Source organism: Haliotis cracherodii, unplaced genomic scaffold, assembly GCF_022045235.1.
Source record: "Haliotis cracherodii isolate W230 unplaced genomic scaffold, xgHalCrac1.p SCAF_9, whole genome shotgun sequence".
Lineage (NCBI taxonomy): Eukaryota > Metazoa > Mollusca > Gastropoda > Lepetellida > Haliotidae > Haliotis > Haliotis cracherodii.
In genome coordinates this window covers 39,958,265-40,030,353 of record NW_027266343.1, presented here as the reverse complement: position 1 = coordinate 40,030,353, position 72,089 = coordinate 39,958,265, and the positions used below count along the sequence as shown (strand labels likewise).

The following is a 72,089-nucleotide window of genomic DNA, read 5'->3' as shown; positions in this document are numbered from 1 at the left end:
AACACATTGTCAGTGGATGCCCAGCTTTAGCACAAACACATTATCTTAAGCGACATGATGGAGTGGCTAGATCCTTTTATTACCGTCTTCGCCATGCTTGTGGTTTTGACACAGGAGCACATCCATGGCATGACCAAGAATAAGTAGAGGGCGACATGGAAAATACAAAATACTTTGGAATAGGCCCGTATACAGCCTCAGACCCGACTAACAAACCCGATCTTGTCCTTTTTGATAAATATAGTGAAATCATTTACATCATAGAACTTGCTGTCCCTTTTGACACTGATGTGTCTGACAAGATTCATGAAAAACATGGCAACATGCGGACCTCGCTTTTGATATGTCATGCTTTCATACCAAATACCATGTTGTCCGACTTCCCATTGTTCTCGGTGCCTTAGGTTTGGTACCTCCCGATCTGTTGAATGACATTGGGAGAGTACCCGAGTTTGCGGCCAGGATCACAGCCCTTCTGACAATCTGGGTAATGCAGAAGCTGCTGTGTTGGGGAATCTTCACATTGTCCGAAAAGTTCTCAGTATGTTCGACTAGGCAGCGCATTCGTTGTCTGGGCTGTGTGTAGAGGGGACAAGGGCTCTGAGCTGATGATGAGCCTCACTAGCCTGACTGTACCAGGATCACCCAAACCCTCTTTGCCGAATTCTTCTTTTAATATGTTCATAACTGATGGAAATATTGAGGTTATATATTCATTTAGTAATATCACTAATTCAATATTTGATATTACAGAAATCATTTAGTAATGTTCTTAATTCATTTATATTATACATAGTTATAAGTTCTATGACTTTCTCCCTCCCCACTTCCAACTAAGTATACTTGTCCTGTGATGTGAGAAGTTGAATGCGCTTAAGGGTATTAGTAAAGTCGCTTAAAGCTGTTTGCGCCAAGACCCTGTTTCGATTCCCCAAATGGTAGAATCTGTGAAGCTACTTTTGTGTGCCCCCAAGACGCGTTAGACAATACTCATTCACTCCACGTTGATATTATGCGCCTGCCATGCTTCTATGCATACAGCATACCTGACGGATCTCGAGGCAACTTTAAGCAGGTGGTCGTGCAGCGGGAACTGGGATCCCAGCCGAGCGACATAGTTGGTGTCTTAGCGTAGTGGCCAAAAGGTACAATATCTAAACATTCGTCCACCCGGGTGACCAAGTCTACTTAAGCATCACGATTCGTCGTGCGGAGTTACGACCCATCGCCTTGCTCACTGGTTTCTCAGAAGCAGTAAACATCCTCCTGACGCATCAAAATGAAACAATGCGAAAACTGAAAAAGTGCACAGCGGGATTAAATCAAACTCACTTATTCAATCACTAACTCAGCCAAACAGAAATGTCCTGTGCTTGAGAAACCAAGTTAACCAAAGTGATGTTATCGATTTTCCATAGATTTTGTATCCACACTAAAAAATCCTTTTAAAAAGGGCTAAAGGTTAGCAGGGATCACTAATACTCCTGACTTTGTCTCCAAAATATTTCTTTGTTCGAGACATAAAAAAGCAATATTTCTCAAAAATTCCGCTTATCGAAATCGAACTTTGCACTGCACATCTCCTATTCGTATAGAAACTGGGACGGTAAATCACATAAATAATTTCTCCAAGCAATCTTTTAGAAGCGTCGCCTTGTCAGCCTTGACTAGAGGCGGATCCTCTGAAAAGGGGTATTAGAGGCCTAGAAACCTCCATACGCAGGAAATAGTTTTGTTTTCTTCAGAACATAATGCTGTGTTATCGGCGAAATTCCAGAATTACCAGAAAAGGGATGAGACAACCATTCAATTAAAATCGCCCTTTTTTTCAACGTTAAAAAATCATCGGGATAAGGATGCCAATTTTTGTTTAAAAGCTGCAGTGATTTTCTAAAAGTTCCTGCTTTGGGACCAGTGGCGACATCAGGTTCCTTTGTTGCTTCAAAAGAACACTACGACGATCTTCCATGACCAGCTAAACCACCAACATCATCACGCAGACCCTCATCCATACCCCCCCCCCCCCCCCCCTCCCCCCGCCAACATCCGCATCCGCCTCCATTCCCATCTACAACAGTGCCTCGAGACGTAACCGTGAACCACTTCACTCCCACTATCTCCTATTCTGAAGACAACAATGTAACCTATGAGGGTTCTGTCCATATTATAAAGACTGCTCTTTCGGCCTCCTCATCACTGCAGTAATGTGGTAAAAGGGTTCCTTATCATATATTTGATATATATAGAAATTTAGGCAAACTGAAAAAGCTCATGTCTTGACATACCGAGTTCGGGTACGTATGCAGAGTTAGTTCCCTTATTCCTGACAGTATCCCTGTCACCACCCGAAAGGAATGTGCTACCCAAATGTATGCATGCAAGGTTGCTTGGTGGGTTTGTTGTTTAACGCCGCACTAAGCAATATTCCATCTATATGACGGCGGTCTGTAAATAATCGAGTCTGGAGCAGACAATCCATTGATTAATATCATGAGCATCGATCCACGCAATTGTCGCCTTTTATGACAAGCATAGTCACCTTTTACGGCAAGCATGGGTTGCTGAAGACCTATACTACGCAGGAATCTTCACGGGTCTGCATGCAAGGAAATGAACGTGTTATCCGGGGTCCATGACCAACGTTTGAAATGAACGCATCATTTGGCAGCCAAATTTGCATTTATTACTCAGGTCATGACATAAAAGAGCATTCGAATGACTATGAACATATATGACAGAGGTGGGTAAATATGGTCATCGTTTTCATGTATTGTCTAACTTGTGAAATAATCGTTGCTCTTAGATTACACAGATGTCATTACCCTCAAAATCGTGTATGACAGGATTTAGATTTATCCAGCGTTCAATACGCTCCAAAATGTTCGGGCATAGGTTAACAGACGGTTGCCATATTGACACATGTTAGCATTTATTTTAATGGTTAGGCAATAGTACTCCATTGTATTGTCTGCATTGACTCGCTGGTGTGCAGCGACCTCACCAGTGACGTAATAAGGTTTTAGTTATGTATGGCGAGGGACCATATGGTGCATGTCAAAATAGGGAATTGTATTGGACATAATTTTGTCACTGATGCGTTAAATTTAGAAATGTCCTCTACATGTCTATCATAAAACTGAGACATTGAACGACCATAACAACAATACAAACACCCATACATGGTATTAAGTAATAGAAGAATTACATCAAACAAAATTAATCTTAACCAAGCAGAAAACAGAGACAATGTTGGTGACTTTGTCATTGAACCGATTTATCATCAGCCAAACATGAACAATGCACACACGCTATTGCAGTCGATAATATACAATGCCACCGTACCAACGCGGAGTGCAGTGAATATTACACATAATGCATGTTCACTATACGGTATTGTTACAATCCTTTGATTGCATAGAGCAGATATGAATAATGCTATGTAACCTAGTGGATGTTTACTCATGGGATACGTCATTGTTTCAAATATAATCTGATGCATTGCTGTTGTTAAGAAGGTCTCGCTTGCAGAGCGCAGTGATAACTATAACAGCCATGGGTCGTGTCACGCTAGACAAATACAGTTTTAACTTTGTACTTTAATGTTTTGTAGGACGCGACCCTTAACAATTCACCATTGAAGCAGAAACCAAATACATTGCAGTTTATATATATCAAATTATACTGGATTTGCAGATAATAGGAATAATTATACAGTTAATCTGTCATTGTACAAACTAGCTAGACGTATCGCCACTTACGAAAGAAGACTATTCCCATCACAACACACTCAGTGGTAATAGCATATATTCGCGAAAATGTGGATGTATCCTGACCCATGATGGCACATGTCTCAAACGCTATCAAAGACATGTGAATTGAAAAAGGCTCGTTTCATATTCATGTGATCTGTTCAACGGTATTACTGGTGAAGATTCCGGGGTAGAACATGTCTTCAGCAACCCTTGCTTGTCGTAAGAGGCGACTAACAGCATCGGGTGGTCAGGCTCGCTGACTTGGTTGATGCAAGTCCCAATTGCGTGGATCGATGCTCATGATATCAATCACTAGATTGTCTACAGACTCAATTATTTACAGACCGCCGTCATATAACTGGAATATTGCTGAGTTCGGCGTAAGCAACAAACAAACACACTAAAAACATATGCACAGTACGGGAATATCAACAATATTACAATAATGTTACTGAGCAGTTTGTGAGAGTTCACACCTATTTACGCTTAATCACCAATGTTGAGGTATTCGCGTATAGTCCGTGTATTATTGAAAAAAGCGTAAATTTCCTTTCTAGAAATATCATGGACTCATTTCTTTTCACCTGGAATGTTTTTTTTAAAAAAAATTCTCTCTTCAATTTTGTTTCTTTTCATGAATACGAATACTAACATGACTAGGAATTGGGGTTCACGTTGCACCGATTCACTGACATTTGTCTCCATCTTTGTGATCGTTACTTACTATATAAGCGTTCATGTAATATTTAATTCAAATTTAAGCCAACTCTTTTACACTTTTCATTGAGATGAGGGAACTGGGTTTAACGCCACTTTGAACAGCATGTTTTAGCGTCACAGCATGTCAGTTTAATGTTACTCGAGTGTTGTGATTGGTGACACTTTGTTGAAACGTAGAAGCAAGAGTAAAAATTATTTTCAACGATGATCAGATCGACGTGGAATTAGTTCCATACGGGACAAATATTGCCTTTGTAAATGTAGCGTGGAAAACAGTAAAAAGTGTTCCGTAAATATAAATCCCATGAAGGAAAATAGTACACAGGAACAATTTCACCACAGGCACTGATACTTCTTGACAAAATGTGCTGATATACATGTATATCAGATCATAATCAGAGCGATTAGCGGATCCTGACACGACTAAGGGAAGCAACTCTTTGACTTTATGTCCCGACATTCTTTATGATACCTTTAACGTTGCCAGTAAAATGTATGAAGGTAGCTGACATTAACCTAAATATAATTCGTTTATTGACAGCCGCGTGTATTCATGATAGTTCTTCGGATCACGTTGTTGGTTGGTTGGTTGGTTGGTTTATTCCAGCTATATGACGGCAGCCTGAAAAATAATCGAGTCTGGACCAGACAATCCAGTTATTGATATCATGAGCATCGATTCACGCAATTGGGATCGATGTCATGCAAACAAACAAACAAACAAAACAACACTCTCGCTACCAAATACACCTATACGGAGAAAACATGTCAAACTTGGATCGCTTATTCTCAAATTTCTTAACAGCTCTGGCTTCAGCTCGGAACAGCCTTCTTTCATTGTCGGAATTGTCAGCCAGCTAGTTGTTTTCATGTTGACCCACTGTTTCCCACCCAGCCTCTGACGTATCGGCTAGTTTGGTGTGCGTATTTCTTCGTTCAATGCGTGAAATCTCAGTGGCGATCAGCTCGTGAAGATACTCCCCTTTGCCATTGTTCGCGCGAATTCTTTCTCAGATTTTTTTTTCAGTTCCAAAGAAGCTCTATTCAAACATGCATGCAAATCTGCGAGTGAAGCATCCACTGCATTGTCAGTGTCTTCTTTGGAAGTGTTTTGTTGATCTCAAGCGGAATGGCCATAGTTCAATTAACAGATGCACTTGTGCTCTATATAAAGCTGATTGCTTTATAGGTAGACTGCAGGCGAGAATGAACTCCCCGAGTTATGACGTCACGTATATACTCCATACAAGCGCCCTCTATACATGAGTTACATGTATCAACCAAGTCAGCGAGTCTGACCACACGATCCCGTTTGTCGCCTTTTACGACAAGCATAGTCGCCTTTTACGGCAGCGTGTTGATGCTCTTTGGTAGTGCCTAGATGGTCTTCAGCTAAGTTTTGGCCTTTGCTGTGTCAAAATGCAAGTTATATTTCGCAAGTCAACGATTTGGTCTGGTTACCTATATGCAAAGAATGTCCAAGGATGTTGTGGATGTGTCATATTTGGTGTTAAAGATTTGCAGTTCCTAATGTTAGCATTGTACATAGATTATTCAGGATGATTTGATTCAGAGCATGTTGTTTTTGTTTCAGGTTAATGTATATTACAATGTGTGTATGATGGTGTCATAACCACTCTACCAGAGAGCTTGAAAATGAGATAAGTCCACTGAATGAGCTCTTGAATGACGCAAGATCTGCTTCAACATCTAAATCTGATGGTTATGGTTTCAGGCGATTCAAGCTTCTGATCCTAATCTCACGGTTTCTCAGGTTCTATTCCAGTAGTACCCTTGCATTGTGCTCTTTATCTGTTATCAACGATACAGAACTGTGGTAGTATATCTTAAGTTATGAATGCATTTTACAGCGTAAGATATGCCCATGTTATTGTTGGAATCACTAGCCCAACTGAGAATACTCATGAACCATTGTGAAATCAAAGATACACATTAGTTTTTATGAAAAGGTAATTTATTATCATCTTCCTGTCAAAACACTACGATTAATTTACAGTTCACCAATTTACTGGCCTCTTCTTCAGAACCAGGAATTTATTATTTTCCTATCACAATCAATCAATTTGAGTTGTGCCAATGTGGACTGGCTTCAATCAAATACCACGAACATTTAGGTTAGTCATATTATGAACTTAATGAAATGTTTTATCATAATGTTCAGCTCATTGTTTGCAATAAACATGACAAAATCAATATAATCAAACAGATTTAGTTTAGTTTTCTTGGGTATAAAATCACCCGGTACTTTGGGTACAATTTTGTTTTGGGTACAAAATCACATATGCCCTACATTCATCCCGTCGACGTGTATACTTACTTACTTTCATCCGTTCTGAAGTTTGGGGAGGGATGGTAAACGTTTACAAAACAATCTTTAATATTCTAATTTGTTCTTCTGGCAATGACAGACCAATAACAATATTATGTTGATATTATGTCATATCAATATGTTATATCGCTCTCTGCTGCCGTCTTTTTTTTTAAAATAATTGTCAAATCATCGAGCGTGGAATCCTCGATCAATCCAGGAGTATCAAATGAAGCCTTTGAATGGCAGTCTAAAGAGTAATCAACTGACATCGGTTCGATTCCGGTCAAAGGTAAATGCATCGAGAATCAACACTCACTGCATGTTTGTTTTTTTGTGTGTGACAAAATGTCATATTCATATTATAAATGTTTTAATGTTTTAAAAGATAACTTAAGTTCATTTTTTTTCTATTGTACTGGATTCCAACGCTCCATAAAGAATTGTACGAGTGTTATTTCATATTTATTCATGAACTCATCATACCCTTTTCTTCAAACTAATTGCAGTTAGTAATAAGGATAGATTTGAATAAGGGAAGTAACTCTAAATTAACTTTGTTTTCCTTCAGTAACTGGTATAAGTTTACATGATATACATTAATATAACTGAAATTTTTTCGAAGATTCTCACGGGAGAAATAGCCAGCTCCATGGGTAGACGCGTATCACAGTCTCTTGAAGGTAAGGTCTGTCATCTTTGTGGTTCCTGGGTACCAGGGAATCTTATAGAGAAGTTGCAGACAAGTTTGGTATTGACGAGGGACATCAACATCGGATTGTAAGTCTGTAGGCAATCTCAGTGCTCGTCATATAGCATGGCCATCTGAAGCCCAGGCTGAAAGCATTATGATAGCTGTTGAGAACAAGACAGGATTATCTCAAGGTTAAGGCTGCGTTGATGGGACTCTCATTGACAGCAAGGGCCTGGGCGACGGAGGCAGCCATATCAATAGGAAAGGTATTGCTGTAAAATAATCTTGAGAGTAATCACTGCATCAAACGAAGATGAAACTGTCAAATTTATTCCCATCAAAGATGATGCCCTGATTTCTTAAAGAGGTTCGAATCTGATTTTCAGTATGGCGGTCACGGCCATTAATGGTAATAACTTTATCAAGCTCCTCCATTGGTTGTTTGAGTTTCTGTGTATAACTTTTGCATCATATCAAGATGGCATGAATTGTTGCTCATAGTATCATTCTCCGTGTTAGAATAGGTCTTCAGCAACCCATGCTTGATGTAATATGAGAGTGAGTGAATTAAAATTTAACGTCGCATCGGCATTATTTCAGCCATATAGCGATGAGACCAAATTTAATATGTTAACAATTAAGTCGTTTATGCAAAGCAAAATTTAAAATCAATTCATGAAACATACTTGAGTATGCATACTATATTTAAAAACAATTTATGAAACATATTTGAGCATAACAATAAAACACGGGCTAAAATCGTTTTATATAGGCCACCAGTAACTAAAGCTAGGCCACCTCGAGCTCATTGGGGGTCATGGGGACTTACGGTACCTCGGCTTCCTGCATGACACCCCAGCAGGATTTACGTCATCACTTTAGCTACTGGTGGTTGTGCATAATACTAGACAATATTAAAAAATACTCATCAATGAGTTGGCTTAAAAACACTGGTTGATGATAGTTACATCGATTATGATAGTATTACGTGTCACACAGGGGGGACTAGATTTTTACGCTACTTTAACCTCCTGGACAGAGCCTTCAATAATGTAAGTTGCTAATAGCATCACACCAAACTTATAAACAAGTATTTATTTATTTATTTTCATATTTTCTAACAGCTGATGATAAGATGCCCGCTGACACGGGAAAAGAGATCTTTCAGATTTACGCTTTGATAATGTGAATCCCTTGCGATTGCAACGTCCACAGTCAAGCAACATATGCTTGACGGTGAACCTTTCATCACAAGGGATACACTTAGGAGGTTCGTTCTCATCTGTCTTAAGCAGATATTCGTGTGTAAACCGACTGTGGCCAATACGACATCGTCGTTAAACGACCTCGTCATGTCTTGACTAACAACCCAAGTAGGTATGACCGATTGTTGGTTTTAATTCGTAAAGTTCATTGCTTCCTATTTGGGTGTCCCACCCGTTTTGCATGAGATCCCGCGTATAACTTTTAATTGTTTATTGATGTAATATGCAACTATCCTTATTGTAATAGAGACAACTAATGGGAATGGGTGGTCACAATGACTCGGTTGATGCACGCCACTGAATCCCAATTTAGTGGATCAATGTTCATGATGTCAGTCACTGATCCGGACTCGATTATTTACAGACCACCGTCATATAGCTGGGATATTGCTAAGTGAAGTATTAAACAATCAATCAAGACAACATAATAGCAGTCACTGTTTTTCGTGTCTGGGGTGAATTATTTGCATGATGCGATCGCATAAGCATTTCCTTGATTTAAAAAAAGATCCCGGGTAGAATAAGTCTTCAACAACCCATGCTTGCCGTAAAAGGCGACTATGCTTGTCATAAAAGGCGACTAACGGGATCGGGTTGTCAGGCTCGCTGACTTGGTAGTTTATAAGCGACCCGTGAAGATCCGGGGTAGAATAAGTCTTCAGCAACCGATGCTTGCCGTAAAAGGCGACTGTGCTTGTCGTAAAAGGCGACTGACGGGATCGGGTGGCCAGGCTCGCTGACTTGGTTGATGCATGTCATCGATCCCGATTGAGTGGATCGATGCTCATGATATCAATCACCTGATTGTCTGGTCCAGACTCGAATATTTACAGACCGCTGTCATAAAGCTGGAATATGGCTGGGTGCGGCGTAAAACAACCAACCAACCAATATCATATCTGGTGCCCTTAACACTTGCTTGAAATATTGCTGACAGAATTCACGATCTTTTTTAGTCTTTGTCTTGTCATATTAAACAGAAAATGAAGATGTTCATAATTAACCATTGCGCTGTTATTTGCCAATAAAAAACCTTCGAATTTATACTGAGTTAAAATTAAGATATCACAGAAATGATTATTAAAATCAATTTGCTCAAATTTAACGATTTTAAAAGGTTCCTAATATGAAACGTAAACCACCTTCAATAACGTTATTCAGGCATGTTCACAAATATTTACAAATTTTGTGTTCGCTTTGGTCCTAACCTTCATATGATTGAAAACATCAGACAGTTTTTACATAGATATGTTTGGTTTTCTATCAGTAATACATGTGCAAAACATATTTCTTCAATTGGCCATTGTTTAATGAAACACTGACTGTTTGGAATCGTCCACCCTCATTACAGCGCCTTATGCTAAAACAATTCAGTTGGGTAAAGGTAAATGTTGCATTCGCGATTATGCCAACCTGTCATTAGAGACCAGATTTTAAAGCTGCAGGCCCTGACTTAGAAAACTGCTGCTCACTGTGACAAATAAATCAACACATATATTTATCTACTACAGGCATTAAGGACGCATACAAATTTGTTTCCTAAACATTATTACTAAAACGCTGTATATAGCAAAGTAATGCATTACTGACTTGGTATTCTGATGAAGCAGTTCTATTCCTATTTGACTATCAAGAAGCAAACTGTATAACGTTTCATCGACGTTTTAGAAACGTAGTTACAAAACGTGTTGTGATGCCTAATCGGGATCAACCCAAACTATTTATTTGTGTGTTTAGTCAAGGTGTGAGTTTGAATAACTTTGCGAGTTGTATTAGAAGTCGAGTAGAAAATATTGACCTTTTAACCACATCTAGATAGATGTCCGAAACTAACTAAATTGATGTGTTGATTTTATTTATCTTATTGTAACCTATTGAGAATTTATAATCATAAACAAATCAGAATTATGCATCAGTTGTGTATTTGATGTAAATTGTAATTGACTCCACTACATTCCAATAAAATATTAGACCTCAAGATCTACCAGTGCTGCTGTGATTGTGAACAGTAGTTATTTTAATTGACAATGTTGACAGATTAGATAGCATGAGGTGTAATATTTCAACTGAATTATTACATAAACGGTGTGAAAATATTTAAATGAGTGAGTTATAATTTTACATCACATCGGCAATAATGTAGCCATATCCCGATGAGAACAAGTTGATTATAATAACATTCCTGTCAACAGAAGACAGTAAAACAGTAAGGTAAATATCAAAGTTTAGATATAACGCAAACCTGATCTATATTAAAACAAAGAATTGTTTAGTCAATTAATTAATATAAATTAAAAACTGGCAATCAAAGCTAGACCACCCAACTGGGGATCATGGGGTGCTTTTGCTTCCTGCATGATTCCCAGCAGGATTTATGCCGTCACCAGTGGTTGTATTTAAAGCTAACCAATATTAAAAATCAAATCACAATCAAGGAATTAAAACACTAGTTGATATTTAATACTTCAATATAGATGGACTCACGTGCCACTGTCAGGGGGGCAATATTTTTACACTACTTTAACCCCCCCTCAGTGGCACCGCCTTCATACATCTCAGTTGACAATATACCGTAAAAGGCGACTATGCTTATCGTAAAAGGAGACTAACGGGATCGGGTGGTCAGGCTCGCTGACTTGATTGATACATGTCATCGATATCCCAATTGCGTGGATCGATGCTCATGATGTCAATGTCTGGATTGTCTGGTCAAGACTCGATTATTTTACAGACCGCCGTCATATAGCTGGAATATTGGTGAGTGCGACGTTAAACAACCAACCAACCAACCAACAAGCAAGCAAATGCCATGTAATGTATCATCTATTATTAATCATAAAATTTCTGTATTTCTGAAGAATGTTGTTTTCTGAATAAGCAATACTTTTAGAGAAGGTGAATATGCATTGTTTATAAAAAATCATGGAAGTAGAAATATTATTACATCATTATTGAATTATTTATTTCAGGTTTTGAGTCCAGAGAGTCAAACACAATGAAGTATCAGGTGATGGATGTCTGGAGGAGCTTTCCGCTGACAGTAACAAACCGGTTACAACGTGCTTCCTGTCACGTTTCACTTAAATAGGACAAGGAACTCAACAAAATGGCCAATATTTTTGACTCATGATGTTTTAATAAAACTATTCTAAAAAACCCAAATTGTACCATTTGTTTACAAGCAAGAAAATCATTTTATCCTGGAATTTAATTAGGTGCCTTTTACTGACAAAGACACCTGGGTTATGTTAAGATTTTTAATGTCTAAATAACTGAAGTGGACGATAAACAAGCTTATATTGTGAGAAATAAAGACATGAAAATCTTGGTTTGTTTTTCTTTGTTAAATATGAGAAATCCAGATTGTTAAATATGAGGAATCCAGATGATTTTAGATAGCTATATATCAGGCACTCACAAATATCCGACTAAAATATAAATCAGAATTATTTAATTGAACCAACACACATTTTATTTGCCTGTTCTAGATATAAGAATTGATTTTAATTATTTGGTTTCCATGTTGTCCAAATTAGAATAATATAGATTCCTTAAACGTCCGGTTTTGGAAACATAGAAAAAATAACAATGTATAGGGATGATATGTTTTTTCCCGACGCACTTTTACATTATATTACTGACTGAATAGACTGTGGGAATATTAGTAATTCTCCAAGATGAAATTTATTCCATTTTGGGGTAAAATTTGAGTTTGGTACCAAAAAAGACTATTTACGATTGCTGGCAGATAATATCATCAGATGTTGGTAATATGCATGCTGAACTTTGTGTGAGATATCTCAATGATTTGATAATTGACATCATATTACAATGACATAATTTCAATTCTTCCTTCGAAATTCAGATTTTCCCATTAAAAACTTGATAATCTACATATATGATATGGTATATATAATCAGTTTTGGATAATTCATAAACAATGTCATATTTACATATATCCATCACCAGATAGAGTGTAAATAGACTATAAATATATATTTGTATATATATTTTTGAAACTTTATGAAAAGATTACTTTGATATTTGTGTTTGGTCATAAGTATTATCAAATCATACATTTATCTGCATGAACTTCATTATTTAGACCAGACACACTTACTGGTACATTTGAAAATCTGTCCCACTAACTATTATCCTGGAGGTTGCCAAATGTATACCATTGATTTTGTTTAGTAGATTTGGTGTATAAATAGTTTGGTAGCCAGTGGTCAGTATCAAAGAAGGAACATATACACAAGTTTGAAAGAAGACAACTTAAATCTAATCTTGTCACTCTGAACTGAATGTATTTACAGACACAGATTGCAACCTTAGTTATTTCATTATTCTGACATGGTTTCTATTGTCATTCTGAAATCAAACAAATAATTAATTATTGTCCTGCTAAAGGAACAGCAAACTTATATTTGGCTTTCAATTTGATGTAAAAAATGACACATCACATACCTTAACCTCTTTACAGTGAACGACTTCTTGAATGCTGCTTAGTTTATTTTTTATTTTGTCTCATTCCATCAACAAAATTTGTACCGGTACATTTATTTTATCATATAGGATTAGCTCAGTGAGTTCAAGAAGTTGATGTTTGTATCAATTCTTCGAATTCTATTTCGTGCAAAAATTAAATTTATCAATTTTAAGTTTCATTTCAAATTAAACACTTCACACAATATTACTTTTGTCGTGCACAGTGTAATGTTAATCGCCAATAATCGGTTATGGTTATCCTCGTGTGTATGTCACCTAGCTACAGCATCATATATGTAACACCCAGCTACAGCCTCGTGTGTATGACACCAAGCTACAGCATCATAGATGTAACACCCAGCTACAGCCTCGTGTGCATGACACCTACATGTAGCTGCAACCTCGTGTGTATGCCACCTAGCTACAGCCTCGTGTATGCCACCTAGCTACAACATCATATATGTAACACCTAGCTACAGCCTCGTGTGTATACCACCTAGCTACAACATCATATATGTAACACCTAGCTACAGCCTCCTGTGTATGCCACCTAGCTACAGCATCATATATGTAACACCTAGCTACAGCCTCGTGTGTATGCCACCTAGCTACAGCATGATATATATAACACCCAGCTACAGCCTCGTGTGTATGACGACTAGCTACAGCATCATATATGTAACACCCAGCTACAGCCTCGTGTGTATAAAAAACCTAGCTACAGCATCATAGATGTAATACCCAGCTACAGCCTCGTGTGTATGCCACCTAGCTGCAACCTCGTGTGTATGACACCTAGCTACAGCCTCGTGTATGACACCTAGCTACATCATATATGTAACACATAGCTACAGCCTCGTGTATGACACCTAGCTACATCATATATGCAACACCTAGCTACAGCCTCGTGTGTATGCCACCTAGCTACAGCATCATATATGTAACACCTAGCTACAGCCTCGTGTGTATGTCACCTATCTGAAGCATCATATATATAACACCCAGCTACAGCCTCGTGTGTATGACACCTAGCTACAGCATCATAGATGTAATACCCGGCTACAGCCTCGTGTGTATGCCACCTAGCTACAGCCTCGTCTGTATGCCACCTAGCTGCAGCATCATATATGTAACACCTAGCTACAACCTCGTGTGTATGACACACAGCTACAGCCTCCTGTGTATGACACCTAGTGTCAGCATCATTTATGTAACACCTAGCTACAGCCTCGTGTGTATGACACCTAGCTACAGCCTCTTCTGTATGCCACCTAGCTGCAGCATCATATATGTAACACCTAGCTACGACCTCATGTGTATGCCACCTAGCTACAGCCTCGTGTGTATGACACCCAGCTACAGCCTCGTGTGTATGCCTCCTAGCTGCAGCTTCGTGTGTATGCCACCTAGCTACAGCCTCGCGTGTATTCCACCCACTTACAGTCTTGTGTGTATGTCACCTAGCTACAGCATAAAAAATATCACACCTAGCTACAGCCTCGTGTGTATGCCACCTAGCGACAGTCTCGTGTGCATGACTCAAGCTGCAGCATTAAAAATGTAAGACGTAGCTGCAGCCTCGTATGTATGACACACAGCTACAGCCTCCTGTGTATGACACCTAGTTTCAGCATCATATATGTAACACCTAGCTACGGCCTCGTGTGTATGACACCAAGCTACAGCATAAAAAATGTAACACCCAGCTACAGCCTCCTGTGTCTGCAACCTAACTGCAGACTCATATATGAAACACCTAGCTACAGCCTCGTGTGTGTGAATCCCAGCTACAGCCTCCTGTGTGTGCCTCGTATATATGACACACAGCTACAGCCTCCTGTGTATGACACCTAGTTTCAGCATCATATATGTAACACCTAGCTACAGCCTCGTGTGTATGCCACCTAGCTACAGTCTCGTGTGTATGACACCCAGCTACAGCCTCGTGTGTATGCCACACAGCTACAGCCTCCTGTGTATGACACCTAGTTTCAGCATCATATATGTAACACCTAGCTACAGCCTCGTGTGTATGCCACCAAGCTACAGCATAAAAAATGTAACACCTAGCTACAGCCTCATGTGTATGCCACGTAACTGCAGCTTCATACATGTAACACCTAGCTACAGTCTCGTGTGTATGACACTTAGCTACAGCATAGCAAATGTAATACCTAGCTACAGCCTCCTGTGTTTGCCACCTATCTGCACCATCAAAACATTTTTACACCTAGCTACAGCCTCGTGTGTATGCCACCTAGCTTCAACCTGTGTATGACACCTAGATGCAGCCTCGTGTTTATGACATATAGCTGCAGCATAAAAAATGTAAGACCTAGCTGCAGCCTCGTGTGTATGACACCTAGTTGCAGCATCATATATGTAACACCTAGCTACAGCCTCGTGTGCATGACACCTAGCTACAGCCTCGTCTGTATGCCACCTAGCTGCAGCATCATATATGTAACACCTAGCTACAGCCTCGTGTGTTTGACTCAAAGATACAGCATAAAAAATGTAACACCTAGCTGCAGCCTCCTGTGTATGCCCCCTAACTGCATCATCATACATGTAACACCTAGCTACAGTCTTGTGTGTATGACACCCAGCTTCAGCCTCCTGTGTATGCCACCTAGCTGCAACCTCGTGTGTATGACACCCAGCTACAGCCTCGTGTGTATGACACCCAGCTACAGCATCATATATATAACACCTAGCTACAGCCTTCTGTGTATGCCCCCTAACTGCATCATCATACATGTAACACCTAGCCTCAGCCTCCTGTGTATGCCCCCTAACTGCATCATAATACATGTAACACCTAGCTACAGTCTCGTGTGTATGACACCCAGCTACAGCCTCCTGTGTATGCCATTAAGCTACAGCCTTGTGTGTATGCAACCTAGCTACAGTCTCGTGTGTATGACACCCATCTACAGCCTCCTGTGTATACCATCAAGCTACAGCCTCGTGTGTATGCCACCTAGCTACAGTCTCGTGTGTATGACACCCATCTACAGCCTCCTGTGTATACCACCTAGCTGCACCATAAACAATGTTACACCTAGCTACAGTCTCGTGTGTATGACACCCATCTACAGCCTCCTGTGTATACCATCAAGCTACAGCCTCGTGTGTATGCCACCTAGCTACAGTCTCGTGTGTATGACACCCATCTACAGCCTCCTGTGTATACCACCTAGCTGCACCATAAACAATGTTACACCTAGCTACAGTCTCGTGTGTATGACACCCAACTACAGCCTCCTGTGTATGCCATTAAGCTACAGCCTCGTGTGTATGGTATTAGCTACAGCCTCGTGTGTATGCCACCTAGGTGCAGCATCATTTATGTAACACCTAGTTTCAGCCTCGTGTGTACGAGATCCTAGCTAGAGCTACGCCTCGTGTGTGTGATATCCTAGTTGGGAGTTTCATGCATGTTTGATATCATAATAATATGTTCCCCCAAATGAAGGAATTTTACAATTTCTCTGTCCGCTTTTACAAAAAGAGATAAATCGTCAATATCATAATTGACCCTCTTTGCATTGAAATGTCCCGAGAGAGCTTGTAGTGGATTCGGAACCAATCTGAACTGATTAACTGATCTGTCACTTCTGTCTGCTATGAGCACAATTTACTCTTGTACATTATTTTATATCAGTAACGAAGTTTCTTTGAAATTTCAAAGATCAAAGCTGTCTTCATACCAGACTATTCTGCTACAGATGTATATATACTTAACGTTATTTGCTGGTGAGTCCATAGAAAAGTGAAAGTTTTAATTAATTTATTAGTCTATAAACTGTTCTTAATAATGGCAATGTTAAATGTATTCTGGATTAAGTGGAATTATGTTGAGAGGTATTTATGGCTACGTTATCTTTTCTTTAAAATACTTGACAGACAAACAACACGTGCTTCTAGACGGTTCGGGGATAATGATACATTTTATGATAAATTCGGGAAAAAAAATATTTAAAAAATAATTGAAACAATGCACAAAGGTATCATTCCCAGAAATATGTACGATATATCTGTACCATGAAAATACGTCATAACAATTGTGTTTCTCGTCATACATTGTTCGGGGTGGCGTCCCTCAGGCTTGCTAGAAACCTGTGTTCGGGGGGTTCGGATTGTGGTTAGCAATGATTACATGAATGTTTTCAGGTTTGTCAGTACTCTACTCGTCTTTGCTGAATTCGGCGGTCTGTTGATAATGGAGGATGTTACTTGTTTGTTGTTTAACACCGCACTCAGAAATATTCCAGCTATATGACGGCGGTCTGTAAATAATCGATATCGAGTCTGGACCAGACAATCCAGTGATAGATATCATGAGCATCGATCCTCGCAATTGGGATACGCTTACATGCATCAAGCAAGTCAGCGAGCATGACCACCCGATCCCGTTAGTCGATTCTTACGGCAAGCATAGGCGCCTTAATCGAGTCTGAACCAGACAATCCAGTAATTTGCATCATGAGCATCGATCTCCGCAATTGGGATATGATGACATGCAACAACCAAGTCAGCTAGCCTGACCACCCGATCCCGTCAGTCGCATCTTACAACTAGTATGGGTTGCTGAAGAACTATTCTAACCCGGATCCTCACGGGACTTCACCTTGTGGTAAACGTATGAGACCTGCATTCCCTCGGGCTTTCCTTAAGCTGACACGCCTTGAATATAACTGAAATGCTGTTCAAAGCCAAACTCATTCGCTCACTCATATGTTGGTCAAGCACAGGTTTGTATTTGTGTGGATTACCAAAACGGTATGAGAAAAACTGCCCTATTGAAGCATATGGTCAATCCTGGAAAAAAACCCCCTGAATGATGAGGATATTCATAACTGTTTCTATGATTCTGATGCATTGGATACAAGCACCATGACAGCTATTGCTAGGAATAATTACATGTAAATATGATCATGAAGAAGTAGAAGTTTATTTCTGTTTTGAAGGCCATCGGCCAATGTACACAATTGAGACAACAGTATCATACATGTATGGCAGTTAGGTAGTAGATGACACAATATACTTACTATCAAGTGCATATGTACATTTCAGAGCTTCTGTAACGAACTTAGCACATTTGTTAAGGATTGACACATCATAAGAGGTCAGTAATTTATGAAATTTACAAATGTTTGATGAAATATACCACTTCGGTATGTACTTATTCCTCAACAATACATATGCCTCGCATTCAAATATGAAATGGAGTTTATCTTCAATGCTGTTAGTATTACACATCCTAAAAATTCGGTTAACAGTTATAGCTTCTTTACATCTGATATTACAAAGCAACGGCAGTTCATGCAAACTCAACAAACACATATCTTCTTAATTCCCTGACATTGATGTTTGTAACATAATATTCAACAGTCAGCAATGACTTAATATTCTTATAATGTTGCAGGTCGTTTTGAATCATTGATAATACTAACAAAAAAATGTTTTCCACAATCTTCTAATCTCTGTCTGAACATCGACAGAAGATATGGAATATCTCCAATATATCTTGACTAACCCATGCATATACAAAACCATAGTGTATAACAACAACCTTACACAGGGTGCCCCTGTCCTCTTCCTGCTGAATCTAATCTTAATAAGTATCTAACATTGTTTGGGGTAACGAACATCTGACATTCTTATCAATTTACACCAGTGCTTTACACATGTTTGGTAGTAATCTATATAAAGTCCATATTTGGGTATTTATGCTGTAATTGCTTAATAAATAGAGCTTTAATGGCTTTTGAAACAAGAGTATTTGTACACACTGTCCATGATAACCTGGTGGAAAACATAATACCTAAATAATTATAATAAGTTGCTGTCTTTAGTGGCTCGCCATCAAAATACCACTTCTCATATTGTCGTAAATAACCACCATTTCTTATCCATATATATCTGTATGCCCCATGATTTACAATATTTTCATAAAATGTCAATCTTTCTTTGCAAACCAATAACACTGTCATCGAAAATAAATAAATCATCAGCATACAATAATAACAGTAGTTCCAAATATTCTACACCTATGAATATAGCTCTTCCATATGCATCTTCCATCATGGATTGAAATTCTGAAATAAACATTGCAAATAAAAACGAGCTCATAACACAACCTTGTCTGACATCTACTTAAACTATCAAAATAATCAGTAATAGTAGTGTTGAAAACTCTTACAGCTGCTTTTATATTCGAATACATATTTCTCAGTACAGAGAATAATTTACCATGAACGCCTTTATTCATTTTTGAATACCACAGTCATTTCCTATTAACAGAATCAAATGCTTTCTTAAAGTCTACATAAATACAGTAAAAACGTCCGCCACTTTTAGATAAATACTTTTGTACTAGACATTTCAGAGTGACAATATTATCCGTTGTGCAATAACCTTTCCTAAATCTTGCCAAGGCCTCAGGTATACTGTTAAAGTGATCAGAAAAACGTGTAAGACGCGCATTTAGAATAGAGGAGAAGAACTTCCTAAAAATATCCATCAAAGATATGCCTCTGTAATTATTAACACAGTCAAAGCTTCCTTTTTTATGGAGTGGTACAATAACACTATTAGCCCATTCGGCTGGAAAATTACCCGTTGACAAAATATTATTATACATAACTAACAAATATGGAATTAAAACAGTACGGCAACATTTGATCATCTCAGCCTTAATACCATCTGGTCCCGCAGCTTTACCCTGCTTCAGATCCCTTATGGACGATCCGATCTCTTCCTGTGTAATATCACCATTAAGACTATTATTTACATCATCATCAGTACAGAAATCACACAATTGTTCATTATGATTATTTATAACATCATCTACTTGCTCAATAATATCCGAGTCCACAAGCATACCAGTATGGTTCAAAATATTCTTAAAATAATCAAACCAATCTTCTTGGCAAATCTTGTTGGAAACAGGACTACAACTTGTATTTTTTGTCAATGCACTTATCTTTTTCCAGAATGTTTTACTATCTCCACTAGTGTGTACTAGTTCACGAACACAAGTCTCTTCGTATTCTAATCTTTTCTTCCTGCATAAAGGCCTGTAACCATTTCTTAATGTAGAATATTTAAAAAGAATCTCTTTATCACCAGTAACTCTAACCTTGTCTAAAACATTAAACTTTTTAGCCTTCATATTCTCACAGTCTTTATCTTACCATTTTTCTCCAGATTTACGTTTCGATTATCTAGCTCTAGAAAGTAATCCGCATGAAATAGAACCATTATGTCCAGCATTGGTCAAAGCTTCAACAGCTAAATCAACATTCAAAGACAATAAATGCATTAACTCATCCATTTGAAGTGCAGACAATGACTCAGAAACATCACATATTTCATTTCTCCATGTATATCTAGGAATATTATTTACATGCATTTCAAAAACATTATCGACCTGTCTGTCACATCCATGTAGGGTAAGTATGATAGAAAAGTGATCTGATTTACAGCGAGTATGGATGCTAAAGTCGGAAATGTTGTCAAATAAACAAGCAAGTTGAGCGTAGTATATAATCAACCAAACTAGCGCCACCCTCCTTAACACAAATTAATGATCCTTCCTTATACCCAGCAAATCGTCCATTTACAATATGGACAGAAAACGTACAACCAAAGTCTGCTAGATCCCTCCCGTATTCATTACACACATCATCTCTGGTACTGCGGGGCACGTCAAATACGTCCGATACATACTCCATGTCTTCTAGACATGTAATAAATCTGTTGTTGTCATCGATAATAAAATCTTTCAAATTACCGCACCGTGCATTATAGTCACCGGGAAGGATAATTTCGCAATCTGGATGTTCATATATAACACAGCAGACACGCTTTATCTAAGTACTGTTATAAGGTTAAAAATGCATCTCAAAAACATTAGAAAATGGTAACCGTTATAGCTGCAATGAGGAGTTGCATTAGATACAGTTTGTGACAGAGAACGTTTAGTTCGAAAGGAATCAATAGATAAAAGACATTTCACATTTATCACAAGTGTATTCTGGACATTTCATAATTATCATTGGATTGGTTCCTGGCTATCGTCCATTAGTTAATGAAACAAATAGAGACTTTCAAGGTATTTTCATTTGGAGTCACAAAATCAATAGAGAGATGAGCAATATGGCACGTAGGCTTCTGTATTTTTCCGATTACGACACACATGAGTTCATGGTCAGATCTAACTTTTAACGAATCAAAATGAGGTATTGTGACATGTGACAAGGACAGGCCAGACTCGAACACTATAAAATGATACCTTCAACATTAGGAGAGTAGAGCGCGGTTTGCAATCGATCGAGTAAAAACCCAATCGTTCTAAGTTTCCCCAGTTAGTGACCATTCTGGTCGGTCTGATCCTGTCCTGTATTGATTGATGGGCTGAGAGTAAGTAAAACTATGTGAGTATATAACTGGTATTGCGTTTTCTTTATTAAGCGTGTGTGAATGCCGATAGAGACAACTTTGAGTAAGTGTCGTTAGACCAATCACTCCTTGACGGAGCCGAGCCGCGGCGGACAAGGTGAGTGGCAATGTCATGGCGTAATTGACCACAAGGACCAGGAACGGCAATACATTAAGTAACTGTATTAGGGTCGCACTGGACGCCCGAAAGGAGTTACGACAGTACTCTTTACCCTCATGGATTCTATTGTCTGTCATTACAGAAGTATTTACAGGATGGATATATACAAAACCAATAAGTAAATTACGTGTTCGATTAAATATACTCTTATCAAATAACAGAAATATCATGCCTGTGTAGTCACATAACCCGGGAGTGAGTGAGTATGGTTTTACGCCGCTTTTAGCAATATTCCAGCAATATCACGGCGGGGGGCACAAAAAATGGGCTTCACACATTGTACCCATGTCGGGAATCGAACCCGGGTCTTCGGCGTGACGAGCGAACGCTTTTACCACTAGGCTACCCGACCGCCCCCTAATAACCCGAGCAGATCCGGGGGAGAATAGGTCTTCAGCAACCCATGCTTGTCGTAAAAGGCGACTAACAGGATCGGGTGGTCAGGCTCGCTGACTTGGTTGATGCATGTCATCGATCCAAATTGCGTGGATCGATGCTCATGATATCAATCACTGGATTGTCTGGTCCAGACTCGATTATTTACAGACCATCGTCATATAGCTGGAATATTGCTGAGTGCGGGGTTAAACATCAAACTAACCAACATTCAGTAACAACACGGCACAGACCATGTAATAGTGTTGGTAGGTTGTTTAACGCCACTTCGGTGAAACCCACGAGCACGGGTATGGTGCTGACAAAACTAGAAACATGATTGGGGCGAACCGGGATTCGAACCCACAATCATAGGTTTCTGGCGTGATCAAGGAACGCAACACTGCACAGCGAATCGCGGCGCCTTAGACGACTGGGTCACGTGTGCTCCCCATTTGGATGAAGTGCAATCAGTTTTCATGTTGCTACTTCATTTTCCATACAGAGGGTCGACCTAAACTGTTGCATCACCGGTTATTTTTCATTGTTACGTCGTGGGGGAGGACGCTGTGGTAGAGGTGGTGGACTGTCGAGCGAAGGCGGTCCATTGACCCGTTGTGGCACAGTGCTTGGCTTCAGCCCAGTTTGGTTTGTTGGTTGCTGTGATTCGGGTCTATTTCTGGGAGACAATTCGAGACTTGTATCTACAGGTTGCCTAGGGTCATCATATATTTGATCATCACTTGAAGATGCATCACCACATAGTTGATAAACACTTGAGGGTGCATCTGGTGCATACTGGTAATCCTCGCTAAGCATGGATTTCAAGTCTTCGGGGAAAGATTCCAGGTTAGATTTGGAAATATCAGCTGGCTTGCCAATTCGGGGTAGTTTACCACATACTGTATTTTGATCTGTGCAGTTAATATTTGTTCTTGATCCAGAGCTTTCGAATTCAGACGAACTCCCAGATTCCGCAGGGTACTTCTGTAATTGTAAGACTTTTCCATTTGTCTCATTTCTTGGCAAAGGTTTTGGTTTAAGGCTTGGTTTACTGGCACTCGGGGGAACTTTGAATGTTTCTTTGTCAACCGACACACCGGTGCCGCCACCGACAAGTGTAGATGACGTAAAGGACGAGCGCGACCCATCACATTGTAAGGAAGACCCTTCCACACTATCATCGCCATCTGGCAGTGTGAAGTGTGCAGGATCAGCACAAGCATACCCTTCATTTTCACTTGATTGCTTCTCAGTATCTACAGTATAATACGTATCCATATATATGTCGGGACAGACTTGATATCTGAAAGAAGCATCATGTTTAATGGTAAAGGTTTTGTTGACGTGATAGTAAACGGGCAAAACAAATTGTAATATTTTCAGCCTCTCAAGTAGGGCAATAAAAAAACTATTGCCGGGCATGGGATGTACAGTGGTTTAAAATCAAGGTAATATATCTGATTAAGTTCGTCCCATGTGTGACCGTTGATACCTCTCACAAAATTCAAGATAGGATCTGATTTTGACACTTGGTATTTAATCCATGGCTCATGGGTTTACTAAATTGGTAAGCCTCCATGACCTCCGTTGCAGAGCGGAATTATTCACTCACTTGTATTGGTTATGAATTTGAACCATCAAATTTCATAAAGAAAGTATGTATCAATAATAGCAAATTAAATGTCTTAATCTTCATGCAAATGCTATGTGTATTTATAGACAGCACATGCTACTGTCAGACCAAAAGGACTTACTCGTATGTTGAATTAATTTTGAGAATGTCATGATTTTCCAGTAGTTTCTGTTGAATAACTGTCATCCGTGGCCTTTCATGTCGTTCTGGGCTCCAGCAGAGGAGCATGAGAGAATAGATTGTATCCGGGCAATTTTCCGGTTTGGGAAGAATCCGATGTCCAGATGTAGTGGTCAGGTACTCATATAACTGTGAAAATAGGAGCACCTTAACGCATATCTGAAGGCTGGCAAAGTACAGAATGGATGCTTGAGTTTTTTAAACTCTGAAATATATAATGTATGTTTGAGAAAAACAGGCCGTTCACGTTTACCACTTTGTTGAAACCAAATATGACAAAAGGGTACGGAACGACAGGAGCGGATCTCCGATACGAACCCAGGAACTAAGGTAGTTGCAGCAGAATAAAATACAGCTCAGCAATAACGTTACCTTATCCTTTGGAATACTCTCGAGTATGTTTTCATGCCTTTGATTGTGGCAAGTGCTAAAGTTGGAGAACCCATTCCACAAGATCAGGCCAAAACTGAAGACGTCACTCGCCCATGAGTAGGTACCGTCTCGTATTACCTCAGGGGATGATCTGACAAAATAATAATAATGAATCATCAGGGACGAAGCTGCATCAAACAATTATTTGTTGTGAATGAATGGGGTTGCAAACAACTTTATGCTGCCTTGAACAATATTTCAGTGAAATCAATTGAAACTGAGAGGAAAGGGATGCCATTTACCTCTTTGATGAAACAAACGACCATGGGTTTGAAGTTGACAAACCAAGGATAACAACCTGTACGAATCTTGTATTAGAAGCCGCCCCCACAGGAACCTGGCATAAGTGAGGGACACTACTCTGCATAGCAAATACCTGCGTTTGGTTGATTCCTTTGTGGATAGGCATCTGTTAGCAAACGGTTATGTATTGTACCACTTAGCTAATTTTTATCTTTGCTATCAAGTACTTTTCAGTGAGGTACACTGTGAAATAGCAAAAAGTACAAAGTAGTACGTTCCAGAAATTACCTTCTGTACACATTTTCATCCTGTGGCACAACAAAACTGTCATCGGCAATCATTCCATCCTCAGTGTCACGTGACATACGGATATATCCAAGGTCTGAGAAGTATACCTGTGACAGGAAGAGAGGTAGGTTTGATGAGTACACACTTTGTGTCAAATAACATGTTTATCTCGTGGATTGACTTGGCAGCTGTTATTGACAATTGGGTAAAGGAACGAAAGGTCATCCCGAGGGAATCATTTCAGCATGCTTGAGGTAACGTTGTGTTGTTATTTCTCTTAGGTTTCTGAAGAGACAGATTTATCTGTCAATTAACATGCTTGATTGTGGAATCCACTGACAATTGTTACTGAAAAAACAGATTTACTTACGTGTCAGCTTGAGAAAAGTCCTATCCCTGCCACTTATGGTTCTGACAAAACTAAAGAAAATAGGTTTATGATCTTACCCTGTAATTGCCTTCATCTTCAGTATCAGCAATCCAAATATTATCTGCACACAGACAACCATGGACCCAGTTTTGCTGATGTAGAAGAGACAACGTCTTTGCCACTGCACTCAAACAGCGAATGTACTCCACAGACCATAGGCCGAGGCTCCTAACATCCATCACATCGCACAGTGGGACACTATCATCAGTTGGGATGGTGTACACCTGCGCATTAAACATTACCTTGGCTACCAACAGGATTGTTATGATTCATTTGTTACGTTCAATTAATGCAAACGAGAGGTGGCTGAACAGCCTAAGCCTAACTACGAAGGATGTATGAAAGTGTTAAGTACACTACTTTTCATACTTACAGGCTGCATTCGAACCAAATACACAACCAAGCAGCATTACTCAGGCTTGAACGTGATTAGGTAATCCCCCTTGGTGAAAATGGACAAACTGGCTACTGCAATGTCATCAATTATCTCCAACCGAAAATACATATGAATATGGATGATTGATGGCTTACACGCCACATAGCCAGTAGACTAGGCATCCGAGGAATGAGGTGAGGTGAAATGGGGTTTAACGTCGCGTCCAAGATTATTGTACTTATATAGCGAAGTGCATGAACGCGCACGTGCGTGCGTGCGTGCGTGCGTGCGTGCGTGTGTGTGTGTGTGTGTGTGGCTGCGTGTACTACTAATCCGGACTGATGCCGATTTCCTATGCTGCACTGAGATACCATGCCACAGTTTAACATGAATACTACACTCAGAAGCAGTACACTGACTCTGGGCTGACCAGTCCTTGGTTTAGCCCCTTAATGCCGTGCGACAGACCGGGTAACAACAAGTACCATCTTTTAACGTCTTTTGGTATGACGCGGCTGGAGATTGAACCCCGAACCTTCCGCTCTCTGGGCGGACGCTCTACCTCTAGACCACAGAGGCGGTTTCAGAGGAATAAACAGGACATAACAAAGATGTCAGCATGCTGGATCCTAGGGCTGTCGATCCTTGATCTGAAAAGCTCAAGCTTTATCATCTGTCTTGAGACTTTACATCGTTTTGAAGCAGACGCAGCTGATTTTGTTGAGCGATTTGTAATCATGGATGAGTACAGAGACTAAACAACAGTCACAGTTGTGGAGACACCGCATGTTCCCTCCACCTGGTGAACTACAACCCGAAAACTTCCTAAAGGTGAGTTGTTTCACCAGGACAGTGCACTTGTGCAAGAGTCTGTTGTCGCCATGGCTGCACTGCATGACTGTGACTTTGAACTCTTTGAACACGCTCCATATTCGCCACATGTGGCACCGTCAGATTTCCACCTCTCCAAAACGTGATGAAAGTACTGTCTGGCAAGCATTATGCAAATTCTGCTGTGAAAGACATGTTACACCACTAGGGGTATAGCATTTAACACCAGTTTGATCCAGACACTCCAGCATCACTGGCAGAAGTGTTTGCTTCGGGAGATGGATTATGTTGAAAAACAACAAGGAAGTAACTCCATCAACACAGTCCATCATAATTAGACTCAGAACATTTCAGCCACCGCTCGCACCTTGGAATATCACACACACATTGTTTGCTTAAACAACACTAAAACACAAGTAAATTTCAGTTTGAAACATTGTTCCCAAACATTATAACAGACCTGTTTAACACGTTGATGAAACCCACCAGCACATGTATGGTGCAGACAAACTGACCCGTGAAGATACGGGGTAGAAAAGGTCTTGAGCAGCTCACCTTGCTGTAAAATGCAACACTGCTTGTCGTTAGGCGACTAATGGGTGGTCAGACTCGCTGACTTGGCTGATGCATGTCATTGATCCCAACTGCGTGGATCGATGCTTATGATGTCTGTATTGTCTGGTCCAGACTAGATTATTTACAGACCGCCGTCATATAGCTGGATTATTGCTGAGTGCGGCGTTAAACAACAAACAAACAAAAAGACAGACAAGCAAAACAGACAAACCTAGAAACATAATAGGAGCGAAGAACTGGTTGAGGTCAAATTGAGTATGAGAATAGATATCGTAGGCTGTCTTCATAATATAGGTGGAAGCTAAATGACTGCAAATTTGTATTGTAATGTGCAGTCGTGATAGTAAATAACAGACTCTTGTTTATATATTAATGTGTGCGAATGTACACTTATAATCTTGGATTGTTGTCGTTGTGCAAGTAATCATCGAATGTTTTAGATATATTCCTGGCACATCAAACATGGGAACTGATTTCCCCACCTGAACTAGAAATAAAAGAGACCAGCGAACATTGACAAGAAACTTTACATAAGACTGTATGACAAGAGGGATGTCTTCAGCTTTCCAATAGTCAACTTTCCCTTCATGTCGAGCAATATTCCTGCAGCTTCGGCCTATGGTGTCACATTTCACAACTTTTGAGGTACAATCGAATATGCGCTTTGTACGGAGATTTCAAAGAGCATCATAAAACTCTTGCTTGCCCAAAAGCTGTTACAACATTCATGGCCTCAATAAAGCTTTCAAAACATTTAATGGTAGACATATTGAGGACATTTCTAAATTTGACGCATCAAAGACAAAAGATGTCCGATGCAATTCCCTACCTTTACGTGTACTGTATGTTCCCGTGTTTTTTCGGGTGAACTTGTCTTTGCATATGTTATATGGCAGGATACGCTCAGCGTTTCGTGAACACCTGGTATCATCATCGAACTGAGGAGTGAACGATTTAGCCACAAGGCTAACCCACAGCCCCCATGCTATGCCTAGTAGTCACCATGTCAGTATGAAATGCCGTGTTACTAACAAGCTTACCAGGTATTCTGTTTCATTCCTTTTCTCAACAGCCACATGGCCGTAAATTCCTGGGATGTTCTCTGTGTTCAATTGTGACTCTTCTCTTTGCGTCAGGCGACGACACAGTATGTCCATTCTCTGATTTGGTTTAAGCTAAGAAACGTACAATGGATAACATAATGATCTTGAAATGACTGTATTAAGTAAACGGCTCACCGTAGATAAAATAAGAGGAAGATGAGCATGTACTAAAGGGGTCTATTATTAAAGTACATATTTTTCAATTACAAAATGGGGCGGTCGGGTAGCCTAGAGGCTAAAGCGTTCGCTCGTCACGCCGAAGACCCGGGTTTGATTCCCGACATGGGTACAATGTGTGAAGCCCATTTCTGGTGTCCCCCGCCGTGATAGCAAACAGATGTAAAGCAATAAGGAATAGAAAGGTGAGAAGAAAAATACAGAATATCTGTATATATTTGCATTCCTATCTATGTAAGATTAAACTGTTGAATACATGAATAATTGTTTTGAAATGAGATCTGATTGACATATGAAATTCGGATTATGTGAATCAGAACATTTCAGCCATCTTGTGCTAGTCACTAAAATGACATGCATTTGACGTACAATGAATGAAGTTTCATCTTGCTGTTTCATATATACAATAGGGTTACTGCATTGAAACTAAGATCGTTATATATATATGAAGGGAAACAGAACAGGTCATTGTTAAATATACTAAGATCTAGGTCCTGTGTGTATATGTTATGTTTGCGTTTGATCTGTGGGATACTGGATGTGAAGACAAGGAACAATGTAACTCTGCTCGGAGGGCAATCACTTTAACGCGTTATGTATGGAGGGAAAGGCGATGCGTAAGTACCTTACCAGAAAATCTTCATCATCGGTTAGGCCAAAATCCTCGTAATACGGTTCATCATTTGTTGAGGTAAATGGACTTTCTTCAAAATTTTGGTAGTCGTGGACACACTCGTCTGCAAGATATGTTATAAAGATATATAAAATACGTTTACGTTACAGATGACAGTTATGTGTAGACAATGAGTGTGACTCGCCAGGGGAAAATATCAAAATGTCATAGACTGTAGGTGATTATTTTTCACAATGAGCAAACCCCATGAGCATGGATTTGCAGAAGACCAATTATCTACAGTCAGTCTTAAAGGTACCAACAGGGCGTACATACCCTGGGGAGACGTTCGGTTAGTCCAGTGGTTAAAGCGTTCCTCGTCACGCCAAATACCCCGGGTTTGATTCCCAACATGGGTGTGACGTATGAACTTAATATCTGGTGTCCCCCGCCGTAACATTGCTGGAATGTTGCTATGAACGGCGTAAAACCACACTCACTCACTTAAGAACCGTTCAGCATATGCAATTTGCAGCAAACTAATTAATATTAATACACACATGAACTTGCTGGACCAACCGAGACAAACATGTTTTATTAACTGTTGAAAGAGAAGAAATAATCACTGTATTGAACAAACAAGCGGAGATGCAATTTCTTTATCTTGTATATTGATACTAACAACAGTGCACTCAACATGAATAACTTAATTTTATGACTTGAAGTTATAGAGGGATTACAAAGGAATAGACTTAATAGAATCTTAATATGATGGAAATGCACGGTGTAAGCCTAAAACATTGATTGTCATGGTTTTATTATATCTGTGTCCTCACACTCAATATATAGTGTATATAACTGAATATGGTTTTATGACAGTAAGAACGTACCATATGCATAATCGCCTTCGGAATCCTGAAAAACCAAACATCATTTCAGTGAATTTCCTAATTTTCCTAATGGATCGACTTTGATTATGTCCTGTACTAGATCCCCTTATTATAGGAATTATAATTAAATCTACAATAAAACGTTTTGTTCTGATTGGCACCATTAAGTAAATTGAAGGTATATACTAGAATAAATATATAGAGAATATATATATATATATATAGTTTGTTGTATAACACCGCACTCAGCAATATTCCAGCTACAATGTATATGACGGCGGTCTGTAAATAATCGAGTCTAGACCTGACAATCCACATGCATTATTTAGTCTCTTGTTAATGAGATCGCCAAAAGCAGCTTGGTCACCTACTTCTTTTGGGAGACTCTGATAGGATGATCTGTCAAGTCCAGGAAACAAAATGTCTGGCGTCACGGAAGTTATGGTTTCAGGTAGTTCTACTAGAAGATATCACACAATGCATATACAGAAGACAGACAACCACGTACCACAACATGATTAATATGAAGGCAGCAATATGAAATAAAGACAGTCAGATCAATGACTAGAAACTGATAAATGACTAGCATGAGAAATAAAATCATTCCCCGCCCAACAAAGTTGTTGGCGGACAAGAAACGGGCTCCGTCCGGCCGTCACGTTTCCGGAGCATAACTCATGATCGTAAACCGTTCAATATTTTTTCATCAAACTTTGTAGGTCTGTCAGGTACATGCTGAACTGGTGCCTTTTGCTATTAAGAAATTTTTATGTTTTACGTTTCCATGGCAACAAAATGGACTTAGGTTCTGTGAGGTTAGGGTTCGTTTCCGGAGCATAACTCATAAACCGTTCAATATATTTTCATTAAACTTTGCAGGTCTGTCAGGTACATGCTGAACTTGTGCCTTTTGCTGTTAAGAAATTTTAGAAACTTTTATTTTTTTACGTTTCCATGGCAGCAAGATGGACTTAGGTTCCAAACTCTTCTTTTTTACAATTTCCATGACAAGTTCCACTTCGGTTAAAAAAGTTTAGGGTTTGTTTAGAATTAAATATGTCATAAATTCTGCAACAGGGGCGGGGGATATAGCCACGTTGGTGGCAAACTCTTGTTATGTTTGTTTTATTGTGTTTGTTTGTTGTTCAACGCCGCACTCATAACAATACCCAGATTACTTTAAGCTAACATCAGCGTATGAGTGTCATATCAACACCAAGTTTGTTTCTTTGTTGCTTAACGCCGCACAATTCCGGCTATATGACGGCGGTCTGTAAATAATCGAGTATGGACCAGATAGTCCAGTGATTGACAACATTAGCATCGTTCTACGTATTTGGGATACGATGGTTGGTTGGTTGGTGGTTGTGTAACACCGCACTCAGCAATATTCCAGCTATATGACGGCGGTCTGTAAATAATCGAGTTTCGACCAGACAGTACAGTGATTAAAATCATGAGCATCGATCCACGAAATTGGGATCGATGACATGCATCAACCAAGTCAGCGAGCCTGACCACCCGATCACGTTAGGCGCCTCTTACGTAGGTTGGTTGGTTAGTTTGTTGATTAACGCCGAACTCAACTATATTCCAGCTAATTTCGAAAATGTTATTGCTGACAATTCATCCAGACATACATTTGTTATCAAGAAATTTCCAATGGGGGCTTATATGTTGGTTGGTTGGTTGGTTTGCTGTTTTACGCCGCACTCAGCAATATTCCAGCTATATGACGGCGGTCTGTAAATAATCGAGTCTGGACCAGACAATCCAGTGATTAGTATCATGAGCACCGATCCACGAAATTGGGGTCGATGACATGCATCAACCAAGTCAGCGAGCCTGACCACCCGATCCCGTTAGTCGCCTTTTACAACAAACATAGTCGCCTTTTACGGCAAGCATGGGTTGCTGAAGACCTATATTCTACCCCGGAATCTTCACGGGTCAGGCGCCTCTTACGACAAGCATTTGGTTGCTGAAGACCCATTCTCTAACGGAGAGGCCCATGAAGATTCCGGGGTAGAATAGGTCTTCAGCTACCCATACTTGCTGTAAAAGGCGACCAACGGGATCAGGTGGTCAGGCTCGCTGACTTGTTTGACACATGTCATCGATCCCAAATGCATGGATCGATGCTCATGCTGTCAATCGCTGGATTGTCTGGTCCCGACTCGATTATTTTAGACACCGCCAAGGATTAGTCAACACCGCAGTCTCAACTAAATGCAGTTTATTCTGGAACCGGAAGTGTCAGTTCAACCAAAAGTTGGAATAAACAAAAGCGGACGCGAGTAGTGGCGTAACCACTCTTCTCCCTCTCCAGCTTCACAATGAAGTTCAGAATGTTTGAAACAATACACAATTAAAACATCAATTAAAATCCAAATGAAATGTATGCAACATCGTGCATTTATAACACTGATAAGAGTCATTTTGTATATGGCATGTTAGGGTCATAATGTCATTATCCAGTCGCCAGATCGTTGCCACGACGGTGCTGACCGCTGTCTCAGGGATCTACGTTGGCTGTCCAGAGGAACAGAACAACCAAGGTCTGTATCCTCTTCATCCTCGGGATAACTGATGGTAAAGATCCATCAGTGTTCATGGTCATGTCATAATCATCACTATCACCGTTTGAAGGAGGTTCATCGGCTGTTGCTGTTTGTGGTCTTAACTCTTCAACAACATTATCTTTCTCCATAAGACCTCTTATTTGGTCTCTGGGTTGAGACGCAAAAACGGTGGGTCTCACAGAGTAACAATCAGTGGGACGAACATCATAAACCTTGGATCTAAACTGATTTTGAGTAAACTTTCTGATCTAAAAGCCATGGTCCGAAAGTCTAGTGACCATGTATCTGTATCCGACTTGACATATACTAGATCTCCAATAGTTACATTGGCAGGGTCTGAACGGAGATGCCCATGTGCCTTAGACTTACTACTTGAAGGATGATTAATTTGTCTGGAAAGCTGCTGATTGAGTGCCAGTTGGCGGTCACATAACGGGAGCTGAACCCCAGTAATCTGGTCACGTTGAGTGATCACCTCTGAGACGACAGCCCACCCTTGTATTCTAATCCTTCTAACCCTTGTATTCAGGTTGGCTGCAGCCAAGCTTAGAGTAACTGGAGAAAGAGGACCACCTTCTGGGCTCAAGTGGAGACATTCAACACCCAGTTCTTCAATAGCTCGTTCAGCGACAGGGTTCTTGTTTATGTTTTTAGGGGAGCCCAAATCTAGGTGAATGCCATGCTGTAACAATATCTGGTCCTTGACCAGTAAAACGAATCCAGGGGCATGATCCACTCTGATTGTGCAACTATCTGGGTCAAGATGCTTAAAATCAGCAGTAAGCATGAGAATGACGTTGCGTAACTGGTCATGTCGTTCGTTCTGTACAAAACAGGTTTAGGTGAAGGATGAAACAACTTCCATCAACACAAACACTAACTGTCCATAACGTTTAATGATATCAGCTGCAAAGTGAGTGCCAACTGTGTCCGGGGAACACGTTGTTGACTGTGGATACAATTGTGATGGTATGGATTTCAAAGATGCTCAATGGTGACAGGAAGCAGTAGCATCAGTGGTTGCCTTGTCAATGTCAAGTGCATAGAAATACCTGTTAAACAGTTGTTTCAGTTGGTAGCATGATGGATGATTGAAAGGAATGTGCAGGGCAGTCATGAAACCATTGATGACAGTCCTTGGTATTATAATATGATCACGCTTTGATTGAAATGGTTTCTCATCTGGCACAATCAAAAGGTTATCACTGTGGCAATGCAAGCTACCCTCAAGTAGCGTTTGACATCCAGGATGTTTGTAATTTTCTTTGACAGTCTGGTTCCTTGTGACAGCTGAGAGTGTGTTCTGCGGAGGTCTGGGCATTCCTGTTGAGTGGCCTGCCATGCTGCCCTACTTGTGAAAGGCATCCTGGCGCCACCACCCACAACATCTTTAACGGAGAGTGACATGATGACAGAGTCCACAGATTCTGAGACAAACTTGCATACCTGACAGGTCTGATCAGTACACTCGATGGGATGTCTACTTGCATAATCTGACAGCAAGTTAGTAGCACCTGAAATATGTGCCACTGAGATCTGATTTTTGCTCAGGAAAGAGAAAAATGTAGTCACTCTTGAACTTGTAGAGAAGGCGCCTCGCAACAGTTTGTTGTGCGCCTGAACACAGGGGTGACTGTCTGTCAAAACCAGAGTCTGCTTTTGAGAGGCTGTAATATAGGGTGACCAAGGAGGCGATTGCAAGTGCCTCCAGTTCGCATCGTAACCACTGCAACTGATGTTTCTTCAACTTCGCACTGAAGAAGCCTGCAAGTCGAGTGTTGCCATCGCTGCTGGTATGGTAATAGTTTGGCAGGAGGCCAGCCCAGACTGGGCACTTTCAAAGGAATTCCTGAGATCATCAGTCCACACTAGTTTGTCAGAGGATTAATTACCAGCCACGGCATTGTCAAGGGGATTAATCAAGGATGCATATACAGGCAGAACCCTGCTCAGAGCCTTGTATGCCCTGATAAAGCTGCGCAGCCCCCGTACTGTAAGAGGTGGCTGAACAGCAGCAAGGGCGGATATCTTGTGAGCACTCGCCTTTAAGTTTCCATCAGACCAAATCCATCAAAGAACATTGGTAGATTTCGGGCATACCACAGTCTTGGTAGCACTCAGGTGGAGGTTGTTGTTTTTCAAGGCAGACAAGACCATGCGCCAGTTGGAGAGGGTTTCTTCCGGAGATTTGACCACCACAAAACAGATCATCTGCCAGTTTGACTACTCTACCATCTTGGACAAGATCCTCCAAAACTCGACTCATCAGCTCTTCCAGGTATGCCTCTGATCCTGGCATGCCCGTAGCACAGCGGGTATAGACACGTAGGCCGTTGTAGGGGGTCACAACACGACAATACTTCATCCAACTGTGGGATAGGGGTATCTGATAGAAAGACTTGAGTAAGTATGTTTTGACAATAAACCTCCATTTCCCAATCTCTTGAAGGACTTTATATCACATGTGGCATCAGTGTAGGTTGAGGTTTACAGTATTGGCCAACCTCTCCGAACGATGTAACCAACCGATTTCCGCCTCCGGGTTTCTTAACGAGAAAGGACATGTTTAAGTATTCAATTGAGACGTTGACGTGTCTCAAGTTCATCAAACTTTTCTTGTAACGTGTCCATCATTTCTTTATTATACTGTGGTAAACGGCCTTTTCGTTGAGGGGGAAGTGTCAGTTCCCATGTTAACCACAGCCTTTATGTCTCTGCTCTCTCCATTGTACTTGGAGAGTTAAGGGTTGAACATATCATCCAACTCTTCATGGAGGGCGGTAAACCTTTGACGCATGTCATCAGGAAGGATGGAATCTGGGTCTACTGATACACACTTGGAAAAAGCTCGGGAGGTACCTGCAGTTGGTGGAGGGTTTGGCTCGTTCATCATAGGATGTGAATCCCCCCTGGGAGATGGACTTGTAATTGGTCTCACTTGACAAAAGTGCTCATGATTCGTGAGTGTGATTTCATTTTCAGTTGTGTTTGCAATTCTAATCACGTGACCAATAGACATCACATCCTGACATGGGGGCCATGTTTTTGAGGTGGGAACACCCACGTTGCTAGGACTGTCCAGTCTAGGTTCTAAAGCCCAACGTAAGTCGGATGGGGTATTATGTGGAATGTTCACATCAATATACTCCCCAGCCAGTATGATTGTCTGTCTAGATGGGGCTCTCAGTACGAAGGCCTGAGTACGTCGCACGGAAGCACTGGTGTCCGATTGCTGGCCATAGTAGATGACATTGTATCCTCCAATGATGATTTGGTTCTTGGCTGGTCTAGCCGCAATGTCGTTAAGCTTGACGAATGGATTCCCTGCAAGAACATCTACATCCAGCTGTTTCCCAACAAGGGCGTCCAGTTGGAACTCTAAGTCCCCACGACCGAGAATACACTGAACCTTGCCTACCACTTCTAATGGGGTGACACCATCGCCCTGACGGGCTCGTTGGGATGCCTTAGGGATCGGGAGGTTGATGGCAGATGCAAAAGAAGCCCAAACAATATTCGTGGTAGCGCCAGTATCTAAAGTAAGACGAACAGGATGACCTCCAGAGAATGCATTCAGGTATGGCCAAGGCTCTACATTGACACGTTTGATACTATGGTGGTCAATGAGCAAGTTTGTTTCATGGTGAGTCTCTTCCTCATCGGGGACAAGGCAGGAACGGCCATACAATTCACCTCTGTCAGATTCTGGAAGGAACCGATAATATTTCAAAAAGTGTGTTATATTAGAAAGACGCCCTGCCATCCTACAGAGGATGCATTGCTGCATCTTACTCGAGGATGCAGGCTTTCCTCCACGAAATTGGGTAATTTGCCTTTGGTAGCCACTTGGTGTGTATGCTCGTAAAGCCTTGGTGTCTTCAATACTGAGTAATTCATCGAGCAATGATGACAAAGCCTGGGAGATTTCAGGCCTAAGGGAAGCCAAAGTCTGGTTGCGGAGTTCAGCCCCGTATTTCTGTTTCACAAGAAAGAAGGGAGGCCTGGATGGACTAACTGCAACCACAAAGTCACTATCATATTTTCCATGGTAGGTGTGAGATCCTCAAGTTATTGCTTGACCATGGTGTCTGGTACCACACGTAGTTGTCAGGAGGTTATCCTCGAAAATTGCCATGATCCTCTGATGCAGGTCTTCAGAACGTTCATCCGTTTGTAGCTTAATATGAGCAATGTCCAAGAAATGGGAACCAGTAGACTGGAAACCTTAATGTTGCCTTATTTTCTGCCAAATATCCTGAACGGATGTTGAGTTTTAGGTAATAGAATTTTGTGAAATAACAGGACAGAAATTAGCAATCTGGCCTAGCATCAAATCTAGCTGAGCATTTTTCTGAATTGCAGTTTTTCTACGAGCGGCATGGACATTTTCACAGTCGTCCGTAAGACCTCTGTTTGGATTGGTAGCTGTCTTTTTCTCCCAAGTAAATTCGTTACTGAGAAATGTGGCAAAGAATTCATCAAGTGATAAAAGTTACGTCAAATTCTGGTGCCAAAAGCGGCGTAAAACCAAACTCATTCACAGGAATTCATAGTCTCTCGTTTCGTTAACTGCCACTGCTTTGGCCCACGTTGCTGGGCCATAATGCTGACACAATGCGAGTTCCTTCACTTGCATCTACTAAAACGAACGTACGTGCACTACGATACAACGGCTGACTGACAGTTTCTCAGCTGCTCACTGATTGAGATAATTTGGGGGTGTACGGTTGAAAAGTCACTCCTGTCTGTTTTGGAATGATATTCCGACGTGGATTCAGAGCCGCTGCCACCACGCCAAGGATTAGTCAACACCGCAGTCTCAACTCAATGCAGTTTATTCTGCAACCATAACATCGGCAGACGAACCGAAAGTGTCGGTTCAACCAAAAGTTGAAATAAACAAAAGCGTCATATAGCTGGAATATCGCTGAGTACGGCGTAAAACAACCAACCAACCAAACCAAACCAAATGCGTGGATCGATGCTCATGATGTGAATCACTGGATTATCTGGTCCACACTCGATTATTTCACAAACCGGCGTAATATAGGTGGAATATTGCTGAGTGCGGCGTTAAACAACAATCAAACAAACAAACAATCTAACGGAGAAATATATATCCAACTATTAATGCAATCCATGTTAAAGCAGGAAGCAGAAATCTTACAGCATACTGATTTGATAAAATCAAAGAGAATCATATTGGTATTCATATTATTGTAACTTTCAGAAGCAGAAAATAAGAGAACAGTCAAACGGCCCGACGCCCAAGTTATGTTATTGCAACAATGATTGTTATCCCATTAGGACATTCTTTAACATTGACCTCCTTGGCAACTGCGTCCCTAGCAACAAGGATGCACAATGGGTCAGCCAGTGAAAGCATAATTATTAAGCCATCGAAAGAAATGTTATGTTGGTTTACCGTTGCAGCTGATGTAACGATCGAAGGTCTTCTCCAACCTGCTCTTTGCCTCACACACGGACAGACGATGGGTATCATCATAGTGAGTGCAGCCTTGGATTGCGTCAAACACGGATGTTGGGATGCACCTTTCTTGGCACAACTTCTTTCTGTCTTCCTTTATCTGGAGCATGAGAAGCAAACTGACTATACACTCTAAACAAGCAGGGGACAACACACACATACATACATACGAGTCTGGACCAGACAATCCAGTGATTAATATCATGGGCATCAATCCACGCAATTAGGATTGATGACATATTTCAACCAAGTCAGCGAGCCTGACCACCCGATCCAGTCAGTCGCCTTTTACGACAAGCATAGTCGCCTTTCACAGCAAGTATGGGTTGCTGAAGACCTAATTCTAATCGGGAATCTAACGGGTCTCATACTTCAGTGAATAGATTATTCACAGACAGTCGTCATATGGCTGGTGGTATCGCTGTATGTGTCTCAACAAACAAACTATCGAAAAAACTTTTGTTTTGTCTTACCAAACGGTTCAATGAATAATTCTATCACTAGAGAAATAAAAGAGTCATATATTTTAACTCAACCATGTTATAATGGGTAGGTTCCATAAATATTTGGAATTGTGTACATTTATATGTGTCAGTTGCTCTGTCATGAATGTTATATTTTCCGCCTTAATTATCCCAGCCGTAATATTAATTGCTGTAATACTTACAGCTGTAATATTTACCGGATTGAGAAAAGGGTCTCCTTACCCTGACACGATCTACAAAATATTGTCAGCCTGACCACTCGATCCCGTCAGTCGCCTTTTACGACAAGCATGGGTTGCTTAAGACCTATTCTACCCCGGATCTTCACGGGTGTGGCTTGTATGTGGTTACATTACAAATACCATAAAGCACCGAAACATGAACTATTTGAATTATCAACCGTTTTGAAAAATAAATGTTAGCATCATGCTGAGAGATTATTGCAACTGTGAATGCATTTCAGTGAGTGAGGTTTATGGGTCCGTGAAGATTCCGGGTTAGAATAGGTCTTCAGCAACCCATGATTGCAGTAAAAGGTGAGTGAGTGAGTTAATATTTAGAGTCAAATCGGCAATATTTCAGCCATATCGTGACTTGAACAAGTTATAGCATATATAAAAAAACTGTCGTCGAAGGACAGTACAACAACTAGCAATATATCACAGATTATAACTTTAAAACCAGTTTTAGAACAATAAAAATGATTGGATTAGGACAGTCGACACATCATTAAAACAGGCTATTCTTTGTTTGTTGTAGAACACCTATATGATGGCTGGCTGTAAATAATCAAGTATGGACCCGACAATCCAGTGATTGACACTATGAACATCGATCTCCGGAAATGGTTGGTTGGTTGGTTTGTTGTTTAACGCCGCACTCAGCAATATTCCAGCTATATGACAGCGGTCTGTAAATAATCGAGTCTGGACCAGACAATCCAGTGATTAATATCATGAGCATCGATCCGCGCATTTGGGATTGATCACATGTATCAACCAAGTCAGCGAGCCTGACCACCCGATCCCGTAAGTCGCCTTTTACGACAAGCATAGTCGCCTTTTCCGGCAAGCATGGGTTGCTGAAGATCAATTCTACCCCGGAATCTTCACGGGTCCTCCGCAAAAGGGATATGATGACATGCATCAACTGTCGGTGAGATGAATAGCCCGTATGTCCCTTTGACGAATACTGGTCAATGTTGCTTGTAGTGTAAAACAAATATACAGTTATACATATACACATTTACTGTGTTCCAAAACATTCACCAGATTGCCAATGGCGGACTCATTTTGTCCTTTGAGATCTGAGTAGGGGAGGCAACCGTGTGTGATGACTTCATAGATGAGATGCCCAACCATCCAATAATCAGACCGCATAGAGAAATGGCGTTTCTTGAGAGACTCTGGGGAGGACCATCTCGTGGGAATGGTTGAACATTCTCTGTCTAACAAAAAAGTCAGTCATTATACGTAGCAAGCATAAATACAATAAATATTCGTCTACATTACAGATGAGTGTATTTATTAATGCATTACCAAAAGTAGAACATCTATGGACATACCAACAAGAGTTTCGTCTCGTCCACATTTTCGAGCCAACATGAAGCGATGCAGCTTGACAGATTTGCTCTGTTTGTTATATGCAAAACTGGCAGCAGTAAGATCTCTGTGTATTGTGCCATGTTCATGAAGGGCGATAACTGCTTCTAGAGCTTGTGTGAGGAACTGCATGAGCTGAAGAGGTTTAAACCAGTCCTTGTTCTTGGCACTGTAATGAAGCACCTTCTGGAAGTTCTGTTGACTGTAATCCTCAGTGATGTAGAAAACAGGGAACTGGTCGATTCTGTACGCCCACATAGACAGGATACCCTTATGTGTAGAAAGACCTCTCAGAATCTCGACTGTAATGAGGTGACCACAATCCGACGATTTGGATGGACTGCTATGTTCCACAAGGACGTCCTCTGGAAAGTTTGAAAATACTTAAACCAAAGTTTGTGTGCAGCAAGAGCATAACGTGGAAATTAAGTAGTAGATAGAGGATGAATTACAGTACCTTATCGAGATATATAGGTACAGCTGCGAGAACAAATGGTTAAGTCCAGTAAAACGTTTGTCAGAACTGTACCCTTTTTATTCAGGAAAAGTGCTGCCAATAATACTCTGTTTTAAAACAGTCAAATACATGAGCTAAATGAATAATACATATATGTATAAAGTGTACAGTATGCGAAAGCAGCACCTTGACACGTCCCATTTGAACCAATAACAAAAAACCTATTGGACCATTGCCTTTAATTCTAATGAAACTGTGCACCTCCTAGTTTTATACCTGTTGGTAAATTGACGTGTATCATGATTTTTTCTGATCCAATTTGAGTAGAAGCTACTTTCCAGCTTGTGCTGCTTGTAGAATGGTTTGTTGGTTGCTTGTGCAGGCGGTTGATGCTGATTGGATGTAGATGCGTCAGAACCTCTGTCACCATCGAACTGTGTGTTGTTTCAGCGTTGGCATCTTTCCACGGGGATAGGGCACCCTGTCTGATCACAGGGCTTTGCGAAAACAATAAACATCTTGTCATGACATATATGCTTCTGTCCAAGTCCTTTAGTGACAATCCAAGAGCTGTGAAAGCAGCCTTTGCACGATCTTCTATATCCTCACCTACTGCATCTCCTGTTAACGAAGTTACAGGGATTTACTGAAATGCACCTTTCATAACTCGCAAACTCGTTCCATTGTAACGTCCATCATACTTTATAGAAATCTTAAACCAACGTCCTTACGGTCGTTAATAGGGAACAACTGGTTATTTAGGGTGATATTAGTGGGCACGGCTGGCCGAGTCGTCTAAGGCGCCGCGATTCGCTGTGCAGAGTTTCGTCCCTTGGGCACGCCAGAAAATCTATGGTTGTGGGTTCGAAACCCGGTTCGCCCCGATTATGTTCCTAGGTTTGTCAGCACCATACCCGTGCTCGTGGGTTTCATCGAAGTGGTAAAAGTCTGAGACATGCATCACTTCGGGCGTTCCTCCCACATCAAGCTGACACGCCGCTAAATAACTTGAATACTGGTAAAAGCAGTGTTAAACCCAACTCACTCCATAGGGTGATATTAGAATAATAATGCCTACTATTAAATTACATTAATTTAATGGGCATTCCACACTATCCTGGGACAGCAATGTATGCACTTACCAAAGGCATTCAACCCGTGAAGATTCCGGGTAAGAATAGGTCTTCAGCAACCCATGCTTGTCGTAAAAGGCGACTAACAGGATCGAGTGGTCAGACTCGCTGACTTGGTTGATACATGTTATCAATCCCAATTGCGTGGATCGATGTTTATGATGTCAATCACTAGATTGTCTGGTCCAGACTCGATTATTTTACAGACCGCCGTCTTATAGCTGGAATATTGCTGAGCGCGGCGTTAAACAAGAAACAAACAAACATACCTAAGGCATTCAGGTAAGCCACCATCCCAGTTGTGACCAACTGTACAACTCTCCTTTGTGGTTTTGGTTTCTTTAACACGTTTCGAACTCTGGGTTTCCCTGGTTTCAGTAGTGCAGGGAGTGTGCCTAAGGCCACGAGGGCAGTCTGGGGGTCGCCATGAAACACCTGTTTCAAGAAACAAAACAGTTTAGTTTAAAGATTAATTGTGCGACTGAACTTTGGGCATAACATTCTTAAAACAACTAAAAGTCGGAAGTGTTTTTTTATATCATTGCAGCGTTACTTGCCTAACGCCGATTGGTCGATTGAAACAAACATTACTTTGAGACTCACATTTCCATTATAACTATACCAAAATAGACAACTTTCCAATTTCGAGCTTTGGGAGTTGCTTTGGGAAATGTAACATAGTGCAACATCAAACTATCAAACTTTTCTATCTAAAAGAAAGGATATAAATGTCACTTCGCTATTCAAATATGACATGATAATAGGTCGGTATCAAAGCGGTGTTTGTCAATGTACCGGCAATGTATCGGCAAACATATTGACCTTGTGCCATACATGTACTTTGTTATATGTATGGTAACAGTGATCCAGTGTATAGTCTACAAAACGGAAATCCCTGAAAGGGTAATACAATTCTAGGCAAGTTGATACACCAAACAAAAATCATTTATATGCTTTCGAGAAACAAATTCAACAATTTAGAAGACTTGAAGAGGAAATGAAGAGTTTTGAAATTAGGCATTGTGATTTAGAATGTTTACTATCAACATAAGTTGCTGTTTTACCTCCATAAGTGTCCCCAAGACCATAGAGAAATGAACAGGCCAGGATTTCTTCTTCACGGACCAAAGTTGCTTCCAATTCGTTCCACATGCTGTGACTGCTTTGGTGACGTCATCCTTACGTTTTTGTATGTCATCGACAAACACACTGATGTCACTCAGAGGAAACTCGTTTCCTGAGCTTGGCTGTTTAATGTATTGCTTTACCTGTTTGATCGTGTAATCCAAGGATGAATGACGAGATTCTTGGGACACCACCAAATAGGTGAGAGTCAGAAGGTACGTGGAAATCAAATTATGCAGGAACACGGGGTCAATAACATCAGTCTCTGCCAGACAGCGTTGAAGCAAAGCCTTTTCAGCTGACTTCAGATCATCATGATCAATAGTGTCATGTTTAGTTGAAAGTAGGATGTCCCCGAGTTTAGTTAAAACTTTATTCTGTATCACAGGAACTGGAACTGCTAGAAGTTCCACTACTGCAGAAATGTCCTTCTTTGCAAAGATTTCTGGAAGGACTTTGGTCAGAAGACAGCGAACTGTGTTTGATTTGTTGCTACTGTCATAAAGTCCAGTCTTGCGGCACATCTCTCGAAGTTCACCTTTGGATGACCCTGATAATTTCGAAAATAGATGTGGAATTAAGAACAGTGACCAATAAGACCAGCTAAAGAGAAGAAGGTGCCCTAAATATATCCCTAAGACTAACTGAGTCTATAAAGAAGCATTTGATGTTCATATAATCACCGACAAAAGAAACGCGAATACCGTATATGTTGGTTAATATATGACGAAATACGAATGTATATATAGTGTGTACTATGTGGTAGTGTATTTTATTATTGAACAATGATTGTAACTGTTTCTATGGTTTCTGTTGAGATTCGGTAGAACCCTCATTGCGTTGTGTTTTGGCAGTGATTAGTCGTCATGAATGTAGTACTATTTAAGGTAAGCATTCGTCAGGAAGTTACTATATTTACATGCTGGAGTGGTGAGACTAGTCGAGCATTGAACAGAGCCTTACAACACTGTCTAGAAAGTTCTGGAAGCTAGTTAGACGGTACAACAGATCCATCGACAGCGACGCTTGCGTTGGTGCCATGACTTACAGCCTTGGAATTTGAGAAACTGGGGACGAGTGTGGTACACTTATCCTGTCAGTGCCGAGGAGATGCTGAGTTCAGCGCAACCTTGTAGCCTCATGTGACATGACAATGAACAGTTTTCAATGCCATTGTACAACATGTGACTTTCGAGCTTCAAAATTTCATGTCTGTATCTATGATATTAAATAAAATATATCGACTTTATTAGGTAAATACATTTACTTAAAATATACCTGTGCGTTTCTTTTTTTGAAAAGTGCATTTCTAATGCCCGAAATTTCTCACTTCCAGTGATATGAATATAATTGATCAACCATCTGCAAGCATCCGTAAAAAGCGACTCGGTTTGTCGTAAGAGGCGACTAACGGGATCGAGTGGTCAGGCTCGCTGACTTGGTTGATGGATGTCATCGATCCAAATAACGTGGATCGATGCTCATGATGTCAGTCACTGGATTGTCTGGTCAAGACTCGATTATTTTCAGACCTCCGTCATGTAGCTGGAATATTGCTGAGTGCTGCGTTAAACAACAATCAAACAAAGAAAAGAAGTGCAAGCATCCAGTTTACAACGTACATGTACACTGCGTTTAAGTGCAGGGTTTATTTGTATTGCCACTTATACTTTTATTTGGTGACATTATAAAGTTGGGAAGGTCACACACATGTAGGCATAGCTATGCACCAAACAATACCCGACATATCTCACTGCCAGAGCAATAAATGACAGGTCAACAGTCTATCTGAAGATATCCCTCTTACGACGTACAGTGTATTCATGGGCAGGGTTGTTGATTTTACAACTTAAACTTTTCTGTAGTGTCACTATAAAGTCAGTCAGTACACACGGGTCACATTAAATGACTGACGCCAAAAAGGGAAGTAAATGCAGCGTTTTGATTTGTCCGCTTTGCGACAATAAAGACAGATGAACGTTAGACTGGATTTTAGAAACTTGATCTATTTCGAGAAATGCAGCTGCACACAATCGACCGGGGATATTAGAATACCACGTCTTCAAGTAACTTAGCCCTACATTGTAAACATCGGTTGCTGTTCTGGCGATAGGAGTGAAAGATATGCCAAATGAATAAAATGACCAAAGTAAAGGAATAATACAAATTCTGTAGACACACATTCATACAGTTAATAAAGTTAACGATAGCACAGAGATGAAAAGCGGTGACGCATGCTGCTACGTATTTATAACAATGACCTGTTTTCTATAAGAACCTGCTTGTCGCCTTCCCAAAAATGAGCTTGTTATTGTCAAAGGCGGTTTTCGCTCCCGTCCTCGGCCTCATATCGCCTATATCCCATTTCGCCAACGCCCTTATCAAAACAAATGCAGGGTTGACTGCACATCACATAAATGATATTTCCCTAAGAAAAGTGAACTCTTCCACTAATGAGGTATACTTCATATATTTCAACAACTAAATAAAATAAAATCTTGCACTGATGATTTATACTTAAATAAGGCCATATATTCAACATACATCAATATCATCATGATCATGATCAGTCACATAAGTTAATCAAGTACATGTGAGATACACTAATTCATTAGTCACATAACAATTACTGTAATTTCACCAAGTGTCCAACTGCATCTAGGAACTGCATCACAGTTTTTCGTCCAATTGCGAGGTGTGGGTTTTTTATCCTTGGCTGCTCTGTTTATATACGTTAGAGTAGCTGTCCATCTCTCAGAAATAGAGTAAGTTTGGCCTTCGCTATTGCATCTCTTGGCTTTAGGAGATCTACGACAGATAGCGGATCTAACTGCAATTCTTGTTTTAACCTAGCCCGGGCTGGGGCATGGTCTTGACATTCTAGTAACACGTGAGCAATGGTTTCAGCCTGATTGCAAGATGAACAAACCTTGTCATTGTGCTTTTTGCGATCGAGTCTGAGGCGTGAGATAGCAACTTCAGTTTTGCTTTCATTTGAGAATGAGTTTGGCTTTTGTTGGACCCTGGGTTGAATCTCCCGTTTCTACTTGTCGCGCTCCTAGTGATGTGCCTGTTGCTGCGCCTGTGGTCAGCATTAGGGTTTTGTATTGTATTCTGTCTTGGCGCCTCAAGACAGTATTTGATGCTGAATGAAAGGCCTCACAACCATAGTCAATTTTTGATCTGATAAGAGATTCGTAGAGGTCCAGCTGAGTGTCCCTCGATTTACCCCAAGGTGTGCCTGAAATTGCCTGTAATACGTTCAGGTCTTTTTGACACCTGTTTTCCACATATTCTATATGTTTACGCCAAGTGAGGTGTTGATCAAGGATCACCCCAAGAAACATTGCAGATTTTTCAAATTTGATTGGTTTGCCTTTTATGAGACACGGGGTATCATAACATCTTTACCCCGGCGTTTGAATCGAACTCCAACAGTTTCTTTCACTTGAAAGGGTGAATACCCATTTATTTCACCATTGATCTACTCCGTCCAGGGCTGACTGGAGTTTTTTTCTGATATGTGAAATATCTCTGTGCTTTACCCATATTGCTCCGTCATCAGCGAATATAGAAGTTTGGGTAGGAGAGTTGACATGGTAAAAAAGATCAGTATCCTGCAGGAAGCACTTGACCGCCTCTCTGTGTAGTAACAAACTCGGCTCTCTGGAGATTTGCCAATTTGACATTGAGTGTGAAACTTGCAGAGGTTTATGTACAACATTGCGAAAAAGAATAAGATGAGATGAGCAGGTCTTGCTAACACCAAAAAATAGCTTAGGTGATCAAAGTAGAAGATGAGTAAGTCATGTTTATACTATAAAAACATATGTATGGTTGACCAAAGAAGAAGATGAGTACGTCATGTTTATACTATAAAAACATATGTATGGTTGACCAAAGAAGAAGATGAGTACGTCATGTTTATACTACAAAAACATATGTATGGTTGACCAAAGTAGAAGATGAGTACGTCATGTTTATACTATAAAAACATAAGTATGGTTGACCAAAGAAGAAGATGAGTAAGTCATGTTTATACTATAAAAACATATGTATGGTTGACCAAAGAAGAAGATGAGTACGTCATGTTTATACTATAAAAACATATGTATGGTTGACCAAAGAAGAAGATGAGTACGTCATGTTTATACTAAAAAAAACATATGTATGGTTGACCAAAGAAGAAGATGAGTACGTCATGTTTATACTATAAAAACATATGTATGGTTGACCAAAGTAGAAGATGAGTAAGTCATGTTTATACTATAAAAACATATGTATGGTTGACCAAAGAAGAAGATGAGTACGTCATGTTTATACTATAAAAACATATGTATGGTTGACCAAAGAAGAAGATGAGTACGTCATGTTTATACTATAAAAACATATGTATGGTTGACCAAAGAAGAAGATGAGTACGTCATGTTTATACTATAAAAACATATGTATGGTTGACCAAAGAAGAAGATGAGTACGTCATGTTTATACTATAAAAACATATGTATGGTTGACCAAAGAAGAAGATGAGTACGTCATGTTTATACTATAAAAACATATGTATGGTTGACCAAAGAAAAAGATGAGTACGTCATGTTTATACTATAAAAACATATGTATGGTTGACCAAAGAAGAAGATGAGTACGTCATGTTTATACTATAAAAACATATGTATGGTTGACCAAAGTATAAGATGAGTACGTCATGTTTATACTACAAAAACATATGTATGGTTGACCAAAGAAGAAGATGAGTACGTCATGTTTATACTATAAAAACATATGTATGGTTGACCAAAGAAGAAGATGAGTACGTCATGTTTATACTATAAAAACATATGTATGGTTGACCAAAGAAGAAGATGAGTACGTCATGTTTATACTATAAAAACATATGTATGGTTGACCAAAGAAGAAGATGAGTACGTCATGTTTATACTATAAAAACATATGTATGGTTGACCAAAGAAGAAGATGAGTAAGTCATGTTTATACTATAAAAACATATGTATGGTTGACCAAAGAAGAAGATGAGTACGTCATGTTTATACTATAAAAACATATGTATGGTTGACCAAAGAAGAAGATGAGTACGTCATGTTTATACTATAAAAACATCTGTATGGTTGACCAAAGAAGAAGATGAGTAAGTCATGTTTATACTATAAAAACATATGTATGGTTGACCAAAGAAGAAGATGAGTAAGTCATGTTTATACTATAAAAACATATGTATGGTTGACCAAAGAAGAAGATGAGTAAGTCATGTTTATACTATAAAAACATATGTATGGTTGACCAAAGAAGAAGATGAGTACGTCATGTTTATACTATAAAAACATATGTATGGTTGACCAAAGAAAAAGATGAGTACGTCATGTTTATACTATAAAAACATATGTATGGTTGACCAAAGAAGAAGATGAGTACGTCATGTTTATACTATAAAAACATATGTATGGTTGACCAAAGAAGAAGATGAGTACGTCATGTTTATACTATAAAAACATATGTATGGTTGACCAAAGAAGAAGATGAGTACGTCATGTTTATACTATAAAAACATATGTATGGTTGACCAAAGAAGAAGATGAGTAAGTCATGTTTATACAATCAAAACAAGTGTGGTTAATCAAAGAAGAAGATAAGTCATCAATGTATAGCCAGTTGGGTAATACCCATTGATATGATAGGGGTGGTACAACTGACCATTATAATTATTGAAGGTCATATGGGGTTTGACGATATGAGGTGTAGGCGATATGAGGGCAAGTCCCGTCCGAGGCTAGCCCTGTTATTATGACGCACGCAATAGCAGTCATTCATACACTCTCGGTTGTTATCTTGGCACGCAGTTATCAGTGTTGCATTCTTAACTAACAGTGCAAAACTTATTGCGACTTAGCGTGACATGGTTTTCGATGTCATTGTGAAATTGCATATATAAGGGTCATGTAAGACTTGTGGATGCACTGACTTCATATTTGAATACGTGCATGATTGGTTTTAATGCCCATGCACTACCTTTTCGTTGATGCAACATTCAAACTGAAATATATGTATGATCTTGTGTGAACGTCGATGCTATGCGCTATGTATACTCGTTATCAAATGTATTAATATATACTAGTATCCTTTCAGTTATGATAAATATCCTGAACCCATTCGCTGTCCTAGATTAATTTTGGATATAAAGTTGCATCTGGATCTCCCACATCAGTACTTTGCCAATCATTTATCTCGCACGTGAGTGTACTATTTGGTTCGATGACTGTCTTAAGCGTCACGCCATTCGCATGAAAATATACGGTACCAAATGGTTCCGGGGTATTTATAATTAAACAGTGATACATAATACACTGGATCGATCATCGAGCATGGCCGCTATGCTGTTCACTTATGTTGTTATATAAATACCCCATTTAAACAGCAACTAAAGACACTTCATTACCTGTACAGTTTATTGGCGACAAAACTAACACCAATTGTTGCATCAATAATCCATTTTTTAAAACTATTTGCTGATACAAATGTAGTAAGTATCGACACATCCCTACCCGGACAGTTTATTGTCGGAAAAAACTAATGCCAATTGTTCCATTAAAAACACATTTAAACACTTCTCTACCTGGACAGTTTAGTATCGGAAAAACTAATGCCAATGAGTGTATGACATTTATAACTCTCAGTAATAGATTTCGGTGACATTAATTCACTTACTTTCCATATAGACGTGGTATTGTTAAGCTGAAACCATCACATGATGGATTATATCAAAATTTCTATTATAAACAAACAACAACCTTTTGATGTGGACGAGTGTTTAGTCAACATACAAGGGGCGTTCAATAGTGAGTGAGTGTGGTTTTATGCCGCGTTTAGCAATATTCCCGCAATATCACGGCAGGGGACCATCATGTACCCATCTTGGGAATCGAACCCGGGTCTTCGGCGTGACGAACGAACGTTTTAAACACTAGGCTATCCGACCGCCCCCGTTCAATGAGTTTTGCATCTTGGACATTTGTGTTTACACAAACAATGTCAACATGACACTAGTCATAACACAAGGGTGACACGTGCCATAACAAGTTCCAGATACAACATTAAGTTTGATGTGATGGCTTCATTCACCTTAGGGTGGTCACAATCATGGATTCTCTCAAGCATGAACAACTCACTGTAATAAAGCTCCTTACCAAGGAGGGATGCAAAGCAAAAGAAATCCATTATCGCATGCGTGAAGTGGTGGGTAAGGATGCCTATTCCACAGTTTGCCGTTGGTCTCTACAGTTTAAAATGGGTAGGGAGTCTATAGGCGATGACCCAAGATCAGGCAGGCCTTCAGATGTCACCCAACCGGAAACTGTTGTAACCATTATTCATGAGCCTCTTGGCATGTCCAAGGTATCTGCAAGATGGGTACCTAGAAACCTCTGAGCTCAAGATCACCATCAGAGAAGTTAAAATTGTCTAGACCTCCTGGATTTCTATACTGCTGATGAAGCCGGATTTCTTTCTCGTCTAGTGACAGGTGATGAAACATGGATCCACCACTGGGACGCAGAAACTAAATTGGAATCATTGCAATGGAAGCACCCGAATTCCCCGCCACAGAGGAAATTTCACACTCAACCATCAGCTGGGAAGTTAATGGCCACCATATTTTGGGATGCAAGAGGCATATTACTGGTTGATTACATGACACAAGAAACTACAACTAAAGGACAGTATTATGCTAATGTAATGAAAGAATTGCCAAAATTCGCCAGAAACGCCATGGGATGTTAACACGTGGTATTCTCCTTGCATGACAACGCTCCGGTTCACAAGTCGAGAATTGCACAGGCCGTCGTATGATTCGAACAGTTAAATCACCCACCCTACAGCTTAGACTTAGCCCCCCAGTGACTATTTCCTGTTCCGGCAAATGAAATCTGTCCTACGCGGAAGACGCTTCCAGGATGACAAGGACAAATGGAATAAGTGTATTGAGGTGAATGGGGATTATATTGAAAAAAAGAAGTGCAAAAGATATTCTGCAACTTGGTCTTATATTAAAGTTGCAAAACTTATTGAATTCCCCTCGTAATATTAATCTGTTTGCTTGGCATTCTATCAAAGTTGTTGAGTATACAAGACAAATGCAACTTTACAGATAACAACTCTGGTTTATTGCAAATAGAGACGTTTCTAGGTATGAACATATGTATTTCCATAAAGTGAAGGGATAGGCAAACAATCATATTTTGCTTATCTGAATGCCTCTCCCAAACATGATACATATACAAATTACAATGTACTGAAAGTGACACTATTAGAAATAACATACATTATATGATTGACATTAAAGATAAGTATTGTTCTGTAAGTGTTTAATTACTGGATTATCTTTCGTAACTACAGCTACTTTATTATTAACATCCAGCACAACAACATCGCAGTATCACAAAGCAAAACTCGGACAAAATCTCTAAATTGGCAAGAAGATAGAATAAAACTGCACTGATTTCAATTTTTTTCAAAAGATTTCATACAGTCGTTAAATCTACGTTTCTAGGTACATTCTTACAAGCTGGGACCCCATTTCCGATTTTTCAAGTTAATCAAGTTAACATATTTACGCTTCATATACTATCTGCTATACTACATAATTATGCCTTCATAGCTTTTAGTAAGGCTAACCATAATTGTTGCAGAACTAGTCACTGGCGAAAACATTTTAATTTAATCAAATCTATGAACCAAATACTGTGTAGAACATGACAAATATTCTGTAAATGTTGTGTTAGACAGGGTGAACATTTATCACTACTTATTTTTGTATTGTACATAAATGATAAATTAACATATATCCAATAATGTGGAAAGTATACCCCATAGCCAAGGTGATGACGACCTGTCTATATTTATCCGTCCGCTTGTATTGTTCTGTGCGAGCGACAGTGCTGCTTGCTGACAGCCCTCCAGAATTACAGTATTCACTGGACTCTATTAATGATTTTTGTAAACAAAACAAACTGGCAAAACTAATCTGAAGAAAATCCACGAAAATAGTTTAATTTGGCTTGGAAGTTGGTAATGAAGCTATTGAGATTGTAAATCAGTAGAAATATATTGGTGTGGTTTTCAGCAGCAACCGCTCTTGTACAATGTGTCCTTAAGGGAAGTGAGTTTCGAAAATGTTATTGATAAAGATACGTACCGACATGCTCATATATATATACTTACTTTGAGACGTAATACGCCCTTATACAATCATGCTACGTAATACGCCCTTATACAATCATGCTACGTGTACCTCTAATACCTTAACATCATTAAATACTACGACATTATTTAAGGGAACGCCTATCACTTCAGCTTCAAGAATGAAATGACACAGCTCCTGAACGTGGACAGCAAACTCGCTCAAATTTTGCAAATCGCACATGTATAGCATGACGTCCACGGTGACCTATCCTGATAAGTGGCATGTGCCAGTAACCGTCACAGCCACATGGTATGTGACAGAAAATGAAACATCGTACTCAATAGGCAAGATTGAATCTGGATTGTAACCGTATATTATAACGAGGCGAGGTTCATTAGTGTACAGTAGCACAAATATAATGAAATACAAAAATAATTCATTTACGCTGCGTGCCCTTTTTGAAGATGAAAAAGCTTGGTTTAAGCTGCATGGCATTTGAAGTATTATTTAAAGAAGGGAGCATGTTAAATGTCATTTCCTTCCCTGCTGCGGATTTGTCGATGTCATCGCTTGCGGCATCCACCTTGTTAGGGGGTCCTTCATCTGTTGTTTATGGACGAGGAATCTGTCCCTCATACACTCCGTTTCTCCAATGTATTCTTTATGACACTCTTTGCATATTTTAATGTAAATAATATATTTGGCGGAGCAGCCCAGGCCAGATCGTACATGAATTAGTTGCAATTGTTTCCTGTTTTTGAATTGAATACAGGAATTTTCAACTATATATACACAAAGGCCACCGTTTACAAATAAAAAGTCATCTCTTGTTCCACCACTCGGAATCAGAATCCAGTCTGCCATGTTTGCTTCCAATATTAAACTGCAAGATATAGCTCCCACTGAACTGTTTTCAACACCTCCTTGGCAAATGGTACGGCCAGAGGTAGACCTTACATTAACAAAATTAAAGAAATCTGATACTAACCAATTAATTTACCAACAAGAATACCATCAATTAAGAAACACTTTCGACACTTATAAATCTATAATTACAGATGGATCCAAGGATGGTGGCGCAGTTGCTAGTGCCACTGTCATTGGATCCAGAACAATATCTTCACGTTTACCTGATAACAGTTCAATATTCACAGCAGAAGCAAACGCCATTTATACAGCACTTAAATATATCAGTCGTCAGTCTAAACATAAAGAATTCATTATTTTTACTGATTCACTTTCGTGCCTTCAGGCGATTATAAATATGTCACCCAAACATCCACTTTTACTCCAGATTCTCGAATTAATTAATAATCTTGCGACTGGCCAGTACGACATCGTCTTTTGTTGGTTACCTAGCCACGTTGGAATTATTGGTAACACAATGGCTGATGCTGCAGCAAAAGCAGCACTCAACAAATCTGTGACACCACTTCTTATCCCTTACAGTGATTATAAGCCTGTTATTAAATGTTACATCAGGGATCTCATGCAGAAGTAGTGGGACACCCAAGTAGGTTTCAATAAATTACATGAAATTAAACCATCTATCGGTTACACCTACTTGGGCTGTCAGTCCAGATTTGAAGAGGTCATTATACGACGATGTCGTATTGGCCACAGCAGATATACCCACGAATATTTATTGAAAGGTGAGGATCCTCCATTTTGCATCCCTTGTGATGAAAGAATCATGGTCAAGCATGTCCTGCTTGACTGCATTGATTTTTTCATCACAAGGGATAAATATTTCAAAATAACATCCATAAAGGATCTTTTTAATCAAATCAGTGCTCATTTAATCATCGGTTTTTTAAAAGAAATAGAATTAATAGATAAATTTTGATTATAATATGTGTAGTATATAAAGTAAATGAATTTTAATTTGGTGGAATGAAATCATAACTGAGATTGTTGGTGGCTGTATCTTCACAGGGGGTTGAAGTATCGTAAAATAATTGTCCCCCTGGGAGGGTACGTAAGTCCAGTACCATTCAAGGTATCATTTCCTTTCTCTGTGATTTTAATCGTAGTAGTTTTCTTGATTTTAACTCTTTGGCTAATCTGTCTGATAATCGCCAGTGGCCAGAGGGATGGTGTAAATCCTGCTGGAGTACCATGTAGGTAGCAGAAGTACCGTAAGTCCCCATGGTCCCTAGTATGGTGGCCTAACTTTGGTTGCTGACGATCTACAGCCCGTTTTTATATTGTATCGTTTGAATTGTATCTGATTATTTTATTGCTCTAAAACTAGTTTTAAAATTATAATCTGTGATATATTGCTGGTTGTTGTACTGTCCTTCGATGACAGCTTTTAATATATAATATAAATGCCTAACTTGTTCAAGTCACGATATGGCCAAAATACTGCCGATGTGACTTTAAATATTAACTCACTAACTCACTACATTTTGAAGCACTGAATTCTGTAGACTTAATACATGATTCGAATTTGGCGCGTGTTAATATTTTCTTGAAGTTACGACTTTGGTGGTCAGATTTTTTTTTTATCCTTGTGACATTACTCATAATTTGATTCATTTTAATATCCATTTTCAAAATTAGAATAAGTATAGAAAGAGTTTTTGTCATGTGTAACTGTAACTACACATGCCTCTCTTCTCGCAAACCTCTACCTCCATAATGGTTTACATGTAAATAGATCGACAAAAAGCTCTCCTTATCCAATAGAAATCTCTGCGTAAAACGTGTAAAGTAATGTGTAATAATGCTGACTGATTGCTTGCTTGATCGATTAGGTCATAGAATGTCAAATGTGATATAACATATTTACGTGACATGTACTCACATTTCAGGAGACGGTGAGCTTTGTACTGTATCTTGCTGGACAGAAAGTAGACCCCGGTATCTCTACACTGCTGATTTTCTACATGACTGACAAACACGTCACGCTCTCTAAGCGGTGGGTTGGAATAAGTACCATACTCCCCCCTTGTAGCAAACGACAATTCTGTAGCAGACGTGAAGGCCAGTTCAGCAGCAGACGACACACAGCTAGGAGACTGTTGGACAATCTCCACAACCTTGTCAATGATCTTGTTATAGTATGAATCATTCACTAGGAGCATCTTTGTAACTTCTTTGTAAACCTCCGGAACTTCTTTCGGCGTAGATTTGACGTGTATGAATAAATATTTCTGAGTTTGGTAATCTCGGAGAACGCCAGTTAAACTCGATAGGCGGCTGATCATGTCAGGGCACAGGTGTATTATTGTCACAAGGGTGCTGTCCACCATTTCCTTGAACCTCTTCACAAAAGTAGACCCGATGTAATAATCCCCCCTCCCTTCCATGACACACACGACCCCCCGGGTCTCCAGATCTTCACACATTCGAGCATACTGTATTTCACAGTCAACATTCAAGCATGTGACTATATGTACGCGAGCGTCCGACATCTTGGTAGTAGAATCAACTGTATTCACACTGTTGTCGTCACGAGACACAAGGCTCCTTCAATAAACAGATATGTCTGTCCACAACGGTGTATCAGATTCATACATACATTTACCAGGCCTGACAGAAATGCGAAGCCACGGCCCTTGAAGATTCGCCTTTCAACTTGTACCGCTTCAATGTGTCAGTAAGTATTCATGTAATTCAACTGTCCCATTCTCCAAATAGCTCGCAGATGTACAGTAGATGTAACATCTGATGTAACTATAAATATCTGCACTACATGTACATATACGTCACCTGACGTGACGATAGAGAGACATACGAGACTGAGCCAATCGTAATTATTCAGCTGAACAATTACCCGAGACTGCGAATACCCGAGAGAGGCGTATGGAGTGTTAAGGGTAGACCCGGATATATTATGACCCTGCGTCTTCGGGAGATAATACGCCTTTCTCAGGTGACCTAGTTTATGCTGTGAGGAGCTGTTTATTTCAGGTGTTGTCAACTATCAGGTGTCGGATACCCCCTATGCATGTGACTTACACAGTTACCTCCCTTCTGTAGACGACCCGTGCCTTGCCCACCCGAGTGGTACTCATAATACAAAATAGGATACAGATTTATGAAGCATATTGACACAGCAACCACAATGTCCTTCTTGCTGTAGCTTTGAAGATCTTAACATTAGGAGACGTCGGACAGGCGAGTATTTGTTTGTTTGTTGTTTAACGCCGCACTCAGCAATATTCCAGCTAAATGACAGCGGTCTGTAAATAATCGAATCTGGACTAAACAATCGAGTGATTAACATCATGAACATCCATCTACGTAATTGGAATACGATGACATGCATCAACCAAGTCAGCGAGCCTGACCACCCTATCACGTTAGTCGCCTCTTCGACATGGGTTGCTGAAGAAATATTCTAACCCGGATCTTCATAGGTGACAGGCGATTGAATATTTGAGGTGACTGCACATGGGTTGAGTCATAACAGGTTGGGTGTGGATAAAAGGTTCAAGAAACTATTGAGAAGATGAGATTTTGAATAATTACAGACACAAATGAAGACCGGAGTGACACCAGGTCTGAAAAGCTACTGAGCAACATTCATGTGTGTTTATCGTCAGAGGTGAATATCGTCGCTATATCGCTGAAATAATGGCGATGCGACGTTAAATTTTAACTCACTCAGAGGCGACTATATGGGTCGGTGTTTAGGTGTGGCGACTTAGTTGATAGCCTCTCATCATACGCTGGCGGCAATGCTTCAGTGAATAGATTATTCACAGACAGGCTGGTGGTATCGCTGTGTGTGTCTCAACAAACAAACATCTATCGATAAACATTTGTTTTGTCTTACCAAACGGTTCAATGAATAATTCTATCACTAGAGAAATAAAAGAGTCATAATTATATTTGACCTCAACCATGTTATAATGGGTAGGTTCCATAATATTTTGTGATATTTGCCGGATTGAGAAAAGGGTCACCTTACCCTGACACATCTTCAAAATTGTCACATTTCGGGAGGACAAATGGTTACATAAATCTATTGTAAGTTAAGTTATTTTAAAACAATTACGCAACAGGACAGCTGACAAAGACATCTGTATCTCTTGTACTCAAACATGTGCTAAGATAAAGTTTTTTAGGATGGCAGTTCGATAATGCGAAACGGATGCAAGCGAGGCTGTTATCGATTCCTCATCAGTTTCATCAAACATGGGGTATGCCCTGATTGCAACCCACTGATGCAATCTTCCCCACTTTGCGTGTTATTTACACAGTAAGTGTTTGTCGCGTGACGTCACACAACAGTACTCCCGCCATACGACGGCAGCCTGTGAACAATCGCGACTTGACTAGACTGAAGTGATCGACCAGTAAATCCAGTGACACAATAGGGCAAAAAACTAAAACCCATTACCGTAGCCATGCAGTGTTGTTGGTTTACATGTTTAACCCATTGTAAATATAAAACGTAAAATGCAGAAAATACCCAGCCTCTAATATACCCCGATACAGATTCTATTGGGTGTAAATGTCGAAAGAGTGGTGAAAATTATATGGGGTGAAAACTATTAATGTTCTGTCAAGTGTGTAACGCTATACAATGACTTAGTCCATCTTTTAACTCTTTTGGAACAAGTCCTTTTTATTTATGAAACTATTGACTAGGACACATTGACATGAGAGATTTGGGGCCCATTGAGGTTTTAAGGGCTCGGTATTATCACATTATTTCAACTTACAGTGGGGGAAAATGAATCACAGCGAGTATTGTTCTGGTCAGTGTGACATTCATGTCTTTTGCCTCAAGGTTATAATCAGATTCCGTCTAAAGTCAGTCATACGCAGGAAGTCTCATCATATTGCTGTCCCTGACTCGTGCTGTGTTGTGAATGAAACTGGTCATGCACACAACTGCTGCACGGAAACGAATAGGGACAAGGGGGGATTATTTTACAGACCGCCGTCATATAACCGGAATATTGCTGAGTGTGGCGTTAAACAACAAACAAACAAAACAAACAAAAACCCTTATCCATACTACATATAATATCTTAGTGCTGGTGTAGTTGGCTCAAACGATTCCCCCTAAATTTGACTCTAGCCAGGCTCAAACCACTCTAGGCTAAGCTAACTCCCCTACTGGGTCCAAATGACTCCCCTTGTTTTCAACTAAATTAATTACAGAAAAGATCAAACATATGTTGTATTATAAAGGTTTTCAACCCCTCTTCCTCATTTTCTACTCTGAAATGTCAGGTTAAGAACAATCCCACATATTGTTTGTCAGGTGTTGTAGTACCAGTAATTATATTACAGTTTTATATTCAACATTATTTGGAAAAAACTCCAGGTGCCTCTCTTAAATGACCATACAAAAAACCTAAGATTTATTATCAGAATACTCTCTGTGTCCTACATCTGATTCTTTGATATCAGACTCAAACTACTACCCCTGTTCTATATCCGATTCTTTGATATCAGGCTCAAACCACTCCCCCTGTTCTATATCCGATTCTTTGATATCAGGCTCAAACCACTCCCCCTGTTCTATATCCGATTCTTTAATATCAGGCTCAAACTACTACCCCTGTTCTATATCCGATTCTTTGATATTAGTCTTAAACCACTCCCCCTGTTCTATATCCGATTCTTTGATATCAGGCTCAATCCACTCCCCCTGTTCTATATCCGATTCTTTGATATTAGGCTCAAACCACTCCCCCTGTTCTATATCCGATTCTTTGATATCAGGCTCAAACCACTCCCCCTGTTCTATATCCAATTCTAAAATTTAACGCGTTCGGTTCCAAATTCAATTTAGCGGGGTTAAATCTACAGGTAACCTAGCTCTACATTGAAAACACAGTATGTTTATCTACTAAATATCACTAATTCAATATTTGATATTACAGAAATCATTTAGTAATGTTTATAATTCATATATAAAACACATAGTTATAAGTTTCATGACTTTCTCCCTCTCCACTTTCAACTAAGTATACTTGTCCTGTGATGTGAGAAGGCTTTGCTTGCACTTAATGGTATTAGTAAAGTCGCTACCCAAAATGGTAGAATCTGTGTGCCCCCAAGACGCATGAGACAATACTCATACCCTCCACGTTGATGTTACGCGCCTGTCTTGCTTCTATGCATACAGCATACCTGACGGATCTCGAGGCAACTTTAAGCAGGTGGTCGTGCAGCAGGAACTGGGATCCCAGCCGAGCGACATAGTTGGTGTCTTAGCGTAGTGGCCATAAGGTACGTACAATATCTAAACATTCGTGCAACCGGGTGACCAAGTCTACTTAAGCATCGCAATTCGTCGTGCGAAGTTACGACCCATAGCCTTGCTCACTGGTTTCTCAGAAGCAGTACGCGTCTATGGGCTGCTTCATTTTGGACCCTCCTGATGCATCAAAATGAAACAATGCCAAAACTGAAAAACTGCTCAGCGGGATTAAATCAAACTCACTTATTCACTCACTAACTCAACCAAACAGAAATGTCCTGTGCTTGAGAAACCAAGTTAACCAAAGTGATGTTATTGCTTTTCCATACATTTTGTATCCACACTAAAAAATCCTTTCAAACAAGGCTAAAGGTTAAGAGGGATCACTTATACCCCTGACTTTGTCTCCAACATATTTCTTTGTTCGAGACAAAAAAAAGCAATATTTCTCAGAAAATCCGCTTATCGTAATCGAACTTTGCACTGCACATCTCCTATTCGTATAGAAACCGGGACGGTAAATCACATAAATAATTTATCCAAGCAATCTTCTCGAAGCGTCGCCTTGACAAATAACACGTTCCACAACCTGGTGTAAACTATACAGCCTTAACTAGAAGTGGATCCTCTGAAAAGGTGTATTAGAGGCCTAGAAACCTCCATACGCAGGAACTAGTTTAGTATTGATCGGAACACAATGCTGTGTTATCGGTGAAATTCCAGAAATACCAGAAAAGGGATGAGACAACCATTCAATTAAAACCACCCCCTTGCACCGAAGCCAACGTTTAAAATTCATGACAACTTTTGTTTAAAAGCTGCAGTTATTTTAAAAGGTCCTGCTTTGGTACCAGTGGCGACATCAGGTTCCTTTGTTGCTTCAAAAGAACAGTACGACGATCTTCCATGACCAGCTAAACCACCAACATCACCACGCACACCCTCCTTCATAAACCCCTCCAACCCCCCACGCAATTGGGATCGATGTCATGCATCAACCAAGTCAGCGAGCCTGACCACCCGATCCCGTAAGTCGCCTTTTACGACAAGCATGGACACCTTTTACGGCAAGCATGGGTTGCTGAAGAGCTATTTTACCCCGGAATCTTTACGGGTCGGATCACATTGTAACAGGCTACATGGGAATATGTTTTACATGCTGTATGTAGTTTTGAACGTGTTATGAAGAAACCACCTTTACACGCTGGGGAAGACGTTTTGACGAAATATAATATGTGACCATGTTACAATAAATATAATACATCTAAACAGTCGAAACTTGTTATATCGAACCCCCTTATCTCGAATGTATCGATATCTCGAACTTATTCTTCGGTCCCGACCGGCTCACTACATGCACACATATAAATTTGCCAGCTTATCTTAAGATCGAGATAAAAGTACGTAGCGCTATCCCGAACTTTGACTTTACTGTTGAATTTTGTACCTTTATCCCGAAGTGGGGTTGGCCACATGAACAGTTTTCAGAAGCGCAAGTACACTACTGCCTAAAAGTTCATTCCCCTAACACGCGTTGAGAACGCGTGTAACACGCATGTGACACGGGTGCTCAACGGGTTGCACACGGGGTGAGCACCCGTTGCACACGGGGTGAGCACCCGTTGCACACGGGTGTGCAACGGGTGTGCATCGCGTGTGCAACCCGTTGCACACGCGTGTGCCACGCGTGTAACACGGGACCGGGTTCCAGTTGAAGTTGACAAAATTATCAAATGAATAGTGAGATAAAACAAAACAGTGAGATGTGAAATTTGAGTTAATGAGCGGCCATTGAGCTGTGTTCACCAGACCGTAAATACAAGGTCGGCCCGTCTTAATTAGTGTTCGGTTGTTAGACTTTTATGGCATGAACCATTCCACTAGGGTCCCGTCATTGTGGCTAGCCGACAGTAGAACAGTAGTGAATTTAGATGCCGTCACCACTACTAATGTCTCATTATTTCACGTAGGAATATGTCCCATTTCCCCACACCCCACTTTCTGTTTTGTATTTTGAAAGAATAAATAAAAGAAGGTTTTGTGTGGGACACTTTTATACTAATTATAAGAGGAGGATGTAAATGAATATGAACAGCCATGCTGTCTGACTGTTGATAGAATTTGAGATCTTCACAATCACCGGGTGTGACCATGTAGACAGAATCTCGTTAGGGTTTGTGATTTTTACATTTGCCCAATGTCAAAACTGACCTCCCTGAATATGTTTTTTAGGTTTGACAGCAACTATGCTTGTGGATTTCAGAGATAGACATGATTTGTTAGCTAGATGTTATTACAATAAGCGAAAATGTCTTAAAAGTCCACAGTTTGCTTAATAGTACAAAAAGTGTGTTATAGATCTATCAACGTTTTCTTTTATTGAACATAATATTTGCACTATATTGCTGTTAGCTGTAAATAATCTAGCCTCCCCATGTACGTAACTTACATATATTTATGTATGACCAGAACAACAAATAAAGTTCTGGTAGATAAGTACCTCGGAGATTTAACGTGCGCTTTCCGACTTAAGCCTATCTCGCACACGGGGAAGCACTTATACTATTAGGGTAAAAAAACGTAATGATTAAATGCACCCCCCCCCAAAAAAAAAAAAAATAAATAAATATAAGTTTGCAGCCTATTCCATTAAAGTTAAGGGGGTTGGGGTTTGGCTGGGTGGGAGTGGGTGATAAAAGAATATTCAATAATACGGTAAAGGTAAAGTTTGGGCGGGGGGGGGGGGGGGGGGGAGGGGGGGCAAGCGTGGGAAGGCACGGCGTCGGCTGGCGAGCATGTGTGGCTAGAAGTCTAACAGCGGTATCCTTCTAGTAGTCTTAGTAGTCTCTTGGTCAGCTTCTCATCCTGGGGGTTGGGATTCTGGTAGAGACTCTTGGCAAGGAGGGCGGCGGTATTGGCGACGAAGTGGTTTCGAGGTCGGTACGCCACTACTCTGGAAGAAGTGGTTCAAGTCTGTGTAGTTTGTGATGTCGTACTCGATGTCCTGTCCCCCCCTTCTTGTGCACCATGACGAGAGGGACTCCTTGTTTGACGTAGAGATGTTCCTTTGGGGTGTTGATCTGGTCAACCTTGAGATCCGGCCGGGCCTTGTAGTGGTTGATCGGAATGTCTGACTTTTCCACTAGTAATTAAAGTTCTTTGGTATGACCTCTTTTATCCCTGCTGACGTTATCCTAATGTTCAATTTCAGTCTGCCTCACCAAGCGTAAGCATTGTACATGTTCTGATAAACCACACCGATGCAATTAAGCAAATGAATATTTGCTGTGGGCAAATATCTATTTTCTATATATATATTTGTGGATATGAAGCATTCTAGTTAATTGTGGATACACTGGGCAGACAGAATTGTGTTTATTTCCAGGCCATCCTGATCGTCGTTTACTACTATAAGGTGTATGTTTTGAGGCAAGATCAAAGGCGCCGCACAGCATTTGTTAGATAACAGACGGGGTCGTCCGTTTCGCTTTAAACAACCACCCACCCTGTCTGTAGGAGTTATATAATCGGTGCGCAAATAACTGTGTCAAGTCCACTGCCGGGCTGATGCGGTGTCAGTGTCAGCGATGAACATGAATGCTCAAATTATAGACCTGTAGCACTCACAAGTTGCTCAGCCAAAATATTTGAAAAGTGTATATTCAATTCTCTGATAACAGCAAATATAACCTTAGAAATAGATTCAACATACCAACAATCAAATGTAGAACACAGACCTATGCTTAATAATAATTTCTTCTGGATATGATCAACCTGCGGAACCCTCTATCCGATGAAGTAACTAATGCTCGCTCATTAAAAGAAATCAAATCATTAATTAATCGTTCTGATGCAATTACTAATAAAAAATTTGACTTCAAATATTTTCATAGATCATGCCAAATTGTCCACTGTCGCCTTAGGCTCGGATGCAGTGACTTAAACGCTGATAAGTTTAGACGACATGTATCAGACATACCAGACTGCACTCGTGGATATCACCTTGAAGATGCAATTCACTTTTTCTATAACTGTCAAAAAATACGATAATATCAGAAACACTGTGTATTTCTACACACATGGGTATGGTCTAAAAATGATATTACGTGGCAGTAGTTAATCAGTTCTACAAACATGACTCTTCTTAAATCAGTTCACGACATCATTGTCAAAAGCAAAAGGTTTGAGTAGCTTAATTTTATGCATATAGTAAAGGAAAACTGCATTACCTTATTTCACAGACACCACTTGCTTCAGTGTATTGGCTTCGTGTATTTCATTTGTGCATTTTGTATGTTTATGTTCATCACTCTCTTATATATATCCAGCTGTTATTAAGTTGTTACCTGGAAAGGTATTACATAAGCAAGTTTTGCTTGTTTACCGATCCAGATTTCTTTTGAAATAAAAATACGTTTAAGGCAACACGGCTAACCCTAAAACACATGATTGTAAACTATTCAAAAAGGGGCACTAATCTCTGGCTTCTTCTCGGGTGTCGGACTCAAACTCAAACTCATTTATTCTTAGAATAACATGACATACAATTATCTACAATTTTTATTATGTACAATTTAACAAAAATAATAAAAATAGGATACGTGGATACTAAAACAATTTACCAATTGTATTGTACCCATTGTTAAGGAATTTAGATAGGCCTTTTAGATTTCTTACACTGTTTGTGGTCATAATTTTCTTAAATGTTTGGAAACTTAAGATATTGCTTATTTAAGATGTTCATATCGCCATTGGTGAAAAGCTTCACATTGAAATAAATAATGCAATTCATCTCCCACAGCGATAGATTCACAGAGTGGACACTGGCTGTCTTCCCTGGGAATGTTCAGGCACCGACCTGTTTCAACTGGTAATCCTTGGTTAGAAAGTTATGACTTTAATTTTGAGAGCAGTAGATATTTCGCAAATGAAGGTTGATTCTTCAAGTAATACGACCGTTGGATTTCCGCTTGGGCTTTCTAGCTGCCGTGAGTCAATTTGCTCGTTAACGCAACCGAGCGTGACAAGAGACTGGGCTACCAGTCTGCAAGGACAGCTAAATAAGCTTAAGCATTTTTGAAAACTGATTGGTTACCCATGATCTATGAAGATTTCAACAAAGGGCGCATGGTAATTAATTTCTTCAGCCTAAACAAACAGACAAATAACGGCGAAAGCTCATCGGGTGTCGTTATTTTGAAATACCCCTGATGGTTACAGTTTAATAATAAAAAAGTATCCATGAGTGAAAGCATTTGCGGATTTCGGATTGCGTGGATGATACAATTACTACTCCCTTGTTGTCATCCACATTTTCTGGTATAACCCTACACTTGTGTATTTGTCGTAATTCACTTGCTGCTCAGTTAATGAATTGATAACATGTATACTTAGTTGTAGCACCACTCAGATTATAAAGGTTCAAATTTGGTCTTTCTTGTACCTGGGGTAATTATTCAATCTAAATCAAGGTTTGAAGTGAGGTGGAATGTGAGTTATGTGATATGCACGCGGCAGCCCAGCAAGAGATGTATGGTCAGTTGCTTTACTTTTTTTGTAAATCAACTGATCATTCCCAGACATCAAAGGATCAACAGGAAATACGTTGATTGATTAATTACTGTTATCTTGCAGAGTGGATATGTCAAAAGTAAGTGTTTACATGTGAAGGTAGGTTTACTAAACCTAGACAATACACTCATATCATGGCGTGAAGTACAGATGTAAAAACAACATACTTTGTTCAAAGGGTAACCGATAATACACTGACTGGTTGTTCATTGTTATCTAACTCAATGTATGTTTTAAAGAACCGTGGACATTATAAAAATAGTTGTCACGTGGGCTTTCTCAGCTAACTTGGCACCTATGTGAAACAATTGAAACAAACTAGGTGATCAGTTAAGAAACAAACACGGGTTATAATATTCGATACATTTAAATAACGTTTAAAAACGATATATTTAAATATTTTAATATACTTCATACATATTCCAAATATTGTTTCCAAATAATTATTATTAAAGTATTTGATTCTCACATAGACATTTGACATCGAATAAGTATTTTTGTACAGCTGCAGACGCAATGGATATTGTTCCTTTATGTTGATATTCCCGGATACATTATAACTTTGTTAGGTTGTAATAATGATATTTGCATTTTGTTTTCATTCATTCGCTGCAGCTTTGAACAGAATCATTCTTGTTCCTTTCCGTTTGGTTGGGAAGTTTTTCGATGCGCGATAGACGTTGTTTTCGCAAATGTTTTCTTTTGTAAGCGTGTATATGTTACAGTCGATGTGTAAAATATGATTCACTCAGGCAATTTATTAAATATCTAAATATTTAAGTCATTTTACAAATTGACTGAATAGTCCATTCATTTATTTAACCGACTGACTAAAAATGATAAAGACGAGCAAAAAGAGCTTATACATATCACAATATATTAATTATGCTAAGAAAAGAAGCCAAACAATACAGAACTGTACTTGGTGATGATATTAAACATAAACAAATATTTGGAATTCGTTATCATACTAATAAAGATGGACATATTTTTCAGTTAATTTGTAAAATGAACTGAATATTTAGGCGTTTAATAAATTTCCTTAGTGAAATCTGTTTACATTTTGAATGTAAACATATACACACGGTAAAATAAGCAATGTTCAGATGAAATATTTACTTTGTGTTGCAAGTCAAAATAGTGTACACAAAGATCGCACAATTACCATGCAAGTGACTTACAAAAACTGCATCACCATTACCGATGCTCCCCACAAATATACCTACATTTCCAAAACTGTATTTCATTTTTGTTGATCAATGTGACCATACGTCCTTCTACTTTCAATAAAAATGCGCTTACGAATGGCGAGCACAGGTCGCGAACAAGTCTAGATTTCTGCTCTATCATCCGGGTGCTCACTGGGAAAATACAGTAATGCACAGGTAACAACTACTCCCGCGGAATTGCTTTAGAACAGTGCTCTTTTGTACGTTGAAATACTATATATTGTGAATGCCAAAATGATGTATCAAGGATCAAGTAGAAGATACATTGACCGCAGCGCTGGGAGTTTATTCAACAGACCCGTGAAAATAACACTGCTGTATCTTATTATTTATTTTTAGATGACGCAGTCAAAGCTCACTTCTCCTGGCGGCCATTATCGAACGGCCAGCTAAAACACAACCCTGCGCTTACGTCTACAGGTCTCTTACTGTAGTACGGTAATTAGTATTCTCTCCCTCAAATGTATCCTCAATTATATAACCCACCCTCATTAATTACCTGCTTCTCTTTTCCAGCCTCACGGCTATGGAGCTGAGATAAAGAGTCCAAGTTATCATAAAGTAATTAGGGTCCAATAAAAACAATGCGCCGCCAAACCTCATACATATTATCACTGAAAGTCGTACTACAGACGGTTAATGTCAAATCACAATAAAATCATTTCAATTGCAATAACATGTTCCAGGACCATGTATTCTCTTAACACAATCGGATTTAGAAGCAATGGTCGTATAAAACAAGACAGATCTATTTAAACACAACAGTATTCATGTTATTCCCACAAAATCACATAAAGAAAGGAGACATTAGCAAATTCATGTGTATTATCATTTTTCGTCAGGAGAACAAATTTTTCTCTCCTTGTTACCACCTCCAGGTTCAGCTTAAGACGGGTCCTCCTTTGGTCAAAAGTTTGTTCCCCCTCTAATGAGCGTGTCACGCGTTGCACACGAGTGGCGGACGGGGTGCACACCCGTGTGCAACGCGTAGCACACGGGTATCACACGCGTGACCAACCCGATGCACACTGGTTGCGTAACGCGTTGCCCATGCGTGTAAGGGGAATGAACTTCTAGGCAGTAGTGTATATCTAGTACCTTTCCACACAAGCTAATTACATCGCTGTCATAGAACTGTGCAATTTAAACTAACCTTTCAATCAATTATGTACTCATCTTTTAATCCAATTGTAATGGTAATCTTGGTCTCCTCCTCCAAATCCTACATTCCATAAAACCATTTAGATCAAAACAATAAACTTCACAGTTGAGTGCAACTTATTCCTGCCTGTTATCTGACTTGGTTGATGCATGTCATCGATCCCAATTGCGTGGATCGATACTCATGATATTAATCACCAGATTGTCTGGTCCAGACTGTATTGTCAGTGTCTTCTTTGGAAGTGTTTTGTTGATCTCAAGCGGAATTACAATAGTTCAATTAACAGATGCACTTGTGCTCTATATAAAGCTGTTTGCTTTATAGCTAGACCGCAGGCGAGAATGAACTCCCCGAGCTATGACGTCACGTCTATACTCCATACAAGCGCCCTCTATACAAGTCAGCGAGCCTGACCACCCGATCCCGTTAGTCCCCTTTTACGACAAGCATAGTCGCCTTTTACGGCAGTGTTGATGCGCTTTGGTAGTGCCTAGTTTGTCTTCAGCTAGTTTTTTGGCCTTTGCTGTGACCAAATGCAAGTTATATTTCGCAAGTCAACGATTTGGTCTGGTTACCTATATGCAAAAAATGTCCAAGGACGTTGTGGAGGTGTCATATTTGGTGTTGAAGATTTGCAGTTCCTAATGTTAGCATTGTACATAGATTATTCAGGATGATTTGATTCAGAGCATGTTGTTTTTGTTTCAGGTTAATGTATATTACAATGTGTGTATGATGGTGTTATATCCACTCTACCAGAGAGCTTGAAAATGAGATAAGCCCACTGAATGAGCTCTTGAATGAAGCAAGATCTGCTTCAACCTCTAAATCTGATGGTTATGGTTTCAGGCGATTCAAGCTTCTGATCCTAATCTCACGGTTTCTCAGGTTCTATTCCAGTAGTACCCTTGCATTGTGCTCTTTATTTGTTATCAATGATACAGAACTGTGGTAGTATATCTTCAGTTATGAATGCATTTTACAGCGTAAGATATGCCCATGTTATTGTTGGAATCACTAGCCCAACTGAGAATACTCATGAACCATTGTGAAATCAAAGATACACATTACTTTTTATGAAAAGGTAATTTATTATCATCTTCCTGTCAAAACACTACAATTAATTTACAGTTCACCAATTTACTGGCCTCTACTTCAGAAGCAGGAATTTATTATTTTCCTATCACAATCAATCAATTTGAGTTGTGCCAATGTGGACTGGCTTCAATCAAATACCACGTACATTTAGGTTAGTCATATTATGAACTTAATGAAATGTTTTATCATAATCTTCAGCTCATTGTTTGCAATAAACATGATAAAATCAATATAATCAAACTGATTTAGTTTAGTTTTCTTGGGTATAAAATCACCCGGTACTTTGGGTACAATTTTGTTTTGGGTACAAAATCACATATGCCCTACATTCATCCCGTCGACGTGTATACTTACTTACTTTCATCCGTTCTGAAGTTTGGGGAGGGATGGTAAACGTTTAAAAAACAATCTTTAATATTCTAAATTGTTTTCTGGCAATGACAGACCAATAACAATATTATGTTGATATTATGTCATATCAATATGTTATATCGCTCTCCGCTGCCGTCGTTTTTTTTAAAATAATTGTCAAATCATCGAGCGTGGAATCATCAATCAATCCAGGAGTATCAAATGAAACCTTTGAATGGCAGTCTAAAGAGTAATCAACTGACATCGGTTCGATTCCGGTCAAAGGTAAATGCATCGAGAATCAACACTCACTGCATGTTTTTTATTTTTTTATTTTGTGACAAAATGCCATATTCATATTATAAATGTTTTTATGTTTAAAAAGATATTGTACTGGATTCCAACGCTCCATAAAGAATTGTACGAGTGTTATTTCATAATTATTCATGAACTCATCATACCCTTTTCTTCAAACTAATTGCAGTTACTTATAAGGATAGACTTGAATAAGGGAAGTAACTCTTAATTAACTTTGTTTTCCTTCAGTGACTGGTAAAAGTTTACATGATATACATTGATATAACTGAAATTTTATCGAAGATTCTCACGGGAGAAATAGCCAGCTCCATGGGTAGATGCGTATCATAGTCTCTTGAAGGTAAGGTCTGTCATCTTTGTGGTTCCTGGGTACCAGGGAATCTTATAGAGAAGTTGCAGACAAGTTTGGTATTGACGAGGGACATCAACATCGGATTGTAAGTCTGTAGGCAATCTCAGTGCTCGTCATTTAGCATGCCCATCTGAAGCACAGGCTGAAAGCATCATGACAGCTGTTGAGAACAAGACAGGATTACCTCAAGGTCAAGGCTACCTTGATGGGACTCTCATTGACAGCAAGGGCCTGGAGGACGGAGGCAGCCATATCAATAGGAAAGGTATTGCTGTAAAATAATCTTGAGAGTTTCTCAAATTTATTTTAGCTGACTGTTTTTCCGACATAAATATCTTCTCCGAAGAAAACACTGCATCCAACGAAGCTGAAACTGTCAAATTTATTCCCATCAAAGATGATGCCCTGATTTGTTAAAGAGGTTCGAATCTGATTTTCAGTATGGCGGTCACGGCCATTAATGGTAATAACTTTATCAAGCTCCTCCATTGTTTGTTTGAGTTTCTGTGTATAACTTTTGCATCATATCAAGATGGCATGAATTGTTGCTCATAGTATCATTCTCCGTGTTAGAATAGGTCTTCAGCAACCCATGCTTGATGTAATATGAGAGTGAGTGAATTAAAATTTAACGTCGCATCGGCATTATTTCAGCTATATAGCGAGGAGACCAAATTTAATATTTTAATAATTGAGTCGTTTATGCAAAGCAATATTTAAAATCAATTCATGAAACATACTTGAGCATGCATACTATATTTAAAAACAATTTATGAAACATATTTGAGCATAACAATAAAACACGGGCTAAAAACGTTTTATATAGGCCACCAGTAACCACCAGTAACCAAAGCTAGGCCACCTCGAGCTCAGTGGGGATCATGGGGACTTACGGTACCTCGGCTTCCTGCATGACACCCCAGCAGGATTTACGTCATCACTTTAGCTACTGGTGGTTGTGCATAATACTAGACAATATTAAAAAATACTCATCAATGAGTTGGCTTAAAAACACTGGTTGATGATAGTTACATCGATGATGATAGTATAACGTGTCACACAGGGGGACTAGATTTTTACGCTACGTTAACCTCCTGGACAGAGTCTTCAATAATGTAAGTTGCTAATAGCATCGCACGAAACTTATAAACAAGTATTTATTTATTTATTTTCATATTTAAAATTTATTATACAGACCAATTTCTTTCAAATACCTGATGATAAGATGCCCGCTGACACGGGAAAAGAGATCTTTCAGATTTACGCTTTGATAATGTGAATCCCTTGCGATTGCAAAGTCCACACAGTCAAGCAACATATGCTTGACGGTGAACCTTTCATCACAAGGGATACACTTAGGAGGTTCGTTCTCATCTGTCTTAAGCAGATATTCGTGTGTAAACCGACTGTGGCCAATACGACATCGTCATGTCTTGACTGACAACCCAAGTAGGTATGACCGATTGTTGGTTTTAATTCGTGAAGTTCATTGCTTCCTACTTGGGTGTCCCACCCCTTTTGCATGAGATCCCGAGTATAACTTTTAATTGTTTATTGATATAATATGCAACTATCCTTATTGTAATAGAGGCAACTAATGGGATTGGGTGGTCAGAATGACTCGGTTGATGCATACCACTGAATCCCAATTGAGTGGATCAATGTTCATGATGTCAATCACTGATCCAGACTCGATTATTTACAGACCACCGTCATATATAGCTGGGATATTGCTAAGTGAAGTATTAAACAATCAATCAAGACAACATAATAGCAGTCACTGTTTTTTGTGTCTGTGGTGAATTATTTGCATGATGCGATCGCATAAGCATTTCCTTGATTTAAAAAAAAGACCCGTGAAGATCCGGGGTAAAATAAGTCTTGTCGTAAAAGGCGACTAACGGGATCGGGTGGTCAGGCTCGCTGACTTGGTAGTTTATAAGCGACCCGTGAAGATCCGGGGTAGAATAAGTCTTCAGCAACTCATGCTTGCCGTAAAAGGCAACTGTGCTTGTCGTGAGAGGCGACTGACGGGATCGGGTGGCCAGGCTCGCTGACTTGGTTGATGCATGTCATCGATCCCGATTGCGTGGATCGATGCTCATGATATCAATCACCTGATTGTCTGGTCCAGACTCGAATATTGACAGACTGCCGTCATAAAGCTGGAACATGGCTGGGTGCGGCGTAAAACAACCAACCAACCAATATCATATCCGGTGCCCTTTGCTCTTGCTTGAAATATTGCTGACAGAATTCACGATCGTTTTTTGTCTTTGTCTTGTCATATTAAACAGAAAATGAAGATAATTAACCATTGCGCTGTTATTTGCAAATAAAAAACCTTCCAATTTATACTGAGTTAAAATTAAGATATCACAAATATGATTATTGAAATCAATTTGCTCAAATTTAACGATTTATAAAGGTTCCTAATATGAAACGTAAACAACCTTCAATAACGTAATTCAGGCATGTTCACAAATATATACAAATTTTGTGTTCGCTTTGGTCCTAACCTTCATATGGTTGAAAACATCAGACAGTTTTTACATAGAAATGTGTAGTTTTCTATCAGTAATACATGTGCAAAACATATTTCTTCAATTGGCCATTGTTTAATGAAGTACTGACTGTTTGGAATCGTCCACCCTCTTTACAGCGCCTTATGCTTAAACAATTTAGCTGGGTAAAGGTAAATGTTGCATTCGCGATTATGCCAACCTGTCATTAGAGCCCAGATTTT

At 39.7% G+C, this 72,089-nt stretch overlaps 1 protein-coding gene across 2 annotated transcripts; it reads right to left on the bottom strand.

Annotated features, from left to right (window-relative positions):
* Nucleotides 1-18,225: 18,225 nt before the first annotated feature.
* Nucleotides 18,226-55,755, bottom strand: LOC139452277 (uncharacterized). Of its 2 annotated transcripts, none has more exons than XM_071233682.1 (16): nucleotides 54,901-55,755; nucleotides 42,838-43,448; nucleotides 42,043-42,208; nucleotides 40,917-41,261; nucleotides 40,147-40,548; nucleotides 39,851-40,029; nucleotides 38,035-38,197; nucleotides 30,399-30,487; nucleotides 30,028-30,052; nucleotides 29,155-29,261; nucleotides 28,285-28,419; nucleotides 25,479-25,685; nucleotides 25,032-25,138; nucleotides 24,441-24,591; nucleotides 24,010-24,197; nucleotides 18,226-23,558 (listed from the first exon to the last, which is right to left on the bottom strand). In XM_071233682.1, exons 1-16 carry the CDS (start codon nucleotides 55,508-55,510, stop codon nucleotides 22,787-22,789), a joined length of 4,257 nt encoding a protein of 1,418 aa, XP_071089783.1. In that variant the 5' UTR covers nucleotides 55,511-55,755; the 3' UTR covers nucleotides 18,226-22,786. The 2 variants fall into 2 exon arrangements, with proteins under 2 accessions (XP_071089783.1, XP_071089784.1); XM_071233683.1 differs by having other exon boundaries at nucleotides 30,399-30,484.
* Nucleotides 55,756-72,089: the final 16,334 nt, after the last annotated feature.

What these genes read in the sequence shown, in the direction of transcription:
- LOC139452277 (XM_071233682.1), bottom strand. Translation starts at nt 55,510, where the DNA reads ATGTCGGACGCTCGCGTACATATAGTCACATGCTTGAATGTTGACTGT. An exon ending in ACACGTCAATTTACCAACAG is followed by an intron (nt 40,549 to 40,916) that starts GTATAAAACTAG and finishes CAAACTTTCCAG; the next exon opens with AGGACGTCCTTGTGGAACAT. An exon ending in CGAAGGCGATTATGCATATG is followed by an intron (nt 29,262 to 30,027) that starts GTACGTTCTTAC and finishes CATATCTTGCAG; the next exon opens with ACGAGTGTGTCCACGACTAC.